The sequence below is a fragment of the Anopheles cruzii genome, chromosome 3 (genome assembly GCF_943734635.1).
Source record: "Anopheles cruzii chromosome 3, idAnoCruzAS_RS32_06, whole genome shotgun sequence".
Classification (NCBI taxonomy): domain Eukaryota; kingdom Metazoa; phylum Arthropoda; class Insecta; order Diptera; family Culicidae; genus Anopheles; species Anopheles cruzii.
Window position 1 is genome coordinate 7123775 of NC_069145.1, and position 60948 is coordinate 7184722.

The 60948-nt window shown below is 47.7% G+C and overlaps 5 protein-coding genes across 5 annotated transcripts; 2 read left to right on the forward strand and 3 right to left on the reverse strand.

Annotated features, from left to right (window-relative positions):
• Window positions 1–24826: 24826 nt before the first annotated feature.
• On the reverse strand, window positions 24827–25950 carry LOC128269743 (hatching enzyme 1.2-like). The gene is made up of 4 exons (XM_053007145.1): window positions 25833–25950; window positions 25598–25777; window positions 25213–25530; window positions 24827–25152 (listed from the first exon to the last, which is right to left on the reverse strand). Exons 1-4 carry the CDS (start codon window positions 25948–25950, stop codon window positions 24827–24829), a joined length of 942 nt encoding a protein of 313 aa, XP_052863105.1.
• A 6206-nt stretch (window positions 25951–32156) lies between these two features.
• On the reverse strand, window positions 32157–38749 carry LOC128269744 (heterogeneous nuclear ribonucleoprotein 27C). The gene is made up of 2 exons (XM_053007146.1): window positions 38705–38749; window positions 32157–37730 (listed from the first exon to the last, which is right to left on the reverse strand). The coding sequence occupies exons 1-2, from the start codon at window positions 38747–38749 to the stop codon at window positions 36552–36554; spliced, it is 1224 nt and encodes a 407-aa protein (XP_052863106.1). The 3' UTR covers window positions 32157–36551.
• Window positions 38750–39213: 464 nt separating this feature from the next.
• LOC128273655 (DNA polymerase alpha catalytic subunit) lies at window positions 39214–44049 on the forward strand. Its single transcript, XM_053011675.1, has 4 exons — window positions 39214–39229; window positions 39295–39498; window positions 39575–43663; window positions 43733–44049. The coding sequence occupies exons 1-4, from the start codon at window positions 39214–39216 to the stop codon at window positions 44047–44049; spliced, it is 4626 nt and encodes a 1541-aa protein (XP_052867635.1).
• A 628-nt stretch (window positions 44050–44677) lies between these two features.
• On the reverse strand, window positions 44678–46576 carry LOC128269745 (uncharacterized). The gene has a single exon (XM_053007147.1). The coding sequence runs from the start codon at window positions 46574–46576 to the stop codon at window positions 44678–44680; it is 1899 nt and encodes a 632-aa protein (XP_052863107.1).
• A 291-nt stretch (window positions 46577–46867) lies between these two features.
• Window positions 46868–50373, forward strand: LOC128275553 (nucleosome assembly protein 1-like 1). The gene is made up of 2 exons (XM_053014098.1): window positions 46868–47063; window positions 48012–50373. The coding sequence occupies exon 2, from the start codon at window positions 48068–48070 to the stop codon at window positions 49286–49288; it is 1221 nt and encodes a 406-aa protein (XP_052870058.1). The 5' UTR covers window positions 46868–47063; window positions 48012–48067; the 3' UTR covers window positions 49289–50373.
• Window positions 50374–60948: the final 10575 nt, after the last annotated feature.

A 60948-nucleotide genomic window follows, 5' to 3' on the forward strand; every position in this document is an offset into this window, starting at 1 on the left:
TCGGTGTTTTGGGGCGACATCCATCCATGTCGCCTCCATTAGTCACAATGATTTATTGAAATGTTATAGATAAATAAGCGTGTCTGGCCGTGTCGCCGGCCGTACGCCCGTAGAGTCCATATGGCGGGTCAGTCAGGATCGTACATAGACCAACCACCAACCGACCAGGGGCATCGGAATCGGAGTGCGTATCCTCTCACGCACCTTGCTGCGATTCTAATATGCCTTCACAACGTTACCCGCTCCCCAAAACATTCTACGTACATGGACAGTAATCAAAATCGAGCCCAGGTCCGGCCCCAAGAAGTCCATGTCCCTGACGAAAGAAGTACTTCGATCGTGCAGCGCTAATTAAAATCATGCAAACAACAAACGGAACCCCCCAGGACGCTGGATGTTTTACATTCTTCCCTGGGCGTTCTTCAGTTTCGGCCCGCCCCTGTCCCGTCCCGGCGTCGGTCTGTGCGTCTGTCGCTGCACAGACCGACGGGCAAATTCGGGCAAATTAAAAAACCTAAGCCAGCCCGGATTTTCGGCCCGGAACCCGGCCCCCGGGAAGTCAACTGGAATCAACTTCCTTCCACGGTTGGGTTGCGTTGGCCCTCCAAGTCACCGCAACGCTGCTGGATGACAAATTGTCTTTCGGAGGGTTCGCTCGGCCGGAGGAGAAAAAAGAACAACACCGCCCTCTTAATCCCGTACGACATCGGGCCCGGGAAAGCCAAAAGGTCACGTCACCGCGCATCGGAACCAATTTGTTGCCCAGCAGAAGCTGGTTGGGTGGCTTGTTGGAGAGTCGGAGTTTGCCAGCGAGCCTGGGAGCGGACGAGAAATTGGCAGCAAAATTTATTACCTCCACAAGAATGATTCTTCGATCGATTCGGTGGCGGTGGCATCGATGGCTGGGATGCCTTTTCTCATATGACCCGCAACAGAGCCGACCCGCTATTGTTGGTCACCGGAAGCGCTCATCCGACCCCGGCGTTGGTTTTATAAATTTAAACCGTGTTTTTTGGAGGTTTAGAAGCCTGGCGCTGTGTATTCATTTTGCGCCCGTCGGCCATCCGATACGTCGATGGAGCCGGATGTCCTTTTTAAAAGGGTCACAAAAACCCAACCCTTGTTATTGCGGTCCCCAGGTTCGCGGGTGGTCGATGGTAATGGCTAAATTCCACGCAGACCTCGCGTGGATGGGCTGCGTCAGCTGGCGAAATAGAGCCGCGCATAGCCGTGTGCTGCCGTTCGCCTCCCTCCGTATCGGGGGTCGTATGTTGACGCAACCCCACCGCGGCCACCGCGGCCACCGCGGGGTCACTAAAGTGCAATTATTTGGTCATGAAATGTGCCTGGCCCTGGGTGGCTCACGCCGCCGTAATTAATGTTCGTTTAGCGCGTATTGATTTATGAAACTCACCACCACCGACGGCGCCCTCTAGTGGGGATCCGTTTTTCGGCGCCCGGTGTTCGCAACAAAATATCGCGTTTCGGTAATTAAAAATGGTTACCCTTCCGGGGTACCGGGCGGTGTTAGAGAGAGTCCGGGTTTGAAAATGTGCGGCCACAATTAGCCCCCGCGGGCAATACATTAGCACCGAGGACTTTCGGGAGGGCCGAGGACGGGCGGGAACTTTCAAACTCCCGCGGGAGATCTGACTGCTAATGGATGGATTTTTGACGCGCTCTCCATCGGTCGCCGGCCCCCGGAATGATGGATGTAACGAAAAGGAATAACATTTATCCGAATTAATTTCCGTCAATTTGCGAGTTTAGAGCGTACGGCATTGGATCGGCTAGTCTAAACATAAATTTTAATTGCCTTTGTGCGACCGTTGCGAGCTCCGACTGACCGTCCATTAATCAGCTGCCCGTAATTGTGGAAGAGAAAAAAAATCAAACAACACGCGTGATTCATATTCAAAGTCAATTAACACAGTTGCAAAATAAATAATCATAATATGCAATTAAGGGATATAATAACATTATACACAGACCCACAGGCGCAACCATCAACCAACCGGCCGGCGATTATTGAAACTAATGATGCAATCACCAAACCGGAATCCGCGCGGACCGAATGAGTCAGGTGTTCCATATTTTGATTAATGATGGTCCTGGCGGTCGAATTATGCCGCCTCATTTTCATCCACTTCCCCTCACACAGCCTGACCGGAAGCCGGATGATTTTCACAAAACTAACACAACTAACGTCACGTATTCATTTGTGGCTAGGTTCTTCGTCTTTTTCTTTCTCGCCATCGCCCCCCCGTGGCCATCTCGTAATCGATAATGGATTCTCGATGCGTCCCCGAAGTCGCCGCACGTTTTCTATTACCAAACGGGAGCTTGGGCCAGGATCGCATCCGACAGCAACGACAAATGTGGGTCCAGCTCGCGTGCCCTGCGCCAGTGGAAATGCGTTGAAAATTGATCCCTTTTTCCGAGAGTCGATTATAAAGTATGTTGGTTGTCTTCTAAGTGTTTCTTTTATGCTGCCACTCTCAGAACAGGGAGATCGCGTTATGCTTCCGTCCAGTATAATGCTTTCCCACCGTGAATGGTCGTGAAAATGGCGAAGCGAACGAAAATGGACAGGAACACGGACCCTTTCTCGATGGGCACTCCATTTCTTACGAAAGCACTAGGCCTATCGCGTAACTTTGTTTCCCCCAAAACTCCGCTATCAACGATTCTTCGCTTTCTCCGATCCCCACCTAAAGAAAAGGCTTCGAGGCTTATCGAACGCTGACCAATCGAACTGCTGCTGCTGGAGTTTTCCCTGAATTTATTGTTTCCCAGATAAAATTTCAATTTAAAACAACAGGGCACCCAGCTAACGGCCACTGACCAGCCCTTTTTCATTGGCAGAAACCTTTCACGGCACGCAAGGTACGCAGCGTACGTCGCTTTTTTACGATGTTAATTGATATCGATAGGAATACGGTAGCGTTCCACGGTCACGGCTTCAGATTTCAGTGAAACGTGTGCCACTTTGCTGGCGGCGCAACCAACCCGGGGACCAAAAGGATTCCCAAGGATTTTCGTCCCAAAATGGAGCACCTTGAAAAGGGGGTGCCAACACGGAGAAAGATAAGCGGTTCCGCTGCAGCGAGTAGAAATCAATCGCCGGCGGAAGCCCGTGAAATGGGGCTTCGAAGTTGAAGAGTTTCACTGGAAGATAAAAACATAACCGTATTTTCTTTTCTAGATTCCATGTTTGGGCCCTTTTTTCGCAACGATTACCCCATAATCATGCTATTCTATCCTTTTTCATGGGTCGAAGGCAATTTATACAATCTCGAGTGGAACATTAATGAGTGGTGGGCCTTGTCTGTTTTGTGATCTCTTTATTTCGTTTCTCTGATCCGGTGCTCTGAACGGGGCCCGCACTCTTTGAGCACTTCATCAATATTAATCGCTGAAGGCGCATTTTAATGCATCACTTAGGTTTGGGATTGGGCAAAGAAGCGAGCAGATTGAAATTGAGCATAAATATTGCTCAACGCTTTTTATGTGTAACAATATTAACATAAATTCGAACGGGTTGATGCGTTGCGTAATGGATATTGATGTGGCCACGGACCAGAGCACTGTGGCGGGACAGTCCCGACAAACAAGAAATCCTGCCCGCTAAGAGAAACATCAGGATGGTTTCTCACAAGAAAAACTCTACCATCTACGGGTACCCTGAAAAAGTTAACCATCTTTTGCCGGCGAACCAGAACCTGCGGGGCAATAAAATTCCAAAATCAAAAGACGCTGAAACGACGACGATGGCTTCAGTGGACCCGGCGAAGAAGTAGAAGAAGATGGGGAAAACTTTTCCCGGTCCCCGAAGTTCCGGGCCAGTTCGACTACACTTTACTAAATTATTCATTAACAGATTGCCAGCAGCAGCAGCAGCCACTGTGTCTTGCCGAGCCTCGGAAAAGTGGCTCGCTTCGCCGAACGGAAGGGGCCAAAGTGGCCGTTCCCGAACCAGGAAAACGAGAGAAAAATCACCGTTCCACCGATTTTCCTTTTGAAATGGTAATAACAATCATGAGCCGCCACCGCCACGTGATACTATGCGCTGGGAGTAAAAAAAAAGCGTCCACAACCGAAAGAATACCGAAAAGGTAGTCGAAGGGAGTATCCTTTTACGAGCACATCATCTCCCACGGGCAGCACTACGCGCCCTTACGCCCGCACTTACATATTAACGCAACACGAAAGTGTTTTCCACGAGGGAGAGCAGAATCGGGTGGGGACCCTCCTTTTGTCGAGGCGAGGCGAAAAACATTATTTTTATGTATTTTTCATCAAGACGAATATGGAGTGATAATGATGAATACGCTCAATTATGATAAAAGCATGGCGCCCGAACTCAGCCTCGCACGGCCCAGAGCTGGTTCCGGTGGTGTGCTTTCTCTGTATTATTTTTTTAGTGTATTATTGTTTCCTATAAAGCAGCCCTCAAAGGGGTTTGCTTTGCGAGAAGAAAGAAAACCCAAAAGAGAGGCCTCTCTTTTGTAGATATAAACAGCATTTTCAGTGCTTCTATGCTGTAGCATATGAAAATCGAACAGAGGCACCCGACGGAGGGCGCCGGGCGTCGGGAAGTGGAACCTGTTGTCTGGCGAAGCACCCGACAGCGCCAAGTGAGACACTTGAGGGTGCATTAAAACTATCACTTTCACAAGCCGTCCCATGGGAAAACGGGGAAAACTCTTCCATATTTCATCTTGATGCACAACATAAAAAGGAGGCACCACGGGAAGGCGCCTGCTCTCGGGTGCTAGGTGCTGTTATCCACTTCGATCCACTGCCTTTGAATAGCGAAACAACTACCAACAATGTGTAGGGGGAACTGACTCCATCCATTACACCGGACCACCGCCACAGTGATTATTACTCAATTTATATCAATTTGTTTGTCATATTCTCCGACCCGCAGTACGGCCGCTTTGGATTCGGCAGATTTTTGGCCAATCCCCGGCACATTCCCAATATCCCTCCCCCAAGTATTGCTTTCCACGGAAGATGGATGTGTTCCGAAGCTAGTGTGTGTGTTCGTATTTTATCTAATTTATGGCGCACGGCCATGCTCGAGGCCCCCTTATTTCTTACGAGGACTATCAAACATTCCACGGTCTCTCCTTTCTTTTTCTCGCTTGCTCGTTCTACCGTCTTCAGTTGTGGTGGCAAATTAGAAAATTCCTGTGGCCATTGCGATGGCTTCCCAGAAGGAGTTTCAGTACTTGAGGATCCGCAGCCCACGGCTCCATTAGACTAAGCACAGTTTATCTTCCCAACTAGCAAGAAGTTCGCGATTTCGCGAATGTTTGGGTGGCCGGGGCCCATTTCCGGGGAACCTCCGGAAAAATCTAGCGCCAAATTTATAGCGTCCCACGCCAAACCCACACACGCCGGATTGCACGTTTCTCCGGAGCGATCGATTGTCGCACGGCCGGCTCGTCCGAAAGAAAGAGATTTCCGGATGGTGATTGGTTGGACCGCGGAATTTTCGAAAATCTTCCTCCAGTCCCCCAGCATTTGGGCGGCTGCGCTTCGGTGGGCGCTAGTTAAGATGAACGGCCATGAAAAGTCGATTTATCCCCCTGGTCCCAGGGGTAGAATTTGCTTCCTTGCGATGTTTGCCGGTGCCGTTTCGATTTGCAGCAATCGTCCTACGGCGGTCGAGCCGGCCGTTGATGGATTGCAAGAAAAACTGGAACCGGGTGGCCTTTCTTAAGATTTCCACCGAACTCGGCCGGCTCGCACAGTTGTTGCCGAGATGGGGTTTTATGATCTATCGATTGTGAAACTGTAAACGACACCGGCCGGCCGGACGGGCCGACGGAGCAATCGTTTATTGCTGCTTCGCAACAATCGCAAACCGGCGAATTTTAATTGTTTATTGCGGTAACGGAGAAATCCATAAATCAATCATCCGCAGGAGTGATTTCGCGCGGAACGATTCGAGCTCGATCGGTCTCACGTCGGTGGTTTCAAATTGATTTCGGCGTTAACAATCATTGCAAGTTGATATTTCCTTTCAAACGTCTTTGAAGGCCGATACTGGATGGCGATTTCTGTTATTGTTGGAAATCACTGCTCGCCCATTAAAGTAAACCGATAATGTACAAGAATAACTTGGAAACGTAATTGTTTTTCATCCTTTCTATTTTTTATTTTACTGAAATTTAACATACTTCTGAGGCATGTTCCAAATTTTATCTTTCATTTCCAATATTTCGTTCAAATATTTAATTCTACGTAAAACCTACGTAGACCATTATGTTAATCGTTTCATTCTTTTGATTTTCTGACAATATCCCTTCAAACGTATAAATACTGTTTGATTCTTGACTCCAACACAAAAGAGAATAGTAAATGTAGTGTGAAATGTGTGAAAGATACGAATTATTATCATCTTGTTTCTTCTCATTGTATGTCTGCGTACTTGGCCTCTCAACCAGACCACGCCAGCATCATCAATAACCACAAAGCCTAAACAATATAGAACAAATAATCAATCACGAGAAGATCTACAGCAGAGAAAAAAAGAACCGCAACCATCATTGAAACATCCTCCAGCAACAAAATAACAATAGAGTAAACCCGAGATAAGCCCCCAGCAGTTTAAAAAATGTCACTGCACCAGTCATCCATGATTATTCGGCACACTTCTTAAGGTAACGTAGCCAAGATTGAAGAAAATAAGGATCAGACAATGACCGCATAGTGGGTGCAATGCTGGCCAATAAACAAACATATCGCTTTCTATTTTATTTCATGCCCAAACGTCAAAATATCAGTGCCGATGAGCTGAAGGAAATGACATCGAAGCAACCGACTCCCGGAAAGCAATTAGTAACAGTAATTTATTTTTATTAGCTTGTTTCGTTCCGTCCAATCACAAAAGAGTAATGTCTGTTTTGTAACAAAAAACAAGAAAGCCAAGTTTTCAAACTCCACCCGAATCGGCCATTTGCTTCCTCCTGTTACACGGAGTCATTGGGGAGACTTCCCGGGTCGCCCCAAAAGACGCATTCACTTCGCGGCGCTAGCCGACTTTAACGAAACAATCAGCGAAAAGCGGCCTCCGGTGTGTACTTTCCGTCCCGGTGTCGGTTCAATCATTTTCATTGATTTTTACGCCCCACGTTTTTCTGTTCCTTCGCCGCAGTAGCAGCCGGAGCAGTACCGCAGGTGCCAACTCCCCGATGGGAACGGGTACTAACGACGACCGGGTACGTAACTTCAAGAGCCGCCTAACCTGGAGTAAGTAAATCAGCCAAAAGACGCTCGGAAAGTTGGCAACGCACCACGGTTCGATGACGATCTAGGGCAGGATAAGTGAGGGTGCGCCTCCTAGCGCCATTACCTTCGCGAATGGGCCCGGGGGCCGCAATGCGCTGGGGGTCTGGATGGGGCCAACAATCCACAGGAGAGACATACATTGCGCTTTATGCACAAATCGGCCGCCCAGCTCATGATTAGCCTTCTTGTGTCGCAGCCCGCGGTTTGCCGACAACAAGATACTCGGGCTCTTTAGCGTCTTCACTCCAACTTCACTGAGTTGCTGCATAACGATAAGAACTGATAGTCCCACTAAACTCAATCAGGTTGTGGCCGGAGACAGGCGGAGTCTATAGAACACGACACTCACAGAGGGAAAGGGTGCTCGTAAGGAAACGTGTCTGGCAGGTAGCATACCGTCCGTACTTCACAAGAAATTGAGAATTCGTGGCGAGGGAGCGCTACTAACTTCAATATCCGCCAGGCATCCGGCGCAGAGGAAGGAAAGAAGGCCTCCAGGCTCGCTGGGTCGCTTGTTTGTTGTGCTCAAATTGTGTCTGTTTTCTGTCCTGCGGTTACGCGGCTGATGCCGGGAGGCGCTACTTTATGCGAAGGAAATTAAATACTTCTTGCGTTTATCCCTTTTTTGTGCCCGGCGGAGGGTTCGGCGGAGATTCTGGGATTGCTGTGGTAAGTGCCGGGAGACTCGGGATCAGTTCCCGGTGCAAACCGTGCGGTAGATTAGACGCTGTGTCACGGTACACGCTGTGATATGGGTTCGCAAACCTGCCTGTCACCGCCCGCCCGGGGTTTCTGGAATGGAAACGGTTCCAGGACGCAGTTCTTGGGGTGGCCATGGAGAGACAAATTTACTCGCGTTTTACACTTTTACGCACCAATTTCGTACAATCCCTGGCATTCCGGGAAAATCCTTTTCCCCGTTCGGAGGTGGCACTCTGGGCGCTTCTGTTAATATCCAACTACGCGTTGGACGATTATTTTCTGGCCGTTACTGCGAAGGTGTAAAACTTGAGAATGGATTTGGGAATTAGTTTTAGAGGGCATAGCGAAAAGTGTTTGTGTCTTCTGTAAACATTATTTTATTAATTTAGAAAGTTAAGCTTTTACGTTACTATTCGCATTTTGTGTAAATTATTGTTACTTTCATTCTGATTTAACAATCTTAAAGCTGACTCCTGAGATTCTTACAAAACGATGAAATATTGGAAAGGCCTGAATCGAAAATCCAAACAATCCAAAAGTACAACAAAATGCTTGAATAGGTAACGAGACACCAACACCTAATTCGCAGACCGAAAATTAACCTTCAACCTCCACGGCTTCCGAAAGCAACCAAACTCTTAAGGTGATTATAAGAACCATCATCTTCATCTTCCAACTGGGCCGGCGCTGACTTGGGACCCCAGCCGTGGGTAGTAACCCCATTTTCTGGAGTAAAATTAAATTTTTCCACGTAATCTCATTAACTTACGCTTACGCGGGGTGAGATTAAAAAATTAGATCCTGCTCCCTCTGCGCGGCACGCAATTTGGTTGTCATCCGCGTGAACTTTAAGACCGTTTCCGGTCGTTTGCAGCCACGGAAGCGTTTAACGCCCACCTTTGCCACACTCTGTTTGTCGCTTTCCGAGCGACACTATTAATTTCACCCTATCCACCCTGGAAGAAGGTTTAGTTTGAGATAAAAAAAGGGCCACATTAACCTATTTCCGGGTCACCGGATCATGACCCGTTCGTGGTTCGAAAGCAACAAGCGCGACCGGGCGAAACAAACAACCCGCGGGACGCGAACGGAGATGAGTTTTATAATTTACTGCCTCGATTTATGTGGGTGTGAAGGTTGCAAATACAAGCAGAAAAGAGGTTCTGAGCACGGTGAAAAAGGGGCCTCAAAAATCATAGTAAATTTCGCAAACTTTTCAGTCGACGACGACAAACGATTGACATTCTTTGGGTCTCCAGGCTGGTTGGTCAATATTTAACATCCTGTTGCTTGCTGGGGGTCCTCAGTTTTTCTACTTCAACCCTTATCCAACCATTCTGGCAACCGTTGAAGAAGGTGAATAAGAATTAATTAAATTTCTCGCAACGCGTCGTAATCACGTCGCATCGTTTGGGACGTAAGATTGCTTTTCTTCTTTTCAAATAGTTTATTTTCAAAGTCGTAGGAAATAAAATATTACTTTTCTCAACTGAATAACAATTATTACATTTCTTGGCGTGCACATCAATTCCCAAAATATACTGAGATCCCGGCACAATACTTCCGTCCATTGAACTCAGCATTTTAGTTCACAACGAAAGGCGTTTCTGAAAAACATCCATTAGAGCTGGCAGTGCCAAAGAAGGATCTTCGAGAATTCTTTCACCGACATAAAAATGCACAAAAAACTAGTTGGCCAATGAGTAATGATCCGTTCGCGTCTACTTTATCACTGCCCAAACCGCAACGGCAAACCGCCAACTTATCTGGTTTGCCAACTCTTTGCCAATTTATCGACGAGAAATGGGTTGTCGGAAGAAATAAACTTCGTTGGGAAAGAGAATAGAAAATCGAGAAGCTTCCCTTTCCTGTTTTCGATCATTTGCATCCTCACGGACCATTGAGCTCCACAGCATCGATTTTCTACTCCATCTTGCTTAATTGAGACCTGGAACATAAGATACCTTTCGCTTATGCTTCCGATAGTTTTTGTTTGGAAGTAAAATAAAGAATTACTCTCGCCTAGTAACTAAAGTTCTGGTACTGGTCCGGAAAAGCGCACTAGTTAAAAGAGCAATGTGTCACCGATCTTTTTTCTGTAATCAATTAGTGCCATCTGAACCAAGTGCGACCGCTATAAATCTCCACCCAATTCTGCAACTGCAATCCGACTTTCAACAACTCTCCACCAAACATCGCCAGCACGATCTACAATCGAACGGCACTCGGGCGGTGTAATAATCCTGACCCCACTCTACGGCATCTGCACTCTGCGCCACGTTGTGCCGCGCGGTAAGTCACTTGCAATAAAGTGCAATTATTTCTCCCAACTTACCGTCTTTCGGACGTCTCGGTCGGTCCACGAAAGATGGCCCTTTTGTCCCGTAATGCTCGGTCCCACTCGGGGTAACACGCCGGATCGGGACTGTTGTGTTCGGTCTAACGGCAGCGGCGAAAAATGACATCCAACCACTCCATCCGAGAAGTCCCGAGACTCGGGCTTGAGGTAATCCTTGGACCTATAAATGAGAAAGTACACTCCATTGGAAGTCTGGGCGGTTCTGCTGGCTGCGCCGGTGACCCAGGGATTTTTAACTACAAAGACACTCCTTTTCAGCGACTAACGATGGTAGCAGCAAAGAACAGCCCGGCGCTCCGAATCTTGCCACCGTCCGGTCCTAATTTCTGCCAGCGTCATCGGGGACATCTGCCGTTGTGGCAGCAGTATGGCCTAACCATTCTGCCGGACGTGTGTCGGCGAAGGCGACCTAGAGGACCAAGTGCTTCCGAATGGAAACTCCTAGGTGGTTCGGATCGTGACTCGGTTCGGTGCCGGGTGTCGTGCCATGGCCTTAAGCCGCTGACTCGCGACCATATCGTAAAGTTTAATCTCCCAATGATCGTCCACTGCTAACCAGCGTTCCGATGGGTCATCGGGCAATAAAGAACTCCGGGGCCAGCTTTCTGGTGACAGTTTGGTTGAAATGGTTTCCAACCATAACGGACCCCTGGTACGATGCATCCGTGCAAATGGTACTTTAAGCGCAGAGTGTCTGGATATTATGGTTCTAAAAATCAGGTAAATCACTAGATTTATCCCACGGTCATCCTTTAAGCCATCGTTTTGAGGTAGAGTGACGATAATTTAGAAGATAACAGGATAACAAGCTACTTTTTATAGTGACATCTTAAAGACCTTTCTCCGACACATTCAAATTAGGCCAAGCAAGTTATGTAAAGCTTCATATAAACAGTTCAAATTACGTTCAATGCAAAAAGCGTTAATGAGAAATGGTAATTTAGGACACAAATCGTCGTGCGCCATATTTCTCCTTCTTGTCCCTAGCAAAATACCACACAATTTCAAATAATTTAGAAATGTAATTAATTACCAACATTCCGTGGGGGGCGAAAATTCGGTCAAACCTGCGATAAAAAGAGCCCTCACTGGAAACGGAGCATGGAACCGCAGGCATTGAAATATCACTACAATGCCGGCGTCATATTTCCACCGCTCGTTAGCGATATCAGTCCCCGCGCAGCCAGTGGACTGGAGGTAAGAAAAACCGACAAGAACATGGTTCCCGGAAAAAACGACCAAATTTGTTGGACAATTTTTCTTTCCACTCGAAATCACACAACTCGTGTAGGCGCATACGGCGCATAATTCCGCGTATCATGCCGCTTATCACCACCACCGCGGCGTGTGTTGTACTCCCCACACCCGATTGTCCTTTTTTTCGGTCCGCTATGGGAACCTATGGGCGCTTTCCTTCTATTTCTGTCATTATTTGATTTCTTCCAGGGAAACCTAGCTCCGCTCGAGGCTGCCAGGGGACTACCCGGGTCCGCCTTTTCACTGTTTATCAAATGTCCTTGTTCTCCGCCACGATGTTTTCCGCCTTCCGCTGCCACTTCCCAAATCTCATTACTTCCGTCACATTAAGCCTTATGTCAGTTCATCATCTGCCATATCTTGCCACTACCCGAACGCACCCGATGGTCGTCATCCCATTCTGGTTGCAGCTCCAACTCCAACGCCGAGTCCCATTTCCTTTTTGGTGGCCCTTTCCAAGGCAAATCGCACCACCCGGGCAACTGACACCGAACAGAACCGGGGCAAACGATTTCGGCACACCCTCGGAATCCCTCGATGTGTCGCGCAGCAGATTGTCATTGGCAGTGGAGAACGGAGAAAAAAAACAAGATGGAGCCACCCAGATTTTGCTTGCTCCGTGGCTTTGCTTTGATTTTAATCAAATGCATCAAACGGAGCCGGAAGCTGAGTCGGCTGCCGAGGGTGGCAGAGCGAGAATAGACCGGGATCGGCGCATCTACGCAGTTTCGGGAGCACCGGTTTAATGGAGGAGAAAACTGGAAGGATCCCACCGACGAACCGTCACAGCTTGGGTCAATATTTGGCCAGCGTTGCTGCAGCCAATTCGGAGATAACATCAGGCGTTATCGAGCGCCAAACAGCCACGACATTGGCCAGGCTTTAAACAGACACTCTCCGTCGTTTGGATCAAAGCCCGTCAAATATTCAAAGCGAAAGATTACACCAAGAAGACAATATGGCTCAGAGTAGCGTTTTGGGCAAAGCGTTTCAATTCAGTAGTCTCAGTAGGCCTCAAGTTTCCGAACAGTAGACTCCAACACTGTTCCGTTTAAACTTTGACAGATGGTCTTGAGTTTATGGTCTGGCGTTGACGGCTAGATGACGGTTGATTTGTTTGTCTGCTGCTTTGGGTTGCCCTGCATGATCCGTAGCTCACAGGATACCGTCTATCCCGACGACGATGCTGGTAATGGGAACGATTACATATGATCTATTCATGGCCCGTATCGTGGAGTGTTGTTCTACACGGAAGCCGGCCCTAATGCCGATCGGATTCTGGTTCCGGGCGTATTAAGCCGTCAATCATCTCATTCCGAGTCTTCGGGTCCTTCTGCTCATTCGCATTGATTTCGTGAGTAGTTGATGAGCTTCTAGGCTGATGGGATTTTAATTTCTCGCTCCAGCCCTGGCGAGGCTATTAACGTGTAAATCCTACCGTCCGGCCAATCGGCAGGATACGCTACGCCGACTTAAGCGTATCAATCAATCAGACCTCGAATCCAGCCACTGATGGACGTTTGGAAGATGAAAGGATTAACGGTGCCGATGCTTATCCCAGTACTGTGGAAGCACACCGCACATGGATATAATTGGAGTTTCCGTTCAGGAGTTTTTGTAGCTCCGACAGATTGTCTTCGCTGCGACAACCATTAAACAGCATCTCAAATTCGCCTCCATTCTGCGAGTCGCATCTGAGTACGTCTGAAGCATTGCGAAGGCCAACCTTTGGCCTTTTTAAACCCCTTGTTTCCTGAAGATCAGCAATCTACCACCGTCGTCGAACGTCATCCCACACCGGGGCCACTAATTGACCACTCGCGCTCCCTGCGTCCCGCTGTGTGTCAAACCACCCGAGTGACGAAATCATCGTCCATCCATTAGCTCGAACCCTGCGGAAGCACCCGGTGCGCCATTAGAAAGGATCTCCCGTGGGTGCATCCCCAGCGTCCACAGACACCAAGCCTTCTTCAAGATCTCTCTCTCTCTCTCTATCTATCTCCCTCTTTCTGTCTGTCTCATTACCGGAAGAGTCCTGAAGAGTCGGGCCCACAAAAAGGAAGTACCGTAATGCAACACGGTGACAACAACCCCGAACTCTTGCCACATCCTTCCGAGCAGCAGCAGCAGCAGTGACAGCATCATTTACGGCACAACCCGAAACAAACGCTGCCCATTCCAGGGGATAAATAGACGCCCTAGTTTCATTTCCTTCGCCATTAGAAGCACCAGAACGACCACCCCCGGACCGCTTCGGATGCGCTCCGGTGCTCGGTGAGGAGTCGAGTGGAGTGTAGTGAAGTAAACAGCAACTCGTTTCACTAATGCGGCCCGGTCTTCCGGGCACGGAACGTTGAGTGGTTCGCCTTGCCGTTTGAACCACGGCCGCAAAACGCAGAGCAGCGCAGACCAAACAAGAACAACAGCAAAAAAATCACAAGGCTCACCACGGCCGGAAGATTATGATGATTGATGTAAGAAAATAGTGCGCCCCTCGTAATGATGGTACAAGTAGTAGCAGTTTTAGTGGCACCCATTACGTCATGTTGTGGTGCTGGCCGTTGCTTCGTCTTTTCCTTCTCCGTTTGTGTACTTCTGTGTACTTCTGTGTGTTTTTCCATTTTCTTTGGTGTTTTAAGGTTTTCTCTTATCTCCACCATCCTGCGGCCACTCAAACTGGGACACTTCATCACTTCAGCACAATTGGTACATGGCCACGACGATGTCCGAGTTCATCCGGTCGTCGGAGTATTACGGTTGACATTTGAAACCATCGCCATGAATGGTGGCGTACATTTTGAGGATATAAAAAGAAGGATCGGGAGCGCCTATGTGAAAAATTGTATAATTGTTTAATGGTTTGTACAGTTCATTCAGTGTGGTTTATGAAAACATTGATATCTTTCAACATCATAAACAAAATAAAAATACTAAATACGAATTACCAATTTCAAATCTCACATTTATCAATAAATTCCGCACTCAGCTTTGCATCGACTGCTTCATAAAACATAACTCTGTGTAATCAGAATTTTTTATCTAAAGATTTCATTACTTTCCCATCGAAGAGAAGGGCCAACGTGGCAAACGGAACCAGTTGCATCAGCAAAAGCGACCGTCTCCCTCATTAACTGATGATGTTTGGGGTGGCCCAGCCAGTCAGCCAGTCAGCGTTGATCGTTGTTTGCATCTCGAACGATGATGTTTACCTTTTCAGCAGTTTCGTCAACCGTTGCGCATTTGTGGCCACGCCAGGGCCACGGAGGAGCGACCCCGAGGAGCACATTCAATATTGACTTGTGCCGAAGCGAAAGCGATTTATTAATATATTCGCAAGCCGGTGCGTGCTATCAGCCAAATGGGGCCGACGATGGCTGTCGGCTCTCTAGGAACGTCCTAGACGAACCGTGGAACCTGCTGCCGAAAGACGAGACACTTTGAAGGACATTTTGAATGCAAATATTGATCCATGTCCTCGATCACGGTTCGGTTTTGCGCTTCGTCGCTTCGCTGGCGGCTCGAGAGCGGTACAGCGGATATCCTGTTGCGGGACAAACTTTGAGTATGAAGGATGGCAGTGTGTTAGTGTGTACGTGTGGGAGCATGATTTATCGGAACGTTGAGACTGAATATTGAGCGCCTAATGAAGCGGAACCGAAGTAAGATGCTTGCATGTAGAAGAACTTCTTGTCTGCTTTCATACACGCAGTGTAGCGCGAAGACATATCGAAAATAGTTGAGTCAAATATATCCAACAGATTGTATTTTTATTCGCGTAACATGTTTTTCTACTTCTTGGGACGTAAAGAAAGTAAAGTAAAACGAACTGTTTGACTTCTTCCGACAAATAGCATCTCTTTTGACGACAAGAACCTCCAAGCATTATTAATGATTTACTTTCCTAGCGAAAAGGTCAACTCTCCCGCGTGGACCGGCACTCCTACTCAAACAAATCAAATATTCCATTATTTCCATTCCATTTCCATTGTTCCAATTATCCAATTGTCAAGCCTTTTCTTGTCCACCTTCCTGGAATTGAGGGTGGCTTCTGAAAAATGGCGATACACTTCCATTAATATCTTCTGTTGGTGACTCGCTCCAGTCGATCTATGGTGCCATCAGTGTTCGAGACACTGGCAAAAAAGGCCTTCAACCAAACCTTCATCATAGATGGATGAATGTCCTCCGCCTTTCTTCCACAAGACTGCTCGTGCTGGGTTGGGACGCGAGCAACCCGGCCAAATCTTGGTCATAAATTTTAGAAAACAAAACTCAGCCACGTGCCAGCCGGGCGCCGAGTTTTTGTTTTTGAAAATTTGGACAAAAAATCCCCAAATGCCGAATGGTCGTCCATGCGAAACAAACTCCCAACAAGACGGTTCGTTGGAGTCGTAGTTGGCCGCCAAGGTTCACGGGTCCGTTGTTCCTTGGAGACTTGGGCGATTCGTCGATTCATCTTCATGTAATATACTGTTTGTTTCGATTGTAATATGGAAAAGTGCGCCCCTTTTGTAATATCATTTTTGTTTGTCCCACACGGCATTAGAACATCATTCCGCAGAAAATCGTAACCGGTTACACGTATATGTTTGGCATTAAATTGTCGCCTTTTTCAGTCCAAAGTACAGAAACGACTTTTTAAAAAATGAAACGACGAAACACAATGATAATTCGTGAAAAATGGCGCAAGCGGTGTCTTTTGGCAGTTCCAAACTGGACAAACCTCAACCTCCTTTTGTTCTATTTTGCTTCAAACTCTTTTTTCTGAACTCGTTGCAAGTACAAGGAAATGGTTGTAAGCACAAGAAATATGGTCAACCGTTTATCTTGATGAGTCTGCGACTTTTTCTCCACAAAGAACGCCACCGGGGGATTGTTTTTGTGACGTTCTAGGACAAAAGAATCTAAACACTGCCGGCACCGTTCAACCCATCAAAGACATTTAACTCCGATGCAAATCGGACAGAACTTTTGCCGAACCTGCAGCCGCCAGTCCAGCGGGCAGGTGGAGGTCCGGGCAACGAATAATTTCACCGAAAGGACTCCTTCCCGAAACACACAGAGTTTTCGCCAACCGTAGAGAAACTTCCCGTCAGGTGGAAAACTCTTTTCCCTGCTGCAGCGATTATTTAGTCGTACGGGTTTTTTTTTATTTTCATCTCAAACCCTGCTCTAGGTGGAGTTTTGAATTAAGACGAAAACGAAAAACACCGCTGAAGCAGCATTTCCGATTGTAGCAATTGTTCCGCTTCCGGTGATCCACTGGAAAATGCAGAAGGGTTTGGGGAGGGAAAAATTTGCATTTGACCGATGGCCAACGTTCGAAAGCCGGAAGACGATTAAGGCACAGGCACCAACCCAGAAATGGGCAGAAAAATGCGAGTTCTGCAGCCGGAACAAGAAGGTGACACCGGAAACGGGTGATGCAAAAAAAACGGGAAGGTACCTGCAACTGGCTTGCGCTAGCCCGTAACTAACATGTTCAACTTTGCAGCCAGCAGGAAGCGGGACATCTATATATATAAAAGAGTACCGCGTTATTGTTATTCCTTTCAGAACTCAAGAACGGCTGAACCGATTTGGCTGAAAATTGGTGTGGAGGTAGCTTAGATCCAAGGGGGTAACATAGGATACTTTTTATAATCCGATCGCGTCACAATGAAGCCACAATACGCACAATGTGTTTTTTTTCATATGCAACGGGACAGACAGAGCACGCAACAGCAAACAATTGTTGGCTTCTCTTTCTCGCTGATGCAAGGTCCCCCCGCCCCCTTTCCCCATCCAAATAAGGTCGCCGCGATCTCTTCCACTGAGGCGGCATCGACAAACGATAGACAGAGAGCGAAACAGCAAGCAATTGTCTCTCTCTTGCGTATGCTTACACTCTCTCTCACGAACGCCGAATAGTTTGGCAAATTGTCAGCCAGTGAGAGAGTCTCAAGTTATTCTCGCGAACCACTGCGAGCAATTGTTTAGCGACAAAGGCCAGAATTCTCGCAGTTCGACAATTCGACGGCTCTCATATCTCCTTTGATCCTTCGCGTCGTAAAAAAATTAACGTGCGTGGAAATAATATTGAATACATTATTTTTAAGCACTTTCTTATTTCGATGAGTAATTTTAATCGTAGGGAAACATTTATCAGTAAGTATTTACTTAAAAATAGTGAAATTGTACCGTACAATGGTACACTACAATGGTCCATTGTCCGTACCGTGTCCAACCATTGTACCGTACCGTGTTTCATTTGAGATGGGTTCGAATGTTTGGATTTTTGTTTGTTTGGGAAAAGTAATGAAGGGTTAAATTCGTGTCAATTCCAGAAATCCTGATCTTGAGATAAATGAGGAGATACCAGCTAACAATTAGGAATGCCAGCGCCAAATCGTGAACTGAATGACGTATATAATCGAGATGTTTGGCGCATGTTGCGAGATGTTTTGGAGGGGCAATGATTTTACTGTCCTGAAATTTCCGCCAAACACTGCCAGTAATTCCAAGATCAGCTGACGAAATGAAGTTCTTCTCTTCTTATTGGACAACGACCGTTGAACGGTTTTAGCCTGCACCAACCAGCGACAATGTTAATCTCTGATACTCTTTCTAAACGTTCGTTTTTACGGGCCGGGTTGTTAGTCCCGCGCCAACCCCCTGGAACGCCGGAATCGGGAATCGAACCCATGGCCAGCTGCGATACAGGGACGAGCGTTACCGACTGCTCCTATCACCGGGGGCCCATTGCCTCTGGGGCGAAACAGAGTTCGCCGGGCCTGCTAGTAAAGGATAAAAATACGGAAATGCGATAGTTCTGGAAGGAAGAACGGCTTCACAAAAAAACAACTGTGCTAAAGTCCGGCAGATGGATGCAAAAGTTTTTCTTATTACTGTTTAATTTATCTTTTTTCTTCTGCCCTTAGGCCATACAAACAAAGAAGCTGCATTGCAGAGGCACCTTGCAATGGTTGTAAAGGTAATTTTAGTTGAAGGAAAGTTTTCTCTTCGGTTCGGTTCGGTCCATGAAAAAAGATCAACTTTGGAGCTAGTATCTTGTTTCACTAAACAGCGAGCGCGACAAACAATGACCGAATGAGCTGCCTGGCAATGCACTTAAACAGAACATGATGAAAATGCGTAAAATATGATTTAAATAAAATGACAATAAATCGAAAATAAATAAGAAATGGAGCGTATGATGTCTGTACCGGCCTTAAATTTGATGGCGAAACCTTTCACTCGAAATCGAAACCTCACGCCAAACTGCATCATAAACCGAGTTACGATCGGTGGCAGTCGCGTATCGCTGCCGTGACACCAATCGAGATTTATTTTCCTGCATTTCGCGACTTAATTCCACAATCGCATTCGCGGAAAGCTCCAACCGTTTGGCATCGGCCTTTCCAAACGGTTTCATTTTGTCACTTTCCGCTGCCAAACTCCAGCATCAAATCATCGAATTTTGCGAATCGCATTTTTATTGCCAATTCCGGTTTCACTCGGCGAGGGAATGGACGGAGGGAAAACTGTCGCTCAAACACTCACGCTGATCGGAATGAAATTTTTATCGACCTTTTGGAATTACTGAAACGGCGGCGATCACAGAGGAATAAGTGCTGCTGCTGCTCGAGAGACAGCAGGACACATTTTAAAACGGGAAACGGACCGGGTGCACAGCGGGAAGATAAAACTCACCACAAGCGGCCTGGTGGGTGGCCCGGATACAAAATTGGCAAACAACCCGGATTCCAGGCACCGTAAAAATTGATTCCAAGGTGCCAACCACGCGAAGGATGTGTCGCGCTAAACGAACACGCAAATGCATTTCAAACCCTGTCGAGTGGTTGGCAGTGCGCGACAATGTCGTCGCACGCGCCGTATCAGGGCACCACATCGATGCTAAACATCGTAAAATAAACGCACCGTTCCAGACGCGAGCATTCAAATCTGTCTCGGCTCGGCTCCATTTCCATTTCCCGAATATTAGCCTAAACGATTCGGCGGGCTCCCAATTGCCGCGGGCACTTTCCTAGCGAAACAATCCAATTCACGGGCTCGTTCGTTCGATCCGAGCACCCGGATCCGAGAGTTCGATCTACGATAGTTTTCTTAAGCGCGCCCAGGACTCCCGTCCAGAACGGTGCTCCGGTGGTCCACATCCGCGGCCGCCCGGCACGTACTGCGAATATATTTTGTTTTATTTTCTTTTATTGCACATTATTTCCGGTTCCGTGTGTCGCTTCGCGAGCGAAACCGAAGGACTCTTCAGAATGGAAACTTCCGTTCGCCCCAAGTCCCAAATGGTGGCTCTAATGGTATTGAGCAAACCGTACTTCCGGCTCGAGGTGGCACCGGGCACGGACCGGAAGTTGGAAGATGGAAGCACGTGATCATTTTTAGTGTGTTTGGGGTGTGATTGCTATTATTGCACTTAGTGTTTTATGCATATCGATGCACTTTGTCCGGTGCCCGGTTGGTGCCACATTGTACCACACACAGGGTGGTTCGAAAAAGTTTCCTCTACGTACGGGTGAAGGTTAAAGTTGAATATGAGTTAATGAATCTTTCGAAGCTTCATCCTTCAAATTGAATGAATGAATGAATTTTATAAATTAAACGTTCTGCATAAGAACCATGAAAACCAGCAACGTGGTTCAAAACAAAAAGTTTGCTTCTACAATTCGCTCATTTTTAAGTAAATGTTCTTGAAAATAGAAGTTGTTCTCCATTTGTAGAAGATTCATTTACACATCATTCGATCATCGGTACAGAATATCTTATTACTTATTCAATTAAACACCATATGAAGCTTACAAAACTATTGTTCACATAGAATATAGAGTATTTTGAAAGAAAATTATAACATTGGCCACACTGCTTTTGCGCCACACCGTGGCATGCATTGTGAGACGTTGTCGCATCTGGCACTAAGAACTTCCTGCCACCCCACGGATCCGGATGCCAACTTTGCCAGCATATCCATAAAGTTAATGCGGAACCACTCGAGTCGAGGAGCAACGGTAAGAAACAGCGAAAGGACACATGCACACTGACGGCAATGCACTTCTTATACGTGTCCTTGCATGCAGCGACGGATTCCCGTATGTGTGTGTGTGTGTGCCAACAATAGAAGGCTGCACATCGCATTGGTGGTGTGTTTGTACGATTCGGAAACCCGTATCCTCACGGAGTCCCGACGTTCGCCTGGTACCGGTCCGCCAGAGGAAAGGCAAACGACGGTGATCGTAATAATGCCACACGATTCTTAAATTTGTCTCTGCAAACAGGAAATAACGGTGGAAACAGTAAAACACACACACACACACTGGGGGCGTTCGGGAGAAATGTGTAATTTGGGCCAATTTGCATTCGCCACTTCACGCCACGCGACAACGAACGATTTTATTTCCCCAAAAACCAATAAAAACACTGACGGCACCCGTGTTCTACTATGAGGCTGCGCTCTCCCTTAACGACCCAGCGAGGTGCTTCGTCTGGTTTAAAGGGTCTCCGATCTCGCCATCATAGGTCGGTGTGAAAACGGTACTTTATTAGTAGTTTTGATTTTTATCTCCATGTCCCCGGCCCTAGAAAGGGTCGCATTTGGCGTCGTCACGTCCAAGCTACAACTTTCCACTAGCACGTCCGGGCGAATCGGTACTATCCGATATTATAACGCCATTTTGGCACGCATTCCGGGTCGAGATAAAACGAATGTGCTTCCCGAGTGTGCAAAGATTCCATCCGGGTTCTTCCGGTGCTTCCGGGTTTTAGTGTCCCAATGGAGCCCATGCATTGTTCCTTTGGTTTGCGGCGTACAGCTACGAAAGATAAGGCCTCCGCTACCCCAATTGTTGATACTGTTCAAACAATACTTTATGTCTGTCGATTGATTTACATAAACCCAATAAGGCTCCTTTTTGAAGTGTTAATGAAATTCCGCAGAATTCGAGTTTTCCGGGAAAGGATGCTAAACACAGACACCGGTTCGACGTATCTAAACGCTGAGCTACACTGTCGCCCAGGGCCTCTTCTCGAAAGTGAAACGCGTTCTTTGCCAAAAACTGACAGAAACGACAACACAGGGTTTCAATCGAAAGCCAACTGCAAAAGCTTGTAATTGAATCGATTCTCATCGTCGTCTGATCCACCGGAGGACACACCGGATTCTCCCCGGTGTGCTCCTCGTCGAGTCTCCGGATCTGGACTCGTATTTACCGTCGAATGCAAGATAGATGAATAAACACTGGGATGGCGGTGCCTTCGTCCGGATAATTGTGTAAGTCATCCCGAAGCGTCTTTCCGGCTGGATGGTTTGCTCCGCTCCGGTTCTGGTTGGAAAGTTGGTCAGCTGAGGCTGGTCCTCGTAGATCGGATGTTTGGGTTTTCGCTACTCCAGAGACCAGCAGCAGCAGACTGCTTGCGGTGGCCGTATCCAGCTCGAATCCCGGGGGCACAGATGTTGCGATCCTCCATTAGCCGGTATCGTTCTAGGGAAAGATTGCCTTCGCAGAACATTCCCAGAAGATTGTAAACTTTTGCCAACTGCACGGCAAACTGGTGCCGATGGTTTATGGTTTGTTTAGCCGACTGTGTAACTATGGTTCCACGTGCGGTCGTGATCCTTAAATCAATCGTCCGAATATTTCTGCTTATCGTCATTACCGTTCTGGATATCTGTGTAAGTTTAAACCAAACATTTCAATTCAAAAGATTCAAAATGTCCGTGATGCGGTTTCGAAGTGGTTCTAATTAAAAAAAATCTACGAGGACACTGTTTACTTTACTGTAATGCCTCAATAAGCGTCCTTCTTCAATGTCGCCAAAGATTGTCAGAACATAACAAACTTATAAACATGATTCAAGTACAATCTACATGTTCAACGTTTATTGTTAACAATGCAACGCAATTGTCGATCGATCTCACAGCACTTAGCTTCATGAAACTGGCAGATTATAACTTCTCTTTTAACACTCCATCTCGAAACCACGCTTTTGTGTGGCGCGAACTTCGTGCACTGCTGTGACCAACTGGAAAACTACAGCGCGAACACGAAGTAACAACATCCGCGCCGCAAGGCAAACAAACGAGTCTCACTCCGTTCCAAACTCTTTTCTCTGGCCACTGGCTGCGTTCGAAATGTTTACCATTTACCTTGGCGAAACTTTTCCGGCCATTGAATACCAGTGTGTTTCCGCCACGTTTTGCTACTTTGCTTACTTTCGAACAACGGCCACGTGAGAACGGCCACGGCTTTTGGAAAAGTTCACAGGTAAACATACACCTGGCTGGTTCGAGGCGGGCAAATAGTGAACCTAAGCGTGAAAGCCGACGTTTTAATAAACAGTACGGTTTGATACTCTTATTTACTCTGAAAATATCGTTTATAATAGTATTTTCTTGTTTGAGAAAAAAGTTTTCACTTTAATATGCCCCACAACGAAAGGATATCTCTAAACGAAGCGTACCAACCTTTCTGGAACTTCCCCAATAAAACGCTCCATTGCTTCCGAATCCTTTACTACGAATTCACTACGTCACTGGCAGATCCGAATTGAAATCCTTAAACATTCGTTTTGCGACGAGGTCCATTGTGGCGGATAATTTATGACAAATTTTTGATCCATTGTGGAACCCCACCTCCGAAGCCCTTTGGTTCGCACCAAAAGCCTTTCCCGTACCATTTGCCCACATTGACCACAAGGGACCGAACGACCGAAGGGTCCGTTGGTCGGAAATGGACTTTTCATGCATACGATGTGTTAATCATGCCACTAACAAGCATTATCCTTTTATGAAAACTCGTCCCCAGCAAACGGAACTGCTCGCTTTGGTCTGCCCGAAATCTATTTCATTGAATTTTGGGTTGGACTTCGCACACGATGCACGCACGTACAACCAACCCGTGTCCACCTCCTGCGGTCCTTTTAATCTCCCAACCGCTGCCCCTTCGAGCCGAGCCGAGAAATGTATGTTCTTCGGGCGTCGGTGGCCCCAGAAACCTTGTTTTCCACTCTCGGGAACAACATTCTTCAGAGCAGTTCAAAAGGTCGAAATAAATTAATAAAACTTTGCCACAACTTTCCCCTCGTGCGCCGAAGCCCATTCGACGCACCGTGGATCGTGAGCGGCCCAAACACATTCGACACGAAAACACAATTTTCGAATCCAACAAACGAACGATAATTAACTCCCAAACCGGGGACCCACCGAAGGTTTTCACTGGGAGCGCGTTTTTGAATACGCATCACCGGAAAACATCGCTCGAAGCTCCGTCGAAATCGACCGGGAAATTCCCTCCGGGGCCTCCGGGGGCACTGCTCGACAACATAGCAACACGAATCACTTTCGACGCACGGCGAACCAGATACCGAGACAAACACAGGATTCTCGGGAATCGCCGGGACTGCTGCCTCGGAAAGTTCTGCAAAGAAACTTGGTTTTGGGTTTCGGTCAAGATTCACGGAACAAGTGATGCATAAAATGCGGTAAACTTCCGAAATCGACGAGTGGATTAGTTGAACGATTCATTTCGAAACGGGTGGGCAAACGGGATGCTTTGCCACTGCCATACTTTATTTTTTTTTTTTCAATTTTTTCCTACATTTTGCGCTCTTTAAAAGTAAATCGTAACGCAAAACTATCGAATAAAAATGTGCCAAGCAACAGTATTAATACTAATAGTTTATCAATTTTTACTTCAATTATGGCGTACACGATATAATACAGCAAAAAGATTACATACAAAGCAAAACGGGAGACCTTTCAACGTGACTATTGTTGTTTTTCGAAAAACAAAAATAAAACGAGCTGCTTCAGTATCTTTCGGCCGACTTATGAAAGATACTAATTTGATGCTCGTGCTTCTGCACCGAACAGTTAATTATTTCACTTGAACTTTTCCCGCTCACTGCACTCCGAACCGATTTCACGGACGGAACAGGAAGCGAATCTGTCTCTGACAGACTCTAAGAACTCCGCACTCGGGTCCGTTTCGCGTGACTGAAGCTCCTTCGCGAAAATGGATACAATTCACACATCCACCATGCCAGCGGTTTAGGGAACAGGGAACTTTTTCGGATTTTAGGCTGCTTGGCCGCAACCGTCGGTAACGGTTTTTATTGTGTTCTGTCATTTCGTTACGCAACGCTCCTTTTCTACACTCAACAACATCAACATAAAAGTGAAAAGTTAAAACAAAAGTCACATTAGTTGCGCAAGTGCCTTCGGAAACGAAAACGGTCCCGTCTGCCGTGTGCCCTCGCCGGGATCCACCGTGACGGAACCGGCAAAGGTTCCCTTGGTACCGGAACCCCACAGTACATGATGTTGATCAGGAGCGCATCGTACCAGGTAAGGGTTGTCCGTTGTCCAATTTCACCGTCCCACGGCACTAACGGGCGCATCGTATCGAGCTCGTCAGGACGAACTGAAAAAGCGTTCCGCCGATAGTGCATTATGCTGCCAAGATCGTACGGTACATTGTACGTGGTCGTATTTCCAGGATCAACCAGGTCGAAATTACTCTGCAAGGCTGTGAATGGAACACGGTTGGGTAACTGTTTTTTCACATCTTCGACAAATATTCGCTCACAATAGTCGGGGCTCATATTGTCGTACAGTACGGTGACGTAGCGGTCCCGATCTAGCCGATTATGCTCGTGGTAGAACCCGAGCGAGTGCATCAGTTCGTGGACCGGCGTTGTGAGTGAGTTGACACAACCGGGCTGTAGATTGACGATCGTACGTCCAACACCACGCCCCACATCACTCCAGCAACCGGCATCGGTGTTATCGATCGACACAAACGCCACGTCTTCCGTTGATCCGATTCTACGCCGGCGGAACCGAACGCAGGTGAGCCGTTCGAACTCTCGCATAGCCCCGCTGATGAACTCCAGCTCTGAAGAATCTGCCTCGGACGGTAAGAAACCGCATCAACGGCTGCATACGTGCGTTGAATTAATGGAAATACGTACTAAAGCTTCCATCGATCGAGTAGACGACGGTCGCATTGGGCCAACGGTACGCCGCAGACGGACTTCCGGCCAAGGCCATGGCAAATCGAGGCCTTGGCAGTCTCATGTCGCCACCGACCAGATTACCCAACTCCCACGGTTCCACACCGGACGATAGATCATGGTTTCTCACGAGCGCGTCTATGAGCACATTAAATGTCATCTTTTTTCCCGGTATCAATTAGTAAGCTCTTACCAACAGAGGTGTCGATCAACCGGTACAGTGTGGTTCCAAAAATAGAAAGATCGATCGGGATCAAGTCCGCTGCGGCGCACGAGCCAAGTAGCAACCAGACTGCCAACGAGCGAATCATTCTCACCCAACAATGTTGTTACCTCAACGCTTTCGAACACACTGATCTGCGTCGTTAGAAGACAGATGGAGTGTTGCGGACTAAACGAACACAATCACTGGGCTTTGTTTAGACACAGTAGAGGAAGTTTATTGCCAATACGTCAAACTCTGTCAACCGATCGCGGTGTCCTATCGCCGTGTCGATCCACGGTTTCTGAGGTACCATCGTCACCAGACGGCCCGGTTCGATGCTGTACATGTCCGATCGGTAGTGCATAATGCTTTCGTAGTCGTAGGGCATGGGGAATGCCAAATCAGTCCACGGTTCGGCGATCTCGTAATTGTACAAGGCACCCGGCTCCGGGAGCACGTTTTCGTACAGGATACACACGTGTCGATCACGATCGGGACGGGTATGCTGATGAAGGAAACCCAGTACGTGCATCAGCTCGTGGAGGACCGTACCCAAGTTGTGTGTACACTCGCGAGGGATGTTTAGATACTTCAATCAAGGAGACCAGTAAAAGTGATAAATCATCAAACAAGCCTCCGCTAAAGGATCGTCCGCATGCATACCGTTGGAGGTTGCTTTTGGCGGCCCGTATCAGCCCAGCACCCACCTTCCAAACGATTCGTTACCAGCAAATAGTTATCCTGGTGCGATCTTCGTACAAAGTGTACACAGGATACGTTTTGTAGGGTTTCCATCGCCTTCGAAATGGTCGCTACTTCTTGGGAATCTGAAACGATCGCTACAACCAGGCTCTCTCGCCACCCAACGTAGGCGATTTAACTCACCAAACCCATCACCGATTAAGTACGGTACCGAGGCGTTGGGCCAACGGTAGTGTTTTGGGAGTACATCCACGATCGGATTACCGTAACGAACTGACTTCTTCAAAGGACAATCTTGCTGGACAGTTGGACTCTTTTCTGAAGCAACAACGAAACGAATCATCAAAGTCGACAAGAAAAAATGGCAAACGCGGCGAGTTACCCGTTGGTTTGAGTTGCAGACTGGTGATAATGATGGCGGCCAGCGATCGTAGCCACATCGCGTTCGTTAAGAAAATGGTACTAGGGAACTAAGTCAACCCCGATCAACTTACCTGTTGTGCAAACGACCCAAATGCCGAACGAAACACGCAACAGCAGAACAATGTCATCAATTGTTCACAGAAGGCAAACCGTTCTGGTCTTCTGCCTTATTTCTTCGTTAAATGTTTCATTACTTTTTCCATACAAACAATCAGTTTTATTTTTATTTGCATTTTCTCACCATTTTCCGTTCGTTTGCTGTTGTACTCATAATAAACCCATCTAGCCCATTCTGATTTTTCCTGTGTTTGTGGTCAATGATAAGGGATGAAAGTAAAAATGAGTGAATACTTTCTCTCAACGTGCCTGTGCTTGGAGCATAAATTAGATCTCCATCGATTGGTTGTTGCTCAGTATCAAATCATAACCATGCCTTGCTTTCCCAGCTGTATCGATTCTGTGTTCGAGGGTGCGTTAGTAGATCGCTATGAGGCCTCACGCAAGGTTGATTTGGTTTTTGTATGATGTTTTAACGACGTTCAACGAATCGACGACGGTGCCTTCAGAGCTACTAAACATCCATCAAACGTTACTAGAGTTGGTTTTTTATACATTGTTTCTGGCTGCTTACAAACCAAAAACTAGTTTTCTGTTTGTCTTCGTCAGACAAACTTGCATAGTAACTGTCGATTGTGTACTTGTACTTAAGTGAACTTAATAGTAATTGAGGATGCAGGTAGTATTCTAAAAACACGTATACCCGCATTTTAAATAAATCAGTTGTTACTTTACGCTTTGCAATTGTTTCGAAGGGACTTACACGTGTATCAGATAGTCTCTCTCTAGGTTTCATCTATTTTCTGGGTTGGATTACGGTTACGGAGCAGAGGGGGTAGGTGTAAGAACACACAACGTGTAATAAAGTTGTCGAACCAACGAACGACGAACCCAAACTCGGATAACTAGCGCACTTCAGTTTAATCCTTTATTCGCACTTTATCTTCATATGGGGTTTCCGTTTTCCAACTGGATTCTCTAAATGGGTTCGGTTTGCTCAGTTATACAGTATGTTTTTTTTTTGTGGCGTTCAGTGTGAACCTATATGTTAAATGCGTTTATATGTTACTGCATATTCTGTCTTACACGATAAACCAAATCTACCACCGTATCTTATTAAAAGTATTGTGTTTTTTAATACATATTTTCATTCCTTATTCAATGTTGTGTTATGTCTAATTTATAACTGCAGAGTTACGTTTAAAGTACATTGATATTATATATTATATTTAGTTATTTCCTTTTATTCAGCGATTAAATATAGTGTACCCTATAGGTTCGTCCTTCTGTAAATGTCCTGCCCTCTGTACTGTATAATAGTTTGGTTACTGTTTGTCTACAGCATCTTTCGCAAAAAGTTGAAGTTGTTCTGGGCTTTATTGCGACAAACATTCCATTCGCGAGCGCGCCACCAGAAAAGATCGTGTTTGTGTATATATATGGTTGTGTGGTGAGAATGATTGGCTATTACGTGTACATTGAGTCTCCCGGTTTTACTTACGTTTAATCCTTATCGAAATCAACCATCCATTTGCTGTACAACTTCCTACAGCCCGACGCGTATTGCCAAGATGCGCTTCAATGAAAAGACTTTCGTTCCCAGGGTGTGCGAGTATCAACAGGTTGGTTAATGCTGATTATTAGAATGTTGTTTCTTCAAAATATGTGTGTGCCTGTGGTTCGAGTTTCTAATTAAGTGGTGTCTTTTTCATTATTCTGAAAACCCCCTTCTGATTCTGACCCTCTTGTGTACATGAAGGTTTGTTCTGTATATAGGCATACACACATCGTACTACATGCAGCCAAGAAGTATTGGTTTGATAAGGGCTAAGCTTCTATCCGTCCTTACTTTTCGAAATCTTCCAATATTTACTATTTTCATCCCTGTGTGGAAAGCCACAGTAATCGCCACTCGTTAATGTTCTTTCTAGACGTTTCTGTAACCCACAGTAGAGTTGTCCGCTTCTTTGATTTGTTAATGTTAATAAGGCAATGTCAAAAAGAAATTTACTTTCTCTCATTTTCTAAATCCATCCAGTATATGTGTGTATTTGTAGAATCGTTTGTTTCGTTTTTTTTCTTTTTTGTATGTTTTGGTTTTGTTCTTGTATAACAACTAATTTTATAAGTAAGTATGTATTATGTATGAGTATGACTCTCTTGATGCCCGTTGCTATCCGTAATGCACTCCTGCGTGCCTGTTGCCTTAACTGTTGCATATTTACTACATACTTCAAACAATGGATTCGTGACTTCTTTACTTCGGGTAGTCGGACACGCCGTTGTATAGGGGTTGAGAGGATGACGAATTTACTTTTGAAATTATTTTATCGAAGTAAAATATTGATTTTCCGTGCTTTGAAAATAAATAAATCTGTTCCAGTTCCTCTGTTTTGTTCCGCTCTCTCCTCTTCGGTATAGTACAGGTCGATCATCACCAAATCAGGTTCGCACCATTTCGGTCCGTAGAAGGTCCTTCCGATGATTGGTGCCTAACATCAGGCCCTTCCCTGCCCTAGCCGGGTTTTACAATAGTGTACAAAAGACATAACTTATGCAACATGCAGCCACTGACAGTGTTTTCTTCAACAAACGCATCGCACGATCGGCAAGATCTCGGATTAACACTCCGCAGGGTGTCGCTTTAAAATGTAGCTTAAAGCTAATCTGTGTCAGGGGATTGTTGGAAATCATTTATGCTGAGACCGTCTCTCTTTCTCTTAAAAATACTAAACAGCAGACAGCTCCCGTGGATCACAATCTCCACGAGCGCAACATGAACTAACCCTAGGCAAGCAAGGGAACCACGCCGCACTATTAGAGGCACCCAACCACTACCGAAAGGCCTGTGAATTAGAAGCTATTGACAAAATGTGTTATTTGTATCCTTCAAAAATATATGCTCTGCTTAAAACACTATAACTTGTGTACGTGTGTCTGCGTCTGCGCGTGTTTTGCGTTTCGTTTCTAGTTGTAATTACATTTCTTAACGGTTGCTCTCTTTAATTACTTTTTCTTTTAAATTAACGTACACGTTCCTTTGCTTATGCTCTACGACCGTTCCTACGTTCTAACTAGAGAAACCCCCCCCGGGGAGCGGGTGTGTTGTAAACGACCGACATCAAAATGAAAAACAGACGGAGCTCAACAGAGAAACAAAATACCTTACCTCGTAGGACTGACTTTGTCAAAAACTAATCCACAGCCTTGCCTCAGTTTACTTTTTTACTTAAATGTTCCTCGGGTTCCTCCTTTGGTTGGCGATTGCGCACGCAATTCCTACCGTATAACTCCGGTATGCTTCAGTGTGGTCACGCGAACACCATAAAAACGAGGTTTGCAAATTTATCAAACTCCTTTCTTTCGCCTTAAACGGGTATGTGTTAAAAGATAGAGGTGCGCCTTATCAAACAAATTCTCAACAAGCATCGAGCGCCGCAGTCGTAGTGCCATTTCGGAAGTAGGTAACATCTTAAAGGGACACCTTAACGGATATTTCGACTTTTGCTAAATTTCATATCATGTCTGTTGCCCTACTTTATTGTAATTCTTATTACATCTGTTTTGAAGGGAGACCGGACTTGGTGAGCGTGAAGATTGGAAAATGCCCCAATGCGGCAGACCGTGGTTCTGGTCTGTGTGGTCTCTGTGGAGACGATTGGCGCTAGTGTGTGTATTATCCTGTGTATTGGTGATGGGATTCGAATTCGTACCCCACTTTAAACAACTTATGCGAGTTACATATTATTCCATAAAAAGTTCACCGCTGCCTTGTTGTTATTACCTCTTACTAGAATTTGTGTATAGAATTTTATTTACCACTAATATCCTTGTTGCCCGCTCTAACCGTTCGGTTTGAATTTTTGAGTTTTGAAAGTTAATATTAATCTGCACTTTGTCTTATTTAGTTTATTGATCGTTAGCTTTAGATTTTTCCCTTTTGTTTGTCCCTTTCCTTACACTCTGCTTACTAATTACGGCTCCTTAAATTCAAAATTGATATTAACCAGTCTTTTCAATTTCATCTTACATTTTTACCATTTGTTCTATTATTTTAATTTTTTACTCGGACTATTTGCTTAAACAGTAAATATCCAGTCGCTTGGCCTTAACACTGTTTAAAGTTTTACCACACCTCTCGCACACTGCTGCTGCCCAGTGGCTACACAAGTTGATGTAGGCTGCTCGTTTGGCTTTTGAGTGACCATTTTGTCATCCACCACTCTGCCATGTGCATGATTTAACACAAAATGTACACCTCGTACTATCATCATCCGTACCATACTCGAAGAGGAGTTGCTGGACCGGAACCAGCAATGGAACTGAATCGGAAGCGCTCAACACAATGCGCGAAGATACGGGACCCTTCCAACATTCCCTCAAAATCCAGCAACTGCTGTACCTAAATAAAAAAAATTATGAGCAACACACAAGAAGCAAGAAAACCGATAAATAGATAAAAAAAAAGCAAAACAAAATACACGTTGATTATTAAATGTATTGATTTATTAAATTCTGTAAGTTTAATACAAAAAGGAGGATAAAAATAATAAAATGAAAAAAAAAACGAGCTAAATTGTTTATGAAAAACAAAAACCTCAATTACGCCACAACACGCCCTTGTCCAGGGAGAGAAAGGTAAATGAAAACAGTGGCGAAGAAACAATACATTAAAGCAGCGAAACGTACTACAAAAAACGATACCAGCTTTTGGAAAGAACGATAAAATATAACTCGATTCGAATTCGTACTCTTCCATAATTGATTTGTTTGCAGCGAACGTTCAGCACGAAGTACTTCACGCTGCTATCTCATGTCTCGTGACTACGAACATTTGTGGGGACGATAGAACCCCTCAAGGTTGCCGAGTTTCGGACCAATTTCTTAAGACTTTACTTTGTAGCGCCCAACCTGTCTGATATCGATTACTCTACAATAGAGAGGTGTTAAAGCTGATCGTGAGGCTCGATCTCGTTGTTGTTTCCGTCCATATATCATGTCGCGGTTCTGTGATGCGTGCGAGACATGCGTGTGCGTGGGTCACCTTTGTTGTCGAGGACTCTCACAGTCCGCGTACCATCGTTTTGCTCTTTCAACGTTTCTTTTCTTTTCTCTCTTACAATCTGAAGATTTACCCTTAAGCTTTTAATCTTACTTTCCGTTCGTTGCTTCGCACAAACTAAATCTATTTCTTATATGCACTGTTTAAAGAGGCCAAACTTGGGCTCTGTGTGTTTGTTTGTTTCCGTTTTTGTTTATTTTTTTGTTAAGTTAAACATTTTACGTTTGCTCCTGCTACTACCGTGCTAACAACTTGGTTTCTATTTATCCGATTTTATTATTTAGCTTTCTATTTATATACTTTAAAAATTAGCCTTCAATACCTCCGCGCCCGTAGGGTGGTAGTACACACTACTCTGCTCTATTATAGTGTAAAGTTTTGTTTTCAATTTTTGCTTCGTGTACGAGTACTCGATCTTTGATTTTAATTTAAAAGAAAAGAAAAGGCTAACGAAAAACAAACTATTTATAATCACATCGATCTTAGAAATGATCCTCTTACGGTAAGCTTAACTTCGAAACTTAACGACGATGGTAAACTCAGGCGGGAGTTCCCTTCACAGTTGGAAGGAGTAGTTAAATTTATCTTCAGTCCTTTCTGTTTCAGGAGTTCCACGGTGAACTCGGCGTTGAAATAGTACCCTCTTTCTTCAGATTACTACTGTACAATTTGTTTCTACCGTACCATGCTGAACTTAAAAATCTGCTTTCCCTGCCAAACTGTTTTTGAGAGCCCCGAAACGCAGAGCACACGCACACGCACCCCTCTAGGCCAAGAGAAGAAACGAAAAGGTTTGGTTACCAGGTAAACCACTAAAAACACAACTCTAATTTACGGTATGGACGAAAGGACGGGCATCATGTTTCATTTTTGTCCACTACACATCATCGCATTATCGTACGGAAGAGGAGAAAAAAAGGTAGCAAATACAAATTATAGCCAAATAAACGTAACATAACTCTCTGTCTCCTCTGGCGGATCTCGGGTAGCACACACACACACACAAACACCATTTTCTCTCGCCCTGCTGTCTCTGTCTGTCTCTCTAGTGGGAACGCCATTGCTGGGCCTTTTCTCTTAAAGTTCGCTTCACACAACACCGTTAAACATTAGGCAAGTTAGTATACAAACAAAAAGTAAACCGGAACGCAACCAGATGATCAATGAATCAACCAGACCGGAACGCACATGATCACGGGCGCGAATAGAGAGGAACATAAATGTGTAGAGAAACGGATCTGTCTTATGCATTGTTTTACAAGAAGGAAACGAGCATGTGCCGTGCGCCAGTAGGAACAACAACAACAACAAGGTGGGGAACAATGATTGATTTCTAACTATTTCCTTTTTCCGGTCGAGCCCATCGTAAGATTAGGGGATAGGCAATATTCTCCCGTGGCATGTGTGTGTGTGTTTGTGGGGGGTATTCGATACCGGAAAACAAGGCGAAAATTCACGCCCTGTTGGATTGGCCTGTGTCTTAACTATTGTGTGTTTCACATTCTTTACAAGTTGTTTAAAAAAAACGAACGGTTCTTTTTCTGCTTAAGGTTTCACCAACTCAACGGGCGCTGATTGTTTTGGCTAGCTTTACATCGCGGTATTACTTCCTTAGCTTCCGCTGCCTCCTTTCAATTACTTGGCTTGATTCTTTTAAGTATTACATATCGATTCAATCTTTCTATTCTCTCTCGCGCGTGCGATCTCTCTGCCTAATTGTCTGTTCCATCCTCACTCGTACATACTCTAGCTAGGTTAGCACTACCGTTTTGTTCTCTAATATGTGTATCTTTTAATAAATGAGCAACTCCATACAGCTAACGTTTCCAACAAATCCTAATTTTGCGCTCCCGCATTCTGTCGGGAGTGATTTCACAAACTCTTTAAAACACACACATTAAACAACAACCTTACAAAAGTAATTCCTTAAAACAGCTTTCTCTACAACATGTGTGTGTGTATGTGTGTCTGTGTAAGTGAAGGACTGCGTTGATTCCTAGACGTGTTTGGTAGAAGTTAATGTTAGAGGTACCGAGCTCAGCTTAACAGAGCTCGTAGAAATAAAACGAAAATCCTTGGCGTTTGCACTCGTTTTTCCCCGGTTGTTCCTAAAGATACAAAATATCAGTTTCCTCTCTTCTCTCTCTTATCATTTACCACTTATCGAGTTTGATTAAGGCGGGTTTGATAGTGAATTATCATGTGTTGTAATACAATTAATCCTTCCTTCGCTAGTTGTAATTTGTTTGTTGTGGCGCTTATTAGTGATTAAAACTGATCAAATCTCGTGAAGAACGAATCCATTACGCAAGCGGAAGTTGGGCAGTTCACGATGTGGTGAAGAAAATTTCGTAGAAGATAAAAAAAAATATCATATTCTACGGTATATATTGAGTGATAGCAATATATATATTAAAAAGGAAGCTAAAAATGTACAGAACGTGGCATGAAAGTATGTGGTTTGTTATCTGGTATGGCAGCATACCATAGACACAGAATGAAAACAGAAGAACCTGTTTCTAGACGCATTGCGATATAACTTGAAATTTTACCGTTTAAAATGAATCGTTCCTTCCAGACTGTCGCTGCCCTGTTGCTCTAGAACTACGCACTAAATCTGCTCCGTTTTGTAACGTTACACTTCAATATTTCTTTCTCTCTCTCTCTCTGTCTCTTTCTTATCACTTCAAACGATAAAAGTTCTCGTTAATGTAGTAATAGTATAAATTGCAAAATTTCTTAGTTAAAACGAAAAAAGGAGATGAACGAAACTAACCTCGCGGGTAGAGCAGAGTTTAACAACATTAAACTACCGTTCTAATTACCATTATTAACCTGATTGAAATTGTCATATACCAAAAAAACACGCTAAACTTCTAATCCGGGAGGCGGGATTTGGTGGTTTTTACATTAGGTGTGCTACCCCCGAGCTACAGAAACTCTCTGCACCAACAACATGCGCACGCGCTACTTACTCAAGTGTATCTCGTGTAGTAAAATATGTTTTGCGTAAAACCTTAAAACAGAAAACTTTCGAAACCGTAAAGGGAGAGTAAATCTAGTGAAAAATAAAAACAAACAGTAGTTTAGCGTTTAACCGTTACTGGAAGCTTGCGATTGGCCGCGGGCATCATGAGACCTGAACAAGGCGTGGGTAGGGCGCTACAGAGTACAAAATTTGTTACATTATACATAATATATATCCGTAAGCACAAAAAGTAATTCGATGGAAGAAGCTTTTCCGATAGTAAACAGTAAACCCATGTGTGTCTTAATCTTTTTCTCTATCCTCGCATCATGATGTTTACGATCATTGGAACAACAAAGTGAAGGCCTACTACTATCGAGGAACCCCAAAGAGGGCTCCATTTTCCAATGTCAAAGTCCGCTTTGTAACCTCATTCGCCGCTCATTTTTGTACCGATTCCGTTCCGGTTTGAAAGCCTTCTTTGATCCTTTTGTTACGTCGTTTAAACCAGAGGGCCAGTTTCTGCACGAACAGAAAAACATAATGAAAATCAAATCTAATATTTCACAACAACCTCCATTAAAACTCGTAAAACGAAAACAGGGAGCGTAAAGCAAACCAATAGTAAACTGCATGCGTCGGTGCGTCAGTGTGGCTTCTACGTTTCAAATCGAAAGATAACTTCGGAAAACTGCGGTCCCCATCGTCATCCTGCTCATCTTTTGGCTTCAAACAAATTGTTGGTTGTGTTTCGTTAATTTTCCGCACTCTGTCCACATTCTCTTGTACGAGTGTTCTGTTTGACGCGGAAAAGAAGGTTCGTTCCGACCGGGCGCCATCGCGTTGTTGTCTCTTTTCTTACTGTAGATTGGTTTGTTGTTTAGCTTACAGGTGTTCGCACCGCTGGCATATGCCCTCGTTCGCTATCTTGTGTGCATGCTGTCGTTATGCCGTATCGCTCCTCTTCCATGTCTATACTCCGGTATATTATTAATTATTATATAGTTTATATATGTTATAGAGTTGATCTCTCCAAACCGTCACACACTTTCCCTCACGTTTTCGTCGGGTAAGCTACTAAATCCCGATTCTGCACAGCAATTCTTTAGTGCGCCATCATTTCATCTCATGTCTGTGTGTGGTTTTTTGTATTTGTTAAAGAAAAATGAATGAATAAAATACATTTTTGCGCTGGGCAATCCCATTACCAACGCTCTCTATCTCTGTTCGCAAACAGTGCGTATCTCCTTCCTCTGTCGCTGATATTATCCTCTATCGAACTTACTCTTTCCGCGCACACGTGGCCAAAATCCGTCACCTGTCGATCCGCTACCGATTTGGCTACTCAAACTCAGGCAACGAAATTCGCCATGGCGCCGGAAACGATCGACTGCGGCGGCTGTGCTGCGGATGCTGCTGCTGGTGGTGTTAGTGCAGCACTGGCCATGATGTTCGCCAATGCACCGCCGCCGCCGCCGCCACCGCCACTCGTCACCTAGAAGGCCTGGTACGGTGGTTGCGAGGTCGCATCGCTACCGGCACCGTACACCGAGCGGGGCCGATTGTTGTACGTGTTCTGATCGTTTTGATAGTAATTGTAGCCAGTGGCCGCCGCAGCCGCAGCCGCCGCTGCTGCCGCTCCACCACCGTAGGCCGCCGAACCACCGCCGTACTCCGAGCCCGGTTTCGATGGACCACCGCTGGTGGGACCAGCCGAAGCGCCCGGACCGGCCGTCGGACCCGACTGCGGGCGCGAGTACATGTCCGCCGTCGAACCGGCCGCCGAACCAGCCGTGTTCGGTGGCATGTTCCACGAGTTCCAGTTGCCCGATCCGTAGCCGCCGGCCCCGGAGGCGCCCGAGTTGTTGTACATGTCGTACCCGCCGTAGCCTTGGGTCTGCTGCGGGGTCGCGTTGTAGTTGCCCCACTGTTGCGGCGGCGGAGGAGCTCCCCAGCTCTGGTACGCATTGGCAGCTCCGGCCGCACCGGCTCCATATCCACCGTAGCCCTGCTGCGGCTGCGAAGCGCCCCAGCTCTGGTAGCCCTGCATCATGTTCGACTGCATGTTAATCGGGGGACCGCCCATCTGACCGTTGCCCATCGGCGGCGCCTGCGGTGAGCCCCACTGGTACGAGTCCGTGTTCATGCTATTGTTACTGTTCTGGTTACCATCGCGCGGTTCCGCCTTCTTCACCTCCACCTGCTTGCCGCTGATGTGCACGAAATGGTCACTGGTCGCGCGCTCGACCGCGACCTCGTTCTCGAACGACAGAAACCCGAACCCGCGCGACTTTTTCTTCTCCTGATCGTACATGATCACCACCTCCATGACGTTGCCGTAGCGACAGAAGAAGGTACGCAGATCCGTCTCGGTGATGTTCGGCGGCAGCCCGCCCAGGAACACCTTCGGGTAGCCACCGGTGCGCTTCGGTTTGTGCTGCGAGCGCGGATTGCACGGCTTCGGATCGATCGTGCGCCCGTCGAGCGTGTGCGGCCCGTTCTCGAGCGCCCGGTCCACGTTCTCCGGATCGGCGAACGTCACGAAGCCGAACCCGCGCGACCGGCCCGTCTCGTTGTTCTTCATCACCACGCAGTCGATCACCTCGCCGTAGCGGCTAAAGTAGCGCTGCAGGTTCTCGTGCGTCGTCTCCCACGACAGTCCTCCTACGAACTCCTTCCCGCAACGTAACGTATGGTTTCGTCCCGCTGAAGCGCGTGTCGACGGATCCGGCCTGCGAGCCCTTGAAACTAATTTTCCGGATACCCGAAACTCGAGTTTAGCCTACCCGGATGGCGGCTGAATCCGGAAGGTGACAAGAGAAAGCCAAACGTTGGGATATGCCCATTGGAACGAAAAAAAACTTGTTCAGAACTGAAAATTTACTTAAAAACCAAGTCGTTTGGCGCGATTCAATTCAACATCAGTGCTTGTGGGCCGCTGGAATCGGCCACGGCACTGCACAAAATATGCGTTCTCCACGCGCGAGATTCGGATCCGCCACACGGCACACACACGCCACCAGAACCACGGATACTCGCGAATCTGGCCACTCGATTGGCCACTTTCCGTCCCAGGTACTTACTTTCTAGTACTTCTAGCGGCTTCTTTACGGTTTAAGGATTAAAATTATGCTTAGCGTTCCGGGTTTAATCTTAATAAGATGCCTTAAATACTAATTAGAAAACTAAAAAAGGTTAAACTTCTTAGAAATCTAAATAACATTAAATGGTGCTGAGCATCGCTTTTCCCTTTTCGCCTTTCGAGGTTAGGACCAGCGCAGCGATGGTTGGAGAGGCGGAGAAAATCGCTCTGCCTCGCGGTTTTCGCCCGAACTCGTTCGTCCCGGGGCGAAAACAGTGCCCCTCTCTGTCACACTCACGCACAACGCTCCAAAAACAGCCAATCGCCGAGCACTTTTCAGCCTGCGTCACCACTCCGCTTGTCTAAAAGCGCATCCGCCTGTGCGATGGAAGCACAGCATGCCATCTCGTTCCTGCTCCGCTGCTCGCCAACTGGGGTTGTCGCGAGTTGCGGTTCGGGCGAATCTGTTCGCCCGAGCTGCGAAGTTTTTGCGGCGTCATGCGGCGAAACCACCGAGGGGAATATCAAATTTCAGAGAAAAGAGGTACAAAATTTGTTTTTTTTACCTGCGAGGAGGATGTTACAGTTTTAAAGGCAACTATAGAACTCATTTTTAATGTTCTGCTTGCTTTCACGGCGATTTTCTCCGCCTCTTCTTGCAACTCAGAAAACTTTGCTATATTCGAAGAACAAATTCATCTCATCATCATTCATCAAATGAAACACATTTCGAAGGTGGCAGAGTAATGCCTATAATTTTATCGTAACAATGAACGATGGAAAACCAATTAATAATTTTGAAATTCTTCGCTTGTGAAGTGCTGCTGAGGCGAAAACGTTTCCACACAGTGCCGCCAGAGAACGCCCGCAGCAGTGCTCGAATCGATTCGAGCACCAGTTGCTTCGGATTTATTCGCGCCAAAACAAACACAAACATCGTCCCGTTTCCGTCATCGGTGCGCGCTTTTGGAAGAGGTGTGTTTGCTTTTCTTTATATAAATGTCTTACATTTTTTAAACTTGGTGGCCGGATTTAAACTTTACTACCCAAGCAGCGTTTTTACAAGCAGTGCAAAATGTGTGACTCACCAGGTGAGTATCGAACATCCGGCAGGGTAGTGAGATAGGTATTATGAATGCGTTTTGGTTTGCTTCAGGATCCGAACAGCGATCGAAACGACGTCGTATCGACAAGACGGGTCGATTTGCGGCTTTGGAGAGGCTTAAGAAAATGAAAGAGTCTGGCAGCAAGCACAAGTATGAAGTGAACGAAATCGAGAACGTGTACGATGAAGTGGACGAGAAGGAGTACGCCAAGCTGGTCAACAAGCGCATGAACGAAGATTGGGTGGAAGACGATGGTAAAGATGATTGCACCTTCGATTCCATTCCAGCTTGATTTACCTAATCTCTCCCTTGGTTCCTCCCTTTCTGCAGATGGTTTCGGGTACGTGGAGGATGGTCGCGAAATCTTCGACGATGATGAACTCGATGCACCTGCACCCAGTGGCAGCAAACAAAAGAAAGGGCGCAAGGGCTCAAAGCGGGCGCGCGATGGCGGTCACGGTGATGGCGATGCACCGGCCACCGGGAGAAAATCGTTGAAAAACTTCTTCAATCGGGAGCAAGCACCGAAGGCGACGGTTGAAGATGACGCGGCGCTGCAGGAGATTTTGGGGGAAATCAACTCGGAGGCTGGAGTCGACACAAACGAGGCGGCCGGCTCGAAGCCGACCAACGAGGTGCGCACGCAGTCGAAGCCGATTCGTCCCCTGCAATCGAAACCGGTGGTCCCCCGCAATACACTGAGCGCGGAGGAAGAAATGAAGCGATATATGGAAAATTTGAGTAAACATTTGAAAAAACCTGAGAAGAAACCGACCCACCTCGAGGTGGACCGTGACGAGGAGATACTACAGAAAGTGATCGCAGAGACGGAAGGGAAAACGGTGGCCAGAAAGAGTACGGTCGCTCAGTCGACTCAGAAGAAAGACACATCGCTAGAGCCGATCATGAAAGAGGAACCGATCACACAGACCGAACCGCCGGCAGTGACCGTCGATGAGGTCGCAGCGATTGACGAAAGTCACTTCCTGGATGAGGATGATTTCGAAGAAATAAAGTCGAGCACGAGCGGCCACAAGCCAAAGGAAGAGGAGCCGGTGCAGGAGCCAGCGGTTTCGGCCAACCTGCTCAACGGATGGGACAACATTTTTACCGGTATTGAAGAGGACGACATGATGGGTGCGATCGTCGATCCAGACTGCACAGCGGACAGCGCTGATGTTAACGGAGGCTCGTCGGCGGAGGTGCTAAAGTTTTGGTTCTGGGACGCGTGGAACGATCCGAACAAGTGTCAAGGAGAGTTGTATCTTTTCGGGCGCACCCAGACACCGGGCAAACCGCGAGAGTTCCGTTCGATCTGCGTGCACGTTCAGAACGTCGAACGGTGCATGTACCTGTTGGCTCGCGAACGTGACACCGAAACGGACAAACCGGTCAGCATGCTCGAGGTATACAACGAGTTTTGCAACGACATCAGCAACAAGCTAAACATCACCAAGTACCGGACGCGCGTCGTAACGAAGAACTTTGCCTACACCACGAGTGCCACCAAAGGACTCCAGGTGCCGGTACAGAGCGAGTATCTGGAGGTCCGGTACAGTGCCAAGCTACCGGCGCCATCGCTCGATCGGCGCTATCGTACGATCGCGCACATCTTCGGCACCAACACAAACGTTGTGGAACAGTTTCTGCTCGAGCGCAAGGTGAAAGGGCCGTGCTGGATGGAACTGCGCAACGTTACGCAACGCGAAACGAAATCGAGCTGGTGCAAGTTGGAGGTAGGCGTTCCGGATGTGGCCAGTGTTACGCTGGCCACTGACGGAACTGGAACGACCACTCCGCCGCCGCTCGTACTGTGCTCGATCAACGTTCGCAGCACTCTGCGCAACAACACCAACGAAATCGCCATGATCACGATGCTGGTGAACGATCGGTTTTCGCTCAACAAACCACCGCCGAATCCACCGTTCAACCGACAGTACTGCGGTGTGACACGGCCGTCTAGCACAATCTGGCCGCTTGGGTTCGATGCGGCCGACTGCAAGGCGAAGGTGACCAAGTGCGAAAGCGAACGCTCGCTGCTCAGCTGGTTCCTGTCCACGTTCCAGGTACTCGATCCCGATCTGGTCGTCACGTTCGATTCGTACGACTTCCAGCTGGATCTGATCTGCCAGCGGCTGATGACGACCAAGATGGCCCTCTGGAACCGGGTGGGTCGGCTGAAGGTCAAGAGCCCAGCCAGCAAGCGAGTGGACGATTTCTTTGTGGGGCGTATGATTTGCGACGTAAAAACGTCGGCCGAAGAGCTGATCCGCTCGCGGGCCTACGATCTAAACACACTCTGCACAGAGGTGCTGAAGGTGGGCGAGGGAGAGCGAAAGGACGTGCTGCTCGATGAGATTCCGACGATGTACGAGCAAGCGGACAGCCTGGTCCAGCTCGTTGGCCTTACGATGCAGGACAATTTCTACACGCTCCGGTTGATGTGTGAACTGAATGCGCTTCCACTTGCCCTGCAGATCACGCAGATTGCGGGCAACCTGATGAACCGCACGCTTCACGGTGGCCGCGCAGAACGGAACGAGTTCCTGCTGCTCCACGCATTTCACGAGCGCGACTACATTCTGCCCGATAAGGCACCGCCACAAACGGCGGGTTCCCGGAAGGATGGTGGCGCGGCCACTGAGGAGAAAAGGAAGCCCAAAAGCAAAGCCGCATACGCCGGCGGGTTGGTGCTGGATCCGATCAAGGGTTTCTATGACAAGTTCGTGCTGCTGATGGACTTTAACTCGCTGTACCCGAGCATCATCCAGGAGTACAACATCTGCTTCACCACCGTCCTTCCGCCGGCGGTCAGTGGAGAAGGCGGTGGGGACGAAGAACTCGCCGAGCCGACCATCCTGGCGACGACGGAGATCGGCATTTTGCCGCGTCAGATCCGCAAACTGGTCGAAAGCCGCCGGGCTGTGAAGCAGCTGATGAAGGCGCCCGATCTGTCACCGGAGCAGGCCATGCAGTACCACATCCGCCAGATGGCCCTCAAGCTGACGGCAAACTCGCTGTACGGGTGCCTCGGGTACACGCGGTCCCGTTTCTACGCCCAGCATCTGGCCTCGCTGATCACGCAGAAGGGCCGCGAGATTCTGCTCAACACGAAGTCGATCGTCGAGCGAATGAACTATCAGGTGATCTACGGCGACACGGATAGTATCATGATCAACACGAACATCACCGACTACGAGCAGGTGTTCCGGATCGGGGCCGGCATCAAGCAGCACGTCAACAAGACGTACCGTTGCCTGGAGCTCGACGTGGACGGGATCTACAAATATCTGCTGCTGTTGAAGAAGAAAAAGTACGCCGCTGTGACGATAAGCAAGAAACCGGGCGACACGGGGGGAGACTACGTGTGCAGCCAGGAACTGAAGGGGTTGGACATTGTGCGTCGCGACTGGTCACGGATCGCCGTGATGGCGGGCAAGATGATCCTCGGCCAGATACTGTCCGATGCGCCGATGGACGATCGGATCGGTAACATTCACGTGCAGCTCGAGAAGCTGAAGGACGATCTGCAGGCCGGCACGTTGTCGTTGCAGCTCCTCGAGATCACCAAGCAGCTTACGCGCCCCCTGAGCGAGTATGCCGATGGGGGCCAGTTACCGCACGTCCAGGTGGCAAAGCGCATGAACCGGCAGCGTAATCGCAACTACAAACGGGGCGACATGGTCAACTACATCATCTGCCAGGATGGTACGTCGGCCGCGGCTATGAAGCGTGCGTACCACATCGACGAGGTGCGTGATCCGGCCAACGCAGAAAAGCTGCAGGTCGATGTGGAGTACTATCTGGCGCAACAGATCCACCCGGTCGTGTTCCGTATCTGTGAACCGCTCGAGGGCACGGACGCGTGCCGACTGGCGATTTGCCTAGGGCTCGATCCGGCCAAGTATCGAACGCTGATGAGAGCGAGTGGGGGGCAAGACGGCGATGGTATGCACGGTGGAGAGCATGGAGAAAGTCTCATCAAAACGGCCACCGAACGGTATCGGTTGTGCCATCGATTCGAGTTCACGTGCGTCGCGTGTCGCACCAAGAATACGGTGGCAAGTGCATTCCGGCCGTCATCGGTCGCCGGTCGCCACCGGTCGGTGTTTGAGCGGTGCGCCAACGAGGACGGAGGATGCACGGTGCTTCCGCTACAGTATCTTCCCGCAATCGTGAATGAACTGACACTGGCCATCCGGAGCGACATCAAGCGGTTCTACGCGCGCTGGATGGTGTGCGACAATCCGATCTGCAACCGCAACACGCGCCAGTTCGCGCACGTGGCCAGCAAGAACAATCCCTACTGTTTGCACTGCCAGCGCGGTCTGCTGGTGCTCCAGTACTCCGAGACGGATCTGTACAAGCAGTTGTCCTACTATCACTACATGTTCGATCTGGACCAGTACAGCCCGAAAAGTGCGTCCCCAGCCACCGGCTGAATGAGGTATTTGATGTATTTCAATGTTTTTTTTTCTTACTTTTCAGTGACAAAAGGGCTGGCCCCGGATGTACGGAACATGTACACGGCACTCAAAGAAACCGTCGAACGGTTTCAGCAGCGCTCGAAGTATGGTGTCGTCAATCTGGCCGCCTTCTACATGGACTACGCAGTGCCGGCACCGGTGCGAAACCAAGGGCCACCGTCAGCTCGTCTGCTGTATCCGGTGCGCGAGTTTACCGCCAATCTGGTCAAACGGATGGAAGCGGTAGACATGTCGGCGTTGGTTAAGAGCGAAAACACAGACCGCAAGGTATCGCTAATGAATGAAAAGTTTATCCAATGGAAACTTTACCTCAATTGACTACTATGAGAAGTTTTTACGACAAAGAGAATTAATTGTAAGGTGTTTTGGCAATAAAAACGGTTGAAGCCATTGTCCTCGATCTTGAGCCATACGAAAAATGAATCTCTCCGTTTAATTAGTTAGTTTTTGGCGAGATGCACTGTAAGTTAGGCCGACCGACGCCGACGACCTGACAAATTGGAGGTAGTTGAATCGAGCTGTGGTTAAAAGAAATGGCGCGTCCAACTTTCCTGTTTAAGAACGCATTTCGAAAATTACCAACCAGCACACCTTTACAAGCAGCAATATATAATTGTTGTGCCATTAATGTTTAAAATTGTCATGTTTGTGAAACAAAATGCTTTGTAAAATTAACAAACAATGAATGACTCCTTTTGAGGCTCGTTTTTTGCGTTCTTCGAATTTCTACGGAACACAGGAGCCTTTGCATCGTCAACTTGTGTAGTTTTCGAGTTACCAACGATTTTTATGAAAAACATTGAAGAATATTTCTTCTAAAAACCGATTCTTACGGATAAGAAATTATTTAATATTCCTGAATTAGTATTTGTTCTTTGGCGTTTCGAAAACAGGTTAAAAGTGAGATCTTTCAAACGGTTGAACCGTCAATCCGATTTATTGGTCACTAATAGAAACTAGATAATTTAGCCTTGAGATACTTCAGCATATCATCACGGGAGTAAACTGGCCATTCGTACCACGGTATTTCGATTACTTCGTAGCCCAGCGTTCGAAGCTGCTTGAGCTTCATTGCGTAGCCTCCGGTTCTTCGCTTCACATCGCGCACGTAACAGTTCCACGATCCGACGACGATCGCTACCAGACGGATGTTACTGTCCCCATGGCGATCCTTCAGCACCATCTCCCGTGTCATGATTTCGTGGCTGATTTCGATGTCACCCAAATCCAGCACCCGTCTCGCCTGGGAGTCCCAACAGAAAAGAATGTCCGGTCGTTGAAAGTGAGGCAGAAGGTGCATGATGCGACAGTGTGGCCGGAGCTCGCAAAACGTGCGCTGAATGTCTAGCAACATTCGGTCGGACTTTGTCAACCGATACTTGGGATTCGGCAGGTAGTCTTGCGTTAGTTTGCACACGATCTTGAACGCACCCGCCGGAAAGCGATTCCCACCGTACTGGGCGCGCAAACTGATGGCCACAAATGCATCCAGCGAGACGGCTTCCCGACCGGCGCCCGGAATGTTTTTATTGTAGGCGAGTCTCAGGAATTGCTTTTCGAAGGCAGCGGAAATGTAGTCCATGTTGTAGACGTTTCGTAGCGTTAAGAAGTGCAACAGGGCGATGTAGCAACGGGGATAGGTGACGACTTCTGCGATACGGTCCGGCAACTGCTCCAGTATCCCGCGGCACAGCAAGGTATCTTCCTTTGTGGCGAAGGCCGTATTATTGTGAGCCAACACGAACGCTATACGTTCCATGTCTTTTAAGCGTAGGCTCGGTAAGTTGTCGTTAAATTTATCTACTACCATTTGCAAGCTAGCATTATGGCACACGTGAATGTCAGTTCCGAGCAGTGCCACGTGCAAGCAGGCCAACGTGGATAGACGGGGAATTTGGGGCACCAGCGCCGTTAGCAGCGCTTCCATGGAAGCTACATTGGGAATGCGAGACGAATAGCGGAGCAGTTTCAAAATCGCCGTCAACGGTATGTCCTCGACCCGGGCCACGTTTCGTATCGTTAGATCGTAGATCTTTTCCAACAGCTCCGGCCCGCGGATCGGGGTTTCGGTTTTGAAAAATCCCATACACAGTACCGCCACGTCGTCGATGCTGAACGCGTCAAAGTTTTGCCCAAAGTTTATTTCGATGTCCATCATGTTCTCCATCGGAACGCGGGTAAGGTTGATGTAGAACACCGTTTTGACCAGCGTTTCTGGGGGCAACTTACGTAAACGGTTGCTTATTTTCCACAGTGCCTTATTTACATACTTGCCCTGCTTGGTCAGCCGCAACGGGTACCATAGGTCGGCGAATTGAAGCAACTTGTCCGTGTCCCATTCCGCGATTCGCGCAAAGCACTGGCTGTCCAGTGATGTCCAAAGATTGAGGTAATTAGTGTCGTAGATAGATTTTATGTCCTCTAGCCTGCTGAGTAGCTCCACGGCTTGCGCTAGCTGGTCATCGGTAAAGTCCGGTACACCGTTGACGAATGCTTTGACGAAGTCAGCAAATCTCTCGTCGTCCACCGGAGCATAGTCCCGATTGACGAGTGTCACGAAGCAGCCGAGCAATTTTAAGAAATGTTCCGGACCGGGATTATCGAGCATCGAGTTCTGCACGAAGCCGGCCATATCCACCGCTGACTCGTCGCATATTTCACACTGGCGCTCGCCTCGCTGGTGCAGCACGGCCCGCTGTAGAAACGCGCTGGCGTAGTCATTTTCGGAATCAAGAAACTTCTTAACCGACACCCTCGCGGAAACGTGCAGCGTCCGGTAGAGTGTATATTTCGGTAAATTCCTGCTGAGAACGAAACGAGGCACAATCTGGCAGAATCGTAGCATTCCCGCCCGAAACATTGCGGAAAGGACCGGCGCCAGTTGTTTACACTCCCAATTGACGTTTCGTTCAAAACACACGCGAGTGATTGACAGCCCGCTGGCAGCACTGTTCGGGCATGCGCCAATCCTTTTGACAGCAGCCGAGCCGGTGAAGCGCGTGTCGAGATTCGGTGCCGTGCGGTTGACTGTGTTCGTGTGCTCAGCCGCTCGCGGCGTTCGATGTGTTTGTGTCTGCGAACCGTACGGGTCTTTTGCAATTCGCGCTGGCACAGTTCTTCGGAGCGACGTTCCGTCAGTGTGTGGTACGTTTTGTGTGCTGGCGGCGTGTTTCGACAGTCCGGTTCAATTCTGCATCGGTCCAACCGAAGGAAGTGCTGCTTCGAGTCCCCCTGTCCCGTTTTTTAGTTCGCTTGTGAGAAGGTGTTCGTCCGCCGTGTTCCAGCTTCCAGAGCAGTTGAGTCACAGTAGCTGCAGCAGCAATCGTTCAGAGGTGTGTTACATTTTTCTTTCCTTAAGTTAAACCTTCTTCCCTAAGCGCTCCGCGTGTGCTTATGTTTTCGCGTGTGTGAGTGTCGGCATGACCGGCCAATTCCGGTTCCTCCTGGGGACCCAGAATGCGGCGAAGTGCCATCGCCACCGTTCCATGTGCTTCGCACCAGAGACATTTTGCTTTGCGCTGACATGCTGTTCTACAGCGTAAAAGATTGATGTGAGCGAACGTGAAGGATTCCGTTGCAGTAGCAGGCTACTCGATTGAAGGTCCTTTTGCATGTTTCACAAAAAATGCTTTCCGCGAAATGCAGCGAATAGTGTCCAGCTTTTCTTCCCTCCATGCAGCGGGAGAGTATCGAACACGTTCGATCAGACAGAGAGCGCATTTCCTAACCTCATTTTCGGGCGGAGGATGAGCGTTCCGTTTTTTTCTTTCCTTTGTCGTTCTTCTACACTGCCCTTTTGTGCGACTCCAATTCGCGATTCTCCATACAATGGCGAGGCGTAGTGACCGTTCGTTGAGAAGAAGGAGATAGAGAAAGGCGGCGCTATATATGCTCGACGCAAGCGAGAGCGAGCCATCCGAACACTCGCATGCATGCTGATGATGATGATGGTGTGTAACGCGCGGCAACGCGCCTGCTGCTGCTGCTGCTCTGTTGCTGGTGGCTGGCAGACGAAAAATGTAATGCGTCATAAATGAGAATGTTGAACACGTTCTTTTTCGCAGCAAGCGATGGTGTGTGCCGCCGGTCCATAGCGTTTAGTGAGCGCGTGGTCTGCTTGGTTTGCTATTTGCTATCTGTACGTCCGCCGGTAGTAGTTGGTGGGTTCGACGAGGAACACCGGAAGCGATCCGTATCCGTATTTGGCGATTGATATTGCTTTGCGCTCGTTGTTGCACCCTTTTGGTAAAGCACCTCTTCTCGTTTCGATCCCATTGTAGATTGCCAAACACTCACAAAAGCATCGGTGAAGCCGTTTTAGGAACGAAGAGACAACATGACGACCGGAGCTAAAACTAGCGAATCGGAGTGTGAGGTGCCCGATTTTGTTGACTCGCCTGGGTACCTCGATGCGACCTCCCGGCGCTACATGATGAAACAATTCATTAGCGCGCTGCCGGAGGAGGCGCAGAAGCGTGTAAACGCCCTGAAGCACCTGCAGATGGAGTATACAAAGCTGGAGGCAAAGTTCTTCGAAGAGGTCTACCAGGTAGAGTGCAAGTACCAGCAACTCTACCAGCCGATCGTCGATCGGCGGAAGGAGATCGTTGCTGGAAGCGCCGCACCGACCGAGCAGGAGGCCGTGTGGGTCGATCCGCCTCGGAAGGAAGAGGATGGCGCCGAGGACGAGGAGGAGTTGGAGGACGAAGAGATCAACGAGAAGCTGCGCAAGATGGCGCTCAACTATCACAAGGATCTGCCGGAGAACGGGCAGGGCATCCCGAACTTTTGGCTGATGGTGTTCAAGAACACGGAGGCCATGGCCGAACTGATCCATCCGCACGACGAACCGATCCTGGAGCATCTGCGTAATCTGAACATCGTGTACGAGAACGACCCGATGGCGTACATCATCGAATTCCACTTCCACCCGAACCAGTACTTCAAGGACACGGTGCTGACGAAGAAGTACTTCCTGCGCTGCAACGTCGACACGGAGGAACCGTTCAGCTTCGAGGGACCGGAAATTCACAAGTGCACCGGTTGCCCGATCAACTGGTACCCGGGCAAAAACGTGACGGTGAAGACGATCAAGAAGCAACAGAAGCACAAGCAGCGCGGAGCCATCCGCACCATCACGAAAACGCAGCCCACGGAGTCGTTCTTCAACTTCTTCTCGCCACCGCGCGTCCAGGAGGACGACAAGGTCGACCCGGAGACGCAGTTCCTGATCGGGCGCGACTTTGAGGTTGGCCACTTCCTGCGGGCCCGCATCATTCCGAAGGCCGTCCTGTACTACACCGGCGAGGTGTTGGACGACGACGATGAGGACGATGACGAGGAGGAAGAGGAAGAGGAGCTGGACGAGGAGGGTGACGAGGAGGGCGAGGAAGAGGAGGAGGAAGAAGGAGATGATGGCAACGACGGTGGAGCGGCCGAGAGCAACAACGCCGTGGCACCGGCCAATCGGCCCAAACAGACGAAACGGCGCGGCGGCGGTGGTGGCGGTGGCAAGAAGAAAGATGCTCAAAATCCGGCCGAGTGCCAGCAGCAGTAAAACCAAGGGAGGAAGGAGCATCAGGAGTAGGGTTATGAAGGGAAGGAAGAGGCGCGCACTGTGTCCGGTTAGTTTAGTGGACAGTAACTCCCGAACCGGAACGGAGCGAGAGAGAAATGACGGGTTACAGCATAAATTCCTCCCTATCCGGTTCGCGGAATGCGAAACTCATAACCTTTTTTAACGCAAAGCATATATAAACATTACATTTGCGAAAAGGAGTGGCGCGAGAAACGATATAGATAGGAGCAGGGTGCACGCGGATAGCATGGCCAAGAACTCAGTAGGAAAAGCGATCGCTGGTCGAAGTAGAAGTAGTAGGACTTTGCAGAGGGGCATCCCGCGCATCTCGCTCGCAGCCTATTAGAAGAGTCTTTCGAATTCCGTTTTTAAGGATCCCGGTTCGCGGTTTCTCGTAAAAGCCCCCCGTATCCAATAGCAACCGCACACACTCAGCTCCGTAGCCTCTACTACTCTTTGGCGACCGGAAACACATCAGCAGCCAGTTTCCACATTATTCATTTGTCTCCGTTTCTATTTTGCTTTGTGCTCGAAACGATGCTCTTCGGTATAAGAGGCACACACAACAAGTTCACGGTATTTCCGTCTTCAAGAGCTGGAAACGACTAACATTATACACTAATAAAAAAAGGAACATGTATTTATGTCATTGGAAACATCCGCTTTGTAGTGATTTCTTTACTCGGGCGTGGGATGTAAATCGCGGAGTCTGTTGAATGAAGATTGTATCTGGCATTGCTCATTGCATCAAACCCATTTGAATAGGGAACCTGTGTTGAGATACGAAAGCGAAGAACATCACAACGAAGTTTGTAATACAGGAATTAGACAGCTTTCTATCATATCGCGTAATGTTATAAAATGGCTTAGTGTTGAAAGGGTACAAGGAGAGAGTCGGAAAATGAACCAAAAGTTTGATCGAAAGCTTTGTACGGTGCAATGTGTTTTATTTATGCCACGATTCGAAAGTTAAACATTACCACGTTGAACATCCTTGCCATTCGTAAAGAAGCAAACGCACGATACATAAGTAGGCGAAATAACGGTTCGTTTGAATTCGGATTGTTTTTCGAAGGACGCAATAATACATATAGTTTACGACAGATGGCGCAGCGTTAGGATTGCAGTAAAAGCATCGCTGAGCTTATTGTCCGTTCCATATTTAAAATTTAATTAATCCAGTTATAATTCTCCATGTGGTATTCGTGGATTCACTTTTGAATGATAAAGCAATTTATTGTGCTTAGTTTTGTTTGAATTTAACAGTAACAAAGTTAGTCTGTATCGTGGTAAACTAGCAATAATGTTTTCAGATAAGTTTTCCGCTTCAAATTTCGCTTCACTAGGGTAAATGCCATAACAATCTACAAAATAGTTAGTCAATAGTTTGGTTCTCATGGAGGGAAAAACCTGCTCTGTATTCCAGGGATGCTTCTGATCAGATATTCCACACGTTCACAACGTTTTCGCAGGAAGCATACATATTCTCCAATTACCCATGCCACAAAACACTTCCTCGGAATGCACACTCCCCGACCGTTGCGGCACACCATCGTGTTTCGAAACATACGCGAAACTCTTTGGATTGCAGTTAATACATATTATCGATCGTCGGAAGAGGGCTTTCCACACATACGACTGGTGTTGGGCCATGAAAATCTCGCGTTGACATTCAATTACTTCGCTGGAATTTCGACGTTCGCGGAAGCTTTTATTGCATACTAAATGGGTAGTGTTGACAATTTCTCTAATCCTTATGCTCGTGTGTGAATGTGGGTATAGCTTGTTAGCGTGTAGCGTGCAGATCGCTAGTTTCCACAACGAACGACGCAACGATCGGCAAAGGTGGAAGCGGCACGACGGTTCGTGCCGTTGAGGCCGCTGGCAATCGCTTCCGCCGCTGTCAAAGTTTGGAATCGAATTAACAAAATCCATGCAGAGTGTTGCAATACTAACGGATTACGCCTGAGCCGCCGCCGCTGCCACCACCGGTTGCTGTTCTGCCAGTACCAAAGTCACCGAGGACACAAAACCACAACTGCCGCATTGACGAGACTGTCGGGCTTATTGGGAAAATTCCTTGCGTTGCCCGGGGAGTACGAACCCGAAGTTCGCGGAGTCGGTTTTAGCGCTCAAGCAGAGCACGCTCGACTTGTCCACCGCCCGATGGAATGTAATTTAATTTCTTCCAAGAAAGTCATCCACGGGCCGATCCCGAGACATCGTGTCTTGTTCCTGAAGGGCGTGAAAGTTATTAATTCTGCTGAGGCAACCACCCGGAAGGGAGGAACTCTTCCTGCTTTACGTTTGTTCAATTGTTTTTGCCACAGTTTCCACCGGTTTTGGGCCGGCTTTCTGCGTCACGACAGGTCGCGATTGTGCAAACATTCATCTGCCCGTTGTCGGCTGTATAATGGCATCTGAGTTCAGTGTTGCCTGCCTAGCAGGAGTCACGGAGACACGTAAAAATAAAATAAACCATAAACTAGCTATTGGTGTCAGTGTTAACCAGTCGCGTAACAGTTGATCATTTTAATATGAAAAGGAAAGAAAAATTGGGAACAACATTTTCGCTGCATCTTTGACTGCTTTTGCTAATGGTTCCTCCAGTCGCAGTAATTGATGAACGGCGTTCGAACTAATTTGAAATAGTATTCGTAAGCTATAATATAGCTTCACCCGTTCCGCCGGACCATTGATTTCACTTAAACTCCATTATCAATTAAACAGGTTCCGGAGAGTATCAAGTAATTAGGGACACAATTATTAAATCAATACCCTAAGCCCCGATGCAAATCCTTCTGCGAACCATTTGCGCCACAACACTCTCGGCGTACAGCGTACAAAACTGTCCGACATTATGACCTATTTTTACGATCGTCCTCTGTAGTTCCCGAAGCCCCATCGTCGATTCCAGCTTCATCCTGTGGCTTTCAGAAGTGTCGAATGGGAGTTATATCAATGCTCGTTTCCGATACCGAACCGAAACCACGACTGCACCTCGAGAGCGTGTTCCCTAATTGAAGTGCAGTTCTTGACGTTCCCGGATGGAAGGCACAGCGGTATACCGGCTGTACGCAAACGATACGGAAGTTTGCTTATAATCTCATCTGGCACTTATTAGAAGCACCCACCAATCGACCCTATCTCCCGGGGCTCTTTTACTCCGTCCGTTGTGCGGGACCTGTGCGGGACACTTTCGTCTCGTGCCGGTACCGTTGCCCGCAAAACACGACCTATGACGAGAAGGTGTTCCAAATGGAGACCCTTGAGAGTCGTAGAGAGATATGGGGAGTCCCAAGGACCACCAGCAGTACCACGGACGACGACGACGGCGAGATGATGCATTTGTGCATGTTTCGGCGAAAATGAAATCAATAATTGTTGTCCGTACGGTAAGCCAGCAGGCAACACGAACAAGGCCAACCCCACATTAGTCATTCGTCATTCGGCTGAATGCTGCGAGGTGGTCAGAGAATCTTCGCCTCCCGGTTCGGGACTGAACCGAGTAATGCGGAAGTCAGTTTGTGTTTCCGTAATTTCCGTAACTTCCAAAGGCCCCCAGGCTCTCTGGACTTCCTTGAGGGGTGCTGTGGACCACAAGTTGTTGGCAAGCGCCATCGCACAGTGACCCAGACCGTACGCAGCGTTTCTGTGGTTTTGGTGGTTTGTCCCTCGGGGGAAGATACATACGGTCGTCGTCGATGCCACCGATGTATGTGTGTGTGGCCGGGGTCGGCGTTTATGAGTGTGTGGGCTGCTGCACTGTGCTACAGAAAATTGGTTTGTGATCGTACCGTGCGAACATGCGACCGTCGTCGTCGTGGCCGGTGGCGATAACTTCAAAAAGCGTGTAGCGTAGACCCATTATTTATGTTTATTCAATAACCAATTTATTTCCGTTACCCCAAACACAATCAACAACGCCCGCAGGAAGAGGGATGACAGTCGTGCTAGAGGCACTAGGGACTCGCAAGCCTGGTCCGGGGATCGTCAATAAACATGACGCTAGTGTTCGCCGTCCCACTGCTAGCCGGGCGCCTCCGTTAATCCCCCGATCCATAATCGTCTTCCATCATCTGCTGCCGTGGAGTAGAAGTTTGTCAACTTCGGGGCTGGTGGGGCCACAAGGGGCGACAGTATGGTTGTAAAAGGCTCATATAGACGGGAATGGGGTGAAAAATTAGTATACATGAAGTTCCCGTGACGGTGGCGGGTCTCATATTTCTAGGTCACAACTATGCCCGATGTCTCGGCCCGCTGGATTTTACATCGATTCCGCCGTTGTTTACGGTTATCGTGTCGATGTGGCCGGGTAATGACGCAACGCCCGGCAGAAACGTATACGTGTTGAGATAGGTCGGTGCGGCGGTCCTACCGAAGCCATAACCTTCTTGGTGTTGCTCGGAGTCCGATGGATGGTCCGATGGAGTCGTGCACGGGGAGGGGAGAAAAAACCAATTCTCAATAACCAGTGAAGGGCCGGTTTGGGCCCGTGGCCACCAGCCCACCAGTGGGGTCAGTTTATGGTTGGATTGGTGCAATAACTTTGCGAAGAAACATGGCCCAGTTTATAGTGTCCCAGGACCACGGGCTACCGGCACCAGAGCAGTGTCACTTCTGAAGGCTGAAGGCATCAGCCGAAGAGCCGGGAAGGAAATTAAACCATTCCAACGTCGATTCCGGAGCCGTTGGCTGCAGTCTGCTGCATCGGCAACGAATCTGAAAGGGATGAACGGATGAACTAATGAAAAATGTTTCCGATTAATCAGCGAATCGATACGATGTCGATGACGATGACGACGACGACGACGACGACGACCGGCCCTGAACCGACATTTGTCCCGAAACTGAGCTGTGTGTCTGTGTAGGGTTTGTGCGGCTTTTGGGGGCTTTGGGTTGCAATTTATGTCCGAAATCGAAACGTTAACGGAGCAGCGTGCACTTCGTAGGAGAGTCCGAATTTTTGTAAAGGGACAAGATATCCCGGGGAAGCTCTGTGAGCGAAGAGAAAGGAACCGGCAGAAAAGACTGATTATATGGTTTTCCCCTGCATGGATCCTAATCGTTGGTCGGTGGTGGCAAGTTATGGTCATTGCATCAATCTAAGGCTTTACCTGCTGCGAGGCGTACGAGTATAAATTATTATGCCATTATATGCACTTGACTTTACGGTATATGGAATTGATGGTAGGATGAAGTCTTCTTCCAACAGACGCCGCGTGGTCACAGCTATCAAACTTTAAGGCCGTCACAAGCCGCCATAGTTCGCAGCCACAACTTGTGCGCCTCGTAACACTGTGACTTTTGTCCTCGCCTGTAGTATTGTTGCAAGCGCCAGAGCGAATGCTAAGCTCCAGTAGCCCACAACAAGGCAACGAACAAACAAACCCGGGGGGCTAGTCCGAAAATAAATCCCCAAAAACTGTGATTCTTCGAAAAGTAATTGAATTGTGAACCAGCCGGTGACGCAAAAGTTTTACCGTCCATTTATGTTTTTTTTTCTGGGTATTTCGGGAACAAAACTGAGGTTTTCGGATGCCCTCAGGAAAGGACGACTGGGGAACGCTAAAGCCCCGGACGGGGATCGGTAATGAACAGCAATTTCATCAAGTCACGTCGGGCTACACGGCGCTGGTCACGGTCAGCTGGCGGCTGTCACCAGCTGTGTGGCCCAAAATCTCGGCCCGGCAAGGAATTCTATTCATCCCAGAATCTTCGATCGGGGATGAGCCCGAAGGTAATCGTGTCACGGTTCCCCCGCGTGAGCCGGCGACCCTCGAAAGCCTCCCTGAGCCCATTCGGTGCCTGTTTTTTGCTGGCTTGTTGCCCGCTGCTGGTTGGTGAAATAAATTGTCATCTCACGGCGGTGGCCGATGGGGCCGTTGAAAATAGTTCTCGGAAAAAGAGCGGCAGTGGTTCCCTTGTTAAGGGAGCACCATCGTCTAGATATTGGGTCTTAGTGGGAGGAAAGATCCATAGTCACGCACCGGGTCCTGGAGACCGCATCAAGGTTTCCTGGTTTTGTTAAGGTTTGTCTTCGCCGGCGGGCTCTCGTTTTCACAATGACCGACAAGAAACGCCCAGGCACACTCGTCAACCTTGTTGGGGTCCTTTTTGGCAGCATCGCCGGCCCGGAGTCGACCCGGTTCTAATTGTCGCCGTTTGTCAAATACGTCCCCTTGCGTGTCATCCGTACCACGCAAGGGATTCACTTCTTCTCGCACGTGCGCGCGCGTGTGTGGACCAACTTGCCAGCACACTTTCCTTTCGGCATCGTTCGTTCGTTTGTTTTCTTTTTATCAGTAGTTGCCTTCTATCGATCCCATCAGTTATTGACTGGTCTATTTCGGATACGATAGAGGAAGATTGAGATGTTCTGTAGCGAGAAGACAATGCGGATCCTGGCCTGGACCTAATTGGGCGCGTTCGACACGTCAATGATGTTGGGCAGGTGAGTGTAACAGCTTTCGTGTGCGTATTGGTTCGCAACGCGCATTGTATTAAAGATGTCGGTAATTGGTTGGTGATATTCAAGATCCGAGGCCCTTGAAGTACTTGCCAATGTCTCTAAAATGTTGCCTCCGTAGTAATGGTAGCTATAGCCATGTGTTAAAAATTGCGCTTTCCCTTTTAAGATAAACATTTTGCTTCACGTTGTATGAACAAGACTTTATTAAAAAGTCACAGGACCCAGGAATTGATCACCACGGACGAGCAGTGAACAGATCTGTTATCCTGTCCAAAAAACGATGCATTTATAAGCATTACTCACGTTCGGGCAACCTCAAGCTCGTGTTGCATGGTAACGGCAGATTGCGACATTAAGTCTCCCGGCGATGTCCGAGTCACCGTATTATAAGTTCAGGATAAGATATGATGTTCCAAGAATGCGAGCGTGAGCCCGAATGGTGTCGGCTGCCGATGAACGACCCGTGTCAGTAAACCAAGGTGTAAGCAAAAGTCGGATAAGTCATCTTTCGGTCGAAGTAGTTGGCCCTCTAGACAACAGCACAAGTGAAGCGTGCTGCGGTCAAACCAACCATAAGTGAATACGGACAATGACGGACGACAGAGGGTGCTGCTGCATAAATTGAGCTTTTCTCGCTTGATTTGACTCCGGATCGGTGGGAGTCGGGGTCCTCTGTCCGTCAGTGTGATGGCTGTGTTGTGTGAAATTGTGTTTTCCGTTTGCCGGTGTGCCTTATTTGTATTGTGTTATCACTCTGCTCCTGGAGGGCCAAGAACACGGTAAAAGTAGGAAAACAGCCGGATAACGAGAGTTTCCTTCTGGGAGGAAGATAAATTTGTGCTTTTCGTCCCTAGCTGTGCTGCTCTGACCTTTATTCCTCGAAGCCTCCCCTCTGGTCCCGAGGTCTGAGGTTTCCGATTTTCCGAGTATTCCCAATGTTTCGAGACTCAATGAAACAAACAGACAGAATGGGCTGCAAGACATCTTTTACCCAAACGGAAAGAAAAAAGAAGACAGAAGGGCCACAAGCAAAGAAAACTGAAGATTCGCCTTTACGGAGATGCCCGGCGGTCTGTTGGATTGTTGTTTCTCGGCCGCCACTGAAGAAAATGGTTTCAAATTGAATTGGAAAACTTTTGTAGCCCGCGAAAGGCGAGCGATGCCTTTATTTTGCACTCCAACGATTGTTTTCTTTATGGGTTCGCTTTTCTTAGTTGTAAGGGACAAGAAGGAAGTGCTGCCCACATTGCGACACCGAGCAACTAGTCTTTTTGCGACCAGTCAAAAAGACACCTAAAAGGATACACTTCCTTCCGGAACCCAGCGGAGCAGTGACAGAAAGGTCGATGAGTTGCAATATGTAAGGTAAGCCCATGCCGCCGTCAGATGGATTGTGGTCATACGGAATAATGACGGCTGAACCACGGTGAAGGATATGAGCATGTGCGAGCTCCCATCATTGCGTTGTTGCGGTTTCAGGAACAAGCTCTTTATGTTTTTGTTGATTGTCAATGGAAGCGCCATGTTTGGGCTGATTGAATTGTAATTACGGTTGATAGATCATAATATGCCCAATGAAATTAGCAGACATTGCTCTGTGCTGATAATGTGTATACAAATCACGACTCGGCTCGTAGTTGTGCTTTTTTATTTCTTGTAGTTCATCCCATTTTGACGATTTCAATGTGACCCTTAAAAACAGGATCGAAAACGAAATGAAAACCGCTCACGGGGCCCATTCACGTCCCAGCGGTCCAGAAAACAATCCTTTCGCCAAAAACAATCCTTTCCTGCGACAGATCCTGGCAGTGGAACTGGCCAAAGTGGATCATTCGAACTTAGTATCTTTCCAGTCCCATCGGCACCGGGTTTTTCAAATAGGCTGAAGTTAAGGAATGGGCCAAAACCAAAAATGGAGGCGCCTGGTGGTTGTAAGGTAAATAAAGAGTAACCGAAACCGTTCAAAAATTAGACAAAAGTAAGAAACACAGGCCGACCGGTCGACAACTTTAGGTAATTTATAAGTTAGTTTTTCCCGATGCCGGAACCACCGCAATGTTTCGTTGTTTACACAGTCCCGCGGCCGGGACCCGGAATGGCTATGACGTCCCTCCTCGTTTTACTCAAACTTTTCAGACCGTCAAAACAGACCGTCCCAAGAAAAAGGTGCCAACCTTGCCAAGCTGTCCGATCGGAACACAGGTACGGCGACGTCTCAAAGTTTGATTAGTGGCCAGTTTGGACAGGCGAAAGAGGGAATGAATTTTGCTCATTATGAAGTCGGAGTGGAGTTGTTGAGGGTTCGGAATTGCGCCAAAGTTTCTGCTTGAAAAGTCCTCCGGCGAATGCGGGAATGCGAAGGCGAAGAGATGGGCTTTTTAGATAAATCTCGGTCCTCGGCGTGCCGATGAAATAGTTGATAGTTTGACAAATTGTTTTTCGTCCGAAATAAATTCATCGATGAGAAATTTTAATAGTTTCAGGTTCAGGTTTAGTAGTTTAGCCGACAACCGGTTGTACCGGTATATTACACCGTTAACTGTTACCCCCGCTGATAGAGCAGTCGGTAACGCTCTTCGCTGTCAGCGCAGCTGGCCGTGGTTCGAATCCCGGGATCGGTTGTAACTCAACCGGCCATGGTTTCGATTCCCGATACCGGCGTGACAGGGGGGTTGGCGCGGGGCTAACAATCCCGCCCGTAAAAATTAAATGTTACAGAGAGCATCAGAGATTAACATTGTCTCTGGTGCAGGCCAAGACTGCTCAGCGGTTGTAGCGCCAAAGAAGAAGAAGAAGAAGAACTGTGAGCGGTAGAAAGCTTTTTATTAATAACTTCCTGAGAAGAAGATCTTCCGCTCACAGGGTGTCCCGCTTCGGGAAGACCTGAGCTGTCGGTATACTCGCACACAATAGACCGTCTCCTCTTATTGTTGCCTTTCGTCGCGCTTTTCATTCAATTACGAACTCACTGATCCGTCGTCCGCGAAGACGCTCCGGTGCTTGGCCAAGATAGTAAACAAGTCGCTGTTACGGATTCTGTCTTTTATCAACCCGGCGAAGATTGATTGCTGCCCGCAGAATGGGGCGAACCGGGCGAATCCATCTACGCAATTGGGCCACCTTCAATTTGCATCGTTTATTGTTGTCGCAAGGCAGAAGCGTAAGCGAAAGGAGTGTGAAGACTCAGGTTTTGGTTCTTAAAGTGTATCTCTTAAGGTTGATAATACTATGAGTTTTATTTTCATTTTTATAAAAGTAATAATAATTTCATTGTTCTTATAAAATAACGATGTAACCGAAAAAGAGGTATTTGGCCAGAAAGGATTCTAGAAAGGGGTTCTAAAAGTGACTTAGTAAATACAACCCGATCCATGTCTGTTTTGCATGAACCGATGTCGTACGCCCGGGTGCTTTAAGTGCAGCTTCAAGCACAAACGCACACCACCGTGGAAAAGAAAATGTGTTTCATTATTTATTTACACCACAACGAGGCGAAGAATAGAGAGAGCGGTGTAGGTTGCGACAATATGTATTCTTCTGGTCCGCATCGAAATAGGTCCATCATGCTCATCAGCGTGCAACAGCAACAGCAGCCGCATCAACCCCTGGAGCATCGTGTGCAACATGCTCCGACGGGGACGTGGCACACTCTCCGTGTGGACAAAAAAGCACGCCCCGGAAGTTGTTGGCACTCTCGGGCTGCCCGGAGACCGGAAAGACGGTCCAAGGGCAACTGGGCGCTCCGTGACCACAAAACTGACACCCGGATACGGATGAGTTCCGTTGGCCGGCGCCAGGATCAGGAGGAGATTTATACACTGGACATAATTCCCAACATGTGTCGTTTGTTACGTGTCGTCGTTTGTGTAATTTGTGCCCCGAGCGCCCAGAGTGGACGACCACATGCAACGACGGTCAGCGGCGTGTATCGAAGCGGATGCGAATGCAGACTCGGGTGAAGACCCGAGCTGCACAAAGCATGACAAACGAGCGAATTTTTACCTCAAAACCCTGGGGCGGAAAAACGTATTTCCAGATTTTCTTACAGCTCTTGGAAGTCCAGTCCCGGTCCAGAAGATGTCGTCGAGGGCCGTGATTGAATCTTCGATCGATCCAAGATCGGCATGAATAAATCAAAAGGTAAACCACATACGATCCCAATGTCACACGGAGCACTCCATCTTGGGACATGAATTTATTGACACTCGGCAGGCAAGAATTTACTGGTGGCAGACCGAAAAGGATAACAAGTAAGCGTACGGCAGCACATCCGGTTGTGGGGCCATTGAATTTTTGATTTCTATCTATAAGTCACCGAGCGTGCCCGGCCTCTGTTCTGACCTTTCGGGCCCTTCGATCTTGGCCGAGCGGTACAAGTGCAGCTAGTCAGTTAGTGCCTCAACAGATGGCCTCGGCACCATTTTCTCGGACCAGTGTGACCGGTTTCGGAAAATCTCATCCGATTTGACATTCGGAGCAGTTTTTCTGTGATGATTTATTTCACGTCAGCCCGGTTCCGTAACGGCTTCGAATTCAATTTCTTGTCGAGGTCGGAGGCGAGGCCGAGTAGTTTGAGGTACGGTGGGGCCAGGGCACGATACGGACACAAATTGCTAAATGGAATTGCCGAAGAAGACGCACACAGCAAATTGATTTGCACGCGATTTTGCGCTGTAAATCACTGCGAAGACGGACGTCGATGGTTGAAATGTGTTGCTGAGTGCTTGAAGTTATGGCCGACCGGCGAGTCGGGCTGCTGCCAACCGCCGGAAAGATGACAGCATATTCGGGAGCCAATCCGGGAAAGCGATTCGTTGTTTCAGCTCGGAAGCCTGTGTCACGGGCAATCACGGGATTCGCAAAGTGTGATTTGGATCATTTTTGTTGGAAACATTAGTAGTAAGCGCGGCACCGTCGGAATTGATGGCGAGGTAATGTAAATCAATTCGGTGTCATTCAATTTTCTTTAATCATAGGCTTGACATCTGATTTTGAGCCAAAAGCTTTCGTTAGGTTTTGGGCGCTGTTGTTGCGTTCATTTTAAAGTAACAAAGAAACGCACTTAAAATCCAATTCCATTCTTTCGACAACTGGCCATAGTGATTGAATTATTTATTGATTCAAACTTAGTAGGAAGAATTCTAATTGATCGCACAAATCGCACAAC

Excerpts from the sequence above, each read along its gene's own strand:
- LOC128269743 (XM_053007145.1), bottom strand. The coding sequence starts at position 25,950 with ATGATTCGCTCGTTGGCAGTCTGGTTGCTACTTGGCTCGTGCGCCGCA. Across the intron at positions 25,778-25,832 it reads GTTGATCGACACCTCTGTTG|ACGCGCTCGTGAGAAACCAT; the intron begins GTAAGAGCTTAC and ends ATGTGCTCATAG. Across the intron at positions 25,153-25,212 it reads CAATATGAGCCCCGACTATT|CCTTGCAGAGTAATTTCGAC; the intron begins GTGAGCGAATAT and ends TTCCATTCACAG.
- LOC128269744 (XM_053007146.1), bottom strand. The coding sequence starts at position 38,749 with ATGAGTTCTATAGTTGCCTTTAAAACTGTAACATCCTCCTCGCAG. Across the intron at positions 37,731-38,704 it reads CTGTAACATCCTCCTCGCAG|GAGTTCGTAGGAGGACTGTC; the intron begins GTAAAAAAAACA and ends CGTTGCGGGAAG.
- LOC128273655 (XM_053011675.1), top strand. Across the intron at positions 39,499-39,574 it reads AGATTGGGTGGAAGACGATG|ATGGTTTCGGGTACGTGGAG; the intron begins GTAAAGATGATT and ends CCCTTTCTGCAG. Across the intron at positions 43,664-43,732 it reads GGACCAGTACAGCCCGAAAA|TGACAAAAGGGCTGGCCCCG; the intron begins GTGCGTCCCCAG and ends CTTACTTTTCAG.
- LOC128269745 (XM_053007147.1), bottom strand. The coding sequence starts at position 46,576 with ATGCTACGATTCTGCCAGATTGTGCCTCGTTTCGTTCTCAGCAGGAAT.
- LOC128275553 (XM_053014098.1), top strand. The coding sequence starts at position 48,068 with ATGACGACCGGAGCTAAAACTAGCGAATCGGAGTGTGAGGTGCCCGAT.